The sequence below is a fragment of the Sminthopsis crassicaudata genome, chromosome 6, assembly GCF_048593235.1.
Source record: "Sminthopsis crassicaudata isolate SCR6 chromosome 6, ASM4859323v1, whole genome shotgun sequence".
In the NCBI taxonomy this organism is placed as follows: Eukaryota; Metazoa; Chordata; class Mammalia; order Dasyuromorphia; family Dasyuridae; genus Sminthopsis; species Sminthopsis crassicaudata.
Genome location: NC_133622.1, coordinates 166,246,201 through 166,318,289, shown reverse-complemented (window position 1 = coordinate 166,318,289; position 72,089 = coordinate 166,246,201). Strand labels below are relative to the sequence as shown.

At 34.2% G+C, this 72,089-nt stretch overlaps 1 protein-coding gene and 1 long non-coding RNA gene across 3 annotated transcripts; both read left to right on the top strand.

Annotated features, from left to right (window-relative positions):
• Positions 1 to 48,192: 48,192 nt before the first annotated feature.
• On the top strand, positions 48,193 to 52,127 carry LOC141546707 (uncharacterized). Its single transcript, XR_012483402.1, has 3 exons — positions 48,193 to 48,258; positions 48,368 to 48,436; positions 52,071 to 52,127. It is a non-coding gene; the product is annotated as an uncharacterized LOC141546707 (long non-coding RNA).
• Positions 52,128 to 52,737: 610 nt separating this feature from the next.
• On the top strand, positions 52,738 to 63,147 carry AMTN (amelotin). Of its 2 annotated transcripts, XM_074273999.1 has the most exons (7): positions 52,738 to 52,936; positions 55,294 to 55,359; positions 56,355 to 56,447; positions 57,602 to 57,637; positions 59,154 to 59,180; positions 61,981 to 62,239; positions 62,826 to 63,147. In XM_074273999.1, exons 2-7 carry the CDS (start codon positions 55,339 to 55,341, stop codon positions 62,834 to 62,836), a joined length of 447 nt encoding a protein of 148 aa, XP_074130100.1. In that variant the 5' UTR covers positions 52,738 to 52,936; positions 55,294 to 55,338; the 3' UTR covers positions 62,837 to 63,147. The 2 variants fall into 2 exon arrangements, with proteins under 2 accessions (XP_074130100.1, XP_074130101.1); XM_074274000.1 differs by lacking the exon at positions 59,154 to 59,180.
• Positions 63,148 to 72,089: the final 8,942 nt, after the last annotated feature.

The window sequence follows — 72,089 nt, the reverse complement described above, 5'->3', positions numbered from 1 at the left end:
CAACTGAGAGCAGGACATGTTGGAATAGGAAGAAACTTGAGTCAGATAAACTAACTGAAAGACCTTTGCAAAAGTCCAGGAATAATAAAAGGTACCTCAACATGATGGTAGTGTCAAAGGACATAAAGGGATGTATAAAACAGGTGTTGTGGATAGAAACAATAGAACTTGGCAATAACAGATTGCATAGGGAAGATGGAGAAGAAGAAGTGAAAGATAACACCTCAGAATGTCTTAAACAGTAATAAGAAAGCAACAGGGACAATGGAGGGTTTTGTGAGAGGCAAAAATGAGTTCACTTTAGAACATTTTTTAGTTAAAGTGGGTCTACAGGATATCTAGTTGAAGATGTCAGACTGAAGATCAGAAGAGTAAAGGTAGAAAATATAGAAAAATTCGAGTACCATATGCATAAAGATAACAAGGAAATCCAGGACAGTGAGATCACTCAGTGGTTAGAACTTCAGATCTGAAATCAGAAAGACCTGAGTTAAAATCCAGCCTCAAACATTTATTAGTTATATCACCCTGGCTAAGTTCCTTAATTAACCCTGCTTGCCTCAGGTTCCTCATCTGAAAAATGATTTGGAGAAGGAAATGGCAAACATCCAGTATCTTTGCAAACCCTAAATGGGGGGACAAAGAGTCAGACATGGCTGAAACAACTGAACAACAAAAATAGTTGAATCCATAAAAGCTAATGAGATGATACAGATAGAGGAAAACAATGGGCCCTGGGGAGATCTATAGTGGATAAAATGAAATTAAAATCCAGCAAACACTGACAGGAAGTGGAACAAGAATAGAGTAATATAAAAACCTATGGAGAAAAGAATACCAAGAATTCCCACAGGAAAAAAGACTAGTGTAGAGTTCAGTTGATTCACAAAGCTGGGAAGGTAATGGAGTAAGGAGAGTGTAGCCAGTGCAGGGGTGATGGCTTTGGGACAGAACTGAGGGGGTAAATGGATTGAAGTTGTCATGGGGATGAATGATAGGGTCTGGAATTGCAAGGCTTTTACCTTGCAGACAGGCGAGACAGGTGAAATGAGAACCAATTGAAATTAGGAATTTCAGAGATCATGAATGTGAAAATGGTGCATTTGTAGGTGATGAAATGATCAAGAGCCTGACCATTTCTGTCTGTAGCTGAGGTGTGTAAAAAAGGAGATTATAGGAAATGAGCTAATTAATGGATTTGGAGAATAGTTTGAGAGGAAATTAATATGTCTGATAAATTCCTAAAGTATGTGGGAAGGAGTTGAAGAGGAGAAAAAGGCCCTAAACCAGATGCCTATGGTAATACAGAAAGAAGGCAAGTGTTCTTAATCTTCAGTCAAATGTCTCCCAAAAATGATCTGATGCTCAGATCCCTTCTTCCAGAAGGAAAAAAGTAGAAAGGATACTTTGAAATAAAGGTATCTACTGTCAGTGACAAGAATTTTACGATATTTGTTTCCAAATTTCCATTCTGGAATACACCCCAATCTGATAATCAAATGGCTAATACTATGTATAATACAGTACTTCCACATATTGGATTGTATGTTTTTGAGTCCTGGCTTTCATAGGTAGGCATCTCTTCCACTAATACATATCAGCAACTCAAGAATTTATAGATTTATATATAAGAGAGCAAGAGATTTGCCATGGGATAATAAGTCCAATGGTGGGACATGAGTCCTGAGTCTGCCACCTCACTACCCACTAAGCCATGTTGCCTCTACACATATTAATTAGATATGTGAGACAAATACAAAAATGTATTATTTTTCAATTTTATTCTTGGTAAATTTTCAGATTTCTGATTTTTTTAAAAACTGGAATGGAAAAAGCCCTGCCATCAAATCTACATAAAGTATTCCTAAGAATGACACTTAATTAAAGGGCCACAAACCTCCCTGAAAGCTTTCAAAGTTCTTGCATTTTTATATCACTTTGTGATCATTCAAAGAGTCATCCTTCTTGATGACCCCCTATATAAATTGTTCCTTCTGCAAAAAAAATTGCCATTTCACCCAAAACATTCTATTTATTTCTGGAACTAACTAATAATGTTTCTTATTAACAGGGAAGGCCAACAAGATAAAGGATGAAACCATTGTTCCTGATTTTGGGTCTTCTGGCTCTTGTCACTTATTTTCCTGTAAGCCTCTTCAAACATAATTACTTTGCTATCATATCCTATTCAAATTCATAAAGAACTTCCCATGTCTTACTCTATTGGCATACAGTCATAGAACTTAGACATTATATTTTGTCTAGTCTGTATTTTTATCCATGAAGAACGTGAGTCTGAGATGACTTTCATAAGATCATATAGAAAGTAAATAGCAAGGGTAGGTTCTCTGATGACAAATTTAATTATATTTCCATTATATCATGCAATTTCCCACAGTCACTGAGAATGAAGAAGTCTCTGGTCCCTCTTGCAATCTGAATTACATATAACAGCCTGGCAAGGGGCCATTATAAAAGATTAAAGGAAACATAAGGGGTGAGATTGGTTCAAGGACAACTAGATGAGTTGAAGAATGGAAAGTCAGCCAGAGACTATTGGACAAAACTACATTGAGGCAAAAGGTCAGGCAGAGGAAGGCACAACTATCTGTACAAAAAATCTCTCACTTTTCTCTTTTTGCAAATCATTGAAACTTCATTAATTGGGAGCAAGCTGACAGTCTTAGATATTTCTTTTTGTATCTTTTCTTCATTTGTGAGCCTTCAAGGTGGAATTTCAAGGACAATGTTATAGAAAAAGTTACATTGATATAGGGATCAAATGTAAAATTATTCTTCCTCAATAAAGTGGGGAAATGTATTGATGAGGTCAAGGTTAACTTTGGCTGACATTAAAATCAGTGAAATACTTTGTGTAAAGAAGGAAGAAGCTTCTGGGCTTATAAGTGTTGCTTAGCACTCACTATTTCAGAAAATGGGCAGAAAAATAATGAATCAAAAAGTATACAAATGTAATTATGTAATTAAAGGATACCCAATGTTCTCAGCTAAAAATTATTGTTACCATGGATTTTTTTTTTACTTTTTTATTATTATAGCTTTTTATGTACAAAACATATGCATGGGTAATTTTTTCGACATTGACCCTTGCAAAACCTTCTATTCCAACTTTTCCCCTCCTTCCCCTCACCCCCCACCCCTAGATGACAGGTAGTCCAATACATGTAAAATATGTTAACGTATATGTTAAGTACAATATATGTATACATATTTATATAGTTATCTTGCTGCACAAGAGAAATCGAATCTAGAAAGAAGGTTAAAAAAATAAGAAGGAAAACAAAAATGCAAGCAAACAATAATAGAAAGAATGGAAATGCTATGTCATGGTTCACACTTATTTCCCATAGTTCTTTCTCTGGGTGTAACTGATTCTCTTAATTATTGAACAATTGGAAGGTTTGAATCATCTCATTGTTGAAGAGATCCACATTCATCAGAATTGATCATATAGAATTGTGGATCCAGGCTTCTCTGAAATCATGTTGGTCATTTCTTACAGAAAAATAATATTCCATAATATTCATATACCACAATTTATTTATCTATTCTCCAATTGATGGGCATCCACTCAGTTTCCAGTTTCTAGCCATTACAAAAAGGGCTGCCACAAACATTTTTGTACATATGGGTCCCTTTCCCTTCTTTAAGATCTGCTTGGGATATAAGCTCAGGAGTAGCACTGCTGGATCAAAAGGTATGCACAGTTTGATAACTTTTTTGAGCATAGTTCCAAATTGCTCTCCAGAATGGTGGATTCCATTCATAGTTCCACCAACAATGTATTAGTGTCCCAGTTTTCCTTAATCCCCTCCAACATTCACCATTATCTTTTCCTGTCATCCTAGCCAATCTGACAGGCGTGTAGTGGTATCTCAGAGTTCTCTTAATTTGCATTTCTCTGATCAATAATGATTTGGAGCACCTTTTCATATGACTAGAAATAGTTTCAATTTCTTCATCTGAAAATTGTCTGTTCACATCCTTTGACTATTTATCAATTGGAGAATGGCTTGATTTCTTCTAAATATGAGTCAATTCTCTATATATTTTGGAAATAAGTCCTTTATCAGAACCTTTCACTGTAAAAATGTTTTCCCAGTTTATTGCTTCCCTTCTAATCTTGTCTGCATTTGTTTTGTTTGTACAAAAACTTTTTAACTTAATATAACCAAAATTTTCTATTTTGTGATCAATAATGATCTCTAGTTCTTCTTTGGTCACAAATTCCTTCCTCCTCCACAAGTCTGAGAGGTAAATGATCCTATGTTCTTCTAATTTATTTGAAATCTCATTCTTTATGTCTAGATCATGAACCCATTTTGACCTTATCTTGGTGTATAGTGTTAAGTTTGAGTCAATTCTTAGTTTCTGCCATACCGGTTTCCAGTTTTCCCAGCTTTTTAACTTAATATAACCAAAATTTTCTATTTTGTGATCAATAATGATCTCTAGTTCTTCTTTGGTCACAAATTCCTTCCTCCTCCACAAGTCTGAGAGGTAAATGATCCTATGTTCTTCTAATTTATTTGAAATCTCATTCTTTATGTCTAGATCATGAACCCATTTTGACCTTATCTTGGTGTATTGTGTTAAGTTTGAGTCAATTCTTAGTTTCTGCCATACCGGTTTCCAGTTTTCCCAGCAGTTTTTGTCAAATAGTATATTCTTATACCAAAAGGTATTTAGATCTGGTACAGCAAAGCAACCTTCATTTGATTTTTTTTCATTAGTTCCCTTGAGATTCTTGACTTTTTGTTCTTCCAGATGAATTTAATTTTGTTGTTATTTTTCTAGGTCAGTAAAATAGTTTCTTGGGAGTTTAATTTGTAGAGTACTAAATAAATAGATTATATTAGGTAGTATTGTCATCTTTATTATATTCACTCAACCTATCCAAGAGGACTTAATATTTTTCCATTTGTTTAGATCTGACTTTTTTGTGTGGAAAGTGTTTTGTAGTTTTGCTCATATAGTTCCTGACTTTCCTTTGGCAGATAGATTCCCAAATATTTTATACTTTCGACAGTTGTTTTAAATGGAATTTCTCTTTGTATCTCTTGCTGTTGGATTTTGTTAGTGAGGTATAAAAATGTTGATAATTTATGTGGATTTATTTTGTATCTTACAACTTTGCTAAAGTTGTGAATTATTTCTAATAGCTTTTTAATAGAATCTCTGGGGTTCTCTGAGTATACTATCGTATCATCTGCAAAGAGTGATAATTTGGCTTCCTTGTTACCTACTCTAATTCCCTTAATCTCTTTTTCATCTCTTATTGTAAGCTAGCATTTCTAATACAATATTGAATAGTAATGGTGATAGTGGGCAATCTTGTTTCACTCATCATCTTATTGAGAATGGTTCCAGTTTATCTCCATTACATATGATGTTTACTGATGGTTTTAAATAGATGCTACTGACTACTTTAAGGAAAAGTCCATTTATTCCTATACCCTCTAGTGTTTTAATAGGAATGGGTCTTGGATTTCATCAAATGCTTTTTCTGCATCTATTGAAACGATCATATGGTTTTTATTAATTTGGCTATTGAAATAGTCAATTATGCTAATAGTTTTCCTAATATTGAACCAGCCCTGTATTCCTGATATAAATCCTACTTGATCATGGTGTATTATCCTGGGGATGATTTTCTATAATCTTTTTGCTAATATTTTATTTAAGATTTTCGCATCAATATTCATTAGGGAGATTGGTGTATAATTTTCTTTCTCTGTTTTCATCCTACCTGGTTTAGGTCTCAGTACCATGTCTGTGGATAAAAATAATTTCTTATTGATGTAAACGGCACCACCATCCTACTAGGCACATAAACTTATAATCTTTTTGTAATGCTTGGCTCCTTACTATTTCATTTTATTTGTGTTCCCTATATCAGATCTGTTGCCACATTCTGCTTATTCTACCTGCATAACAACTCTTGCATATGCCCTTTTTTTCCTATGACTACTTCCTCACTCCCTCATCCTTATTCCAGATCTGACCTCTTACTGAATTTTGCTAATTATAACTTCGTACTGTGGACAGCTGGGCAGTACAGTGGATAGACTGCTGATCTTGAAGTAAGAAAGACTCATCTTTCTGAATTCAAATCCAGTCTCAGATACTTACTAGCTGTGCAATCCTGGACAAGTCACTTAATCCTGTTTTCATCAGTTCCTCATCTGTAAAATGATCTGGAAAAAGAAATGGCAAACCACTCTAATGGCTTTGCCAAGAAAACTACAAAAAGTTAGACACAACTGAAATAGCTGAACAACTTTATAAAACGTCTTACATATTTTTTCTTCTCCCCTCTAAAATTAATATCACCCTGACACAGACCCTCATCACTTCATAGCTGTACTATTATAATAGCTTTTCAGTTGGCCTTCCTGTTTCAAATCTCTGTTCCTGTCTCAAGTCTAACCACCAATCATCAAACTGATTTTCCTAAAGTCTGATCATGTCATTTCCCTATTCAATAAATTCCATTGACTCTCTACTGCCTCCAGTATCAAATATAAAGTTTTCTGTTTGACTTTTAAAGCCCTTTATAGTTTCATCCCTTTCTCCTTTTCCAGGCATTTTATATTTTATTTCCTTTCCCATGACTAGCTAGCTTCCTTGCTGTTGCTTGCAGAAAACACTATCTCCCAACTCTCTTGTGTATTCTCACTGACTGTCCCCCCTGACTGAAATTTTCTCCCTCCTCATCTCCTTCTCCTAGTTTCCCTGACTTCCTTCATATGTCAACTAAAAATTCCACCTTCTTCAAAGAACCTTTTCTATTTTCCCTTAAAATGTGTAGTTTCCCTCTGAAATTAACCCCAATGTATCCTGCATATGTTTGTTTCATTGGTACATATACATAGTTATTTTCACGTGGTTTATTACCACCATCCCTAATTAAATTGCGAGCTTTTTGAGGGAAGAACTAACTTTGCATTTTTTTGGTATTGCCAATACTTAATTAACATAGTAGCTGGCATATAGTAGATACTTAAATGTTTGTTGACTTTCCTTGACATAGCTAAAGGTTTTCCTTCAAAATACAACTTAGGACTTTAGAAAAAAAAATTAAGCAAGCAAAATATAGCCAACAACCACAACAAAATATAGATCAGAAAGAAGTCACCGAATTTTGACACTTAGGATAGCACAGGCTACCAATGGACACAACAGAACTATGTACCAAATCCAACAAAATTCTGTTTCATAACCTAGACCCAAGCCCAATGTTTGAACTGTTTTCTAGAGGAATTTTGAAATTACTTTTGTATTCTATCTAATTTCAAGTGGACAGACAATATTCATGATTACAAAAACTTTAAGATAGAGCCCATGGCTATTATTGAAGCCTTGGGACCCAAAACGTGACTACCCTGGGGTGGATAGAAGGATAACCACTAGCAAATAAAGATGAAATAATGACAGGCAGAGAGAACAAGTATAAATAGAGAGAGATAGTTAGGGTTCCCTAAAACAAATTTTCTTTTTTTTTTTTTTTTTCCTGAGGCTGGGGTTAAGTGACTTGCCCAGGGTCACACAACTAGGAAGTGTTAAGTGTCTGAAATCACATTTTGAACTCGGGTCCTCTTGAATTCAAAACTGGTGCTCTATCCACTGCGCCACCTAGCTGCCCAAAAACAAATCTTCTTAAACTTTTTTGCTCTCAACCCTTATTCACCTGAGAAATTTTTATGCAAAAAGGGACACTTCTGTGAAAGACTAGGAATCCAAAATAATAGATAGGCATCTTGGGGAGGAGGAGAAAAGAACAGAAATGAAAGCTTTCGTTGAGGAAAGTCTATTGAGCATTAAAAACATTTCAAACTTAATAATGGAACATATTGTAACAAATTAACAGAAGTTAGTTAGAACACTGGTATCTGAAATGTAGTCTGAATCTACAAGGTAGTCAAGGGCAACAAAAGACTCTAGAAATAATGGCAACAATCATTGATCTAAGGATAAATTCTTCAATATGACCAATGTAAAATAAGCCAAGATTACCAAAAAAAAGGCAAGAAGATGTTTGAGCTCTCCCCAGTTTCCCTTAAATCTAGTTTAAATAAAGTTTTTAATTGAATTCTGTAGTGACAATAACTCACAAAAGGATGGAGTGAAACAGTTTTCCAGCAGCCCAGGATAACTTAGGACTTTAGGAAAGATCTATCTCAATAAGGTAAAAAGAGAGCAGCCCAATACAAGTGATGTCTGGACAAGTCAGCAAGAAGCCCCTTGCAATATCATTGATCAGTAACTAAGGCCCCATGATCTGATTCAGCAAACCCACAGTACAGCTAACCAGCTCTGAGGCCTCAGTTCCAGTGAAACAGGTAAGTCATCATCCCTGGAGGCCCTTGTGCAACAAGGGCATGATCACCAGTTGCAGCAAGCCACCAATCCCAAAGCCCTCAGCAGAACATCATCCTTAGAGGCCCCAGCACAGCAAGCTCCTCACTGGAGAAGTTTGAGATATTGGCCCCTATATCCAAGGAGCAGAGTTCAACTTTAAAAGTCATGAAATAGGCTGGAAAATTAGCAAAAAAAACTGAACCATAGAAAACTATCATGGTGACAGGAAGATCAAAACACACACTCAGAATAGAACAACAGTATCAAAATATCTACATGAAAAAAAAAAAAGGAATGATGAGCAGGCTGATTTCAGAAGTCAGGAAAGACCCTCATAAACTGATCAGCATCTTTCAAGAAATTATCAGAAAAAAACTACTGTTAGCATTTTTTTGTTTCCTCCCCAGTTTATTTTTACCTTCCAAATCCAATTCTTCTTTTGCAACAACAACAACAACAAAATTCAGTTCTGCACATATATATTGTACCTAGGATATCCTATAATATATTTAATATGTATGGGAATGCCTGCCATCTAGGGGAGGGGGTGGAGGGAAGGAGGGGAAAAAGTCGGAACAGAAGGGAGTACGAGGGATAATGTTGTAAAAAAAATTACCTATGCATATGTACTGTCAAAAAATGTTATAATTGTAAAATTAATTTAAAAAAAGAAATTATCAGAAAAAAAACTGCACTGAAATCATAGAACTAAATACAATAGCAATTTCAAAAATCCACCACCTATTGAATGAAAAAGATCCCAAAATAAGTACTCCTAAGAATATTGAAGCCAAATTCCAGAACTCTCAAGTCAAGGAGAAAATATTACAAGCAATGTGACCACTGTATATTCACATGACATATTGAATACTACAATATCATTTCCTCATAAAAACATATCTGTTGTGACTGTTCTGACACTCTGTCTAAAAGAACTTGACAGTGCATGTTTCCTCTGGGTCTGTTTCCTCATATGTCAAAGGATAGTTTTAGAATACATAACTTCTCAGTTCCCTTGTTGCTCTAAAGCTGTAATCCTGTGAACCCTATAAGGCAGGCTTTACTCTCTTCAGGGACACCATATGAAGATATATAAAAATCCATCTGTAGCATCATCATTCAAAATGCAGAATAACACATGCCATGGAGATCTTTATTTTAGTTTTTGGTCATTTGGGAGTTTGTTTGTTTTTTTTTAACTCAAACTAATATCAAATCAGGGAAGACAGAAAAGCCATCTTCTTAATACTTTTATATTCATCTTTGATTATCTTTTTTTGTTGGAGCTAAAGGTACTTGCCTTCTTCACCATATGTCATTATTAGTAACTTTGAATAAAGTCATTTGTTTGAATATCAAAATATATTTAAATTTTAACATGTTTCTGCTTCCTAAGAGAGACACAGGTTCCATTAATATTTTCTTTGTTTTATATACTTTGAATTTATGGAATTAAACAAGTATTTGCATAACATAGTCCAATAAAAAAAGATGATTGCACATGAACCTGCAAATCTACTATGCATAATTTGCTATTCCTTTCAAAATATACAACAAAATTATCATGTAAGTTTCTTTTCTTTTCCTTTTTTCCCCTCCTCCCATTCAAACCCTGAATAACTACCATTAGACACAGAGTACACACATAGACACACACACACATGTATGTATGTAAAATTGTTTTATTTCTATTTATTTCTACTCATCAGCTCTTTTATGGATATATTGTCTTTTTTTATATGTCCTAAATAATTAATTTGGATATTTATATTAGTCAAAATAATTTATTCGCTCAAAGTCATTCTTAAAACAATATTCTAAATATAATGTTCTTTTAGTTCTGATCATTTTTTCTTCATTATTTTATGCAATTCTTTTCATGTTTGTCCTAAAATTGATGAGCTCATAATTTCTTATAGTAATATTCCATCACAATCATATACCACAATTTACTCAGCCATTCCTCAATTGATAGGCAACCTATCAATTTTCAGTTCTTTGCCACCACAAAGAGACCTGCTAAAAACATTTATAGGTTCTTTTGCTTTTCCCTTAATCATCTTTGGAAATTTAATCTTTTGGCATAATGCCAGATAGCTCTTCAAAATGGATGGATCAGTTCATAATTCTACTAACAATGAATTAGTGCTCTAATTTTTCCATGTCCCTTCCAGCATATATCACTTTCCCTTTCTATCATTTTGGCCAATCTTGAGTATATCTCAAGGTTGTTTTAATTTTCATTTCTCTAATCAACAATGATTTAGAGCATTTTATATGACTATAAATAGTTTTGATTTCTTCATTGAAAAACTGCCTTTATCTTTTGACCATTGGGAAATAACTCTTATTCTTATAGGTTTGACAATATTTTTATATATTTTAGACATGAAACCTTTATCTGAGAAACTATCTATAAAAATTTCCCTCCAGTTTCTTGCTTTCCTTTTGATCTTTGCTACACTTGTTTTATTTTTACAAAACCTTTTAAATTTAATATAATTGAAATTATCCATTTAACTTTGCTCTCTATCTCTTGGATTGTTCATAAATTGTTTACATATCCATAAGTCTAATAAGTAATATGTTTCATATGCTAATTTTCTTGTAAAATCTCTCTTTATATTTAGGTAAAGAAATGAGGGAAAGAAATTTACATAATAATATTGCTGTATATTTAAAAGGCACAGCAAGTTATGCATAGTAGTTTTGAAATTTTCTGAGCAATTATCCTTTTTATTGTACTATTTGACCTCATCTTGGTAAATGGCACAATTTATTGGTCTATACCTAGTATCTGCTATAATGCTTTGCAATTTTCCCAACAGTTTTTCCATTCCAAATAAGGAATTCTTATCCCAAAATCTTGTCTTTTCATTTGTCAAATACAAAGTTATTTTGTACTTTGTCACTGTAAACTGTATGTCTACTCTATTCCATTGATCTACTTAGCCAATACCAGATAATTTTGACACTTAGTGTCTTTTAAGTTTAAGATCTTTTCCATTATTTTTAGATAATCTTAACATTTTTGTTTTTTCACTTTAATTTTGGTATTATTTTTTACTAATTCAGTAAAAAAAAATTGGTTATTTAATTGGGATGGCATTGAACATATATATTAGTTTGGGTAAAATTGTCATTTTTATTATTTTAGTCCTATTCATGAATAATTACTATATATCCAATTATTTGAATCTGATTTTATTTGTATAAAATTTATATATTGTGTATTTTTAATAATTTTGTTTATATAGTTCCTGGGTTTGTTTTTACTGGTTACTCTCAGATAGTTTATTCTGTCTAGCGTTATTTTAAATGGGTTATTTTTTACTACCTTTCTTTGAAGAGTTTTGTTTGGGACATATAAAAACACTGAAAAATTGTGTGGTTTTACTTTACATCCTGCTTCTTTGCTAAAATTACTAATTTTTCAATTAACTTTTTAGTTTAGTGTTTAGGATTTTCCATATATAACATCATATCCTCTGCAAAAATATATAATTTTGTTACCTTATTCTCTATTTTGATTCCATTTATCTTTTTTTCTTTTCTTGTTGTTACTGCTATAATTTCTGGTACAATACTAAATAATATTGGTGGCAATTGGGCATCCTTGTTTCACATCTGATCTTATTGAAAGACTTCTAGTTTGCCTCCAGCACAAATAATAGTAGCTGATGGTTTTACGTAAATGATTTTTATCAATTTAAGAAAAAATCCATTTAAACCAATACTTCCAAGCTTTTTAATAAAAATTATAATGTTAAACATTATCAAAGACTTTTTTCTGCATTTATTGATATAATCATATGATTTTTTTTTTTAGTTTTTTATTTGTAATCAATTATGTTGATGGTTTTCCTTATGCTAAATAATCCCTGCATTTCTGGTATAAGTTCCTCTTGACCTTAATGTATAACCTTTGTAACATATTACTAAAATCTTTTAGCAAATATTTTATTTAGGATTTTTACATCCATATTCATTAATGAAATTGGTCTATAATTTTCTCTTTGCTATTTTTACTCTTTCTAGCTTAGTTATCAGTATCATATGGGTTTTGTAAAAAGAAATTTGGTTGGATCCCTTTATATATTCTTCAAATAATTTAATATTTAAATTAGTTCATCTTTAAATGTTTAATAGTATTCATTTGTCAATCCATCTGGTCTTTATATTTTTCTCTTAGAAGGTTATTTATGATCTGTTCAATTTCTTTTTCTAAAATATGTCTAATTAGATATTCTGCTTTTTTTCTTCTGCTAATCTAGACAATTTAAATATATTTTTTAAATTTTCTTCTACTAGCCCTGTAATCATGGACACCTAAGATCAAATCTGGCCTCAAACATTTAACACTTCCTAACTGTGTAATCCAATTGCCTCTTAAAAGAAAAAAATTTTTTTCTTCCATTTTCCTTAAATTCTTAAATTTATTGGCATATTTTTTGGTCAAAATAATTTCTTATAATTGCTTTACTTTCATTTTTATTAGTGATATATTCACTCTTTTTATTTATAAAACTAGTAATTTTTCTTCTTTTTAAAATCAATTTAACCAATTTTTATTTTGTTTTTTTCATAAAACCAATTCCATGTTTTTTATTTATTAACCAACAAGGTTTTTTTACACTCAACTTTATTAATTTCATTTTTAATTTTTAAGGATTTCCAATTTAATGTTTAATTGTGTTCAAAAATACTCAGAGATATCTCAAAGTGAAGAATAGAACTTTAATTAGGATCTCTCAATAAACAGACAGTCCTCTCACTGAAGTCCCCGAGGGAGGAGGTCGGTCTCACAAAGGCTATGAGATGATTTTAAATGGTCAGTGAGAGAGAAAAAATTACAGAAACTATTCACCACCCACTCCTGTTAATCCTTCTAAAATCACTGGCAAACTCGACTTTTGTCTCTGGAATATAGGGGGGCTTTTGTGGCATGAAGGCCTTGGTTATGGAAGACTTGTTCCAAAAGAAAGAAAAAGTTTGTTCTGCTTCTAAGATTAATAATCACTTAAAATGATTTCAGGAAACTTGGTTTTACCTCAGGCTTTTCTTAGCCAACAAATAGAGATTAGCCAGTTTATAGACCTCTAGGCCACTAAATAGTCAGATTTTTCTCTAAGCAATTATTTCTTAAGTGTTCTCTCTTGGAAAGTCTTTATTCTTCTTCCCAGAGTCTAATAATTAACAGACTCTGCTGAATCTTGAATTTCCCATAATTATTATTCTGAGAAGTCCTCAGTTTCCTGTTTCACTCAAATGGGAGTTTTTTATTTGATTACTTTGTTTTTTAATTATTTAAAGAATTCATTAGACTGTTCTTTCCATATTTTATTGATATAAGCATTTAGAAATATTTCTTTTCTCAAATAATTGCTTTTGCAATAGATTGTGATATTTTGATTTTGCTTGATAAGTTGACATGTTTGATATGTTGTCTCATGACTGCAATTCTCTTTAATGAAACTATTGTTTCTATGACTTGTTTTTTGACCCAATCATTCTTTAAGATTAGGTTATTTAATCTGCATTAGCTTTTAATCTATCTTTCCTTAGTCCCTTATTAAACATAATTTTATTGCATTAAAATCTGAAAAGGATACTTTCAATATTTCTGCTTTTCTCACTTTAACTATCAAAATTTTATGTATTAAGATATGATCAATCTTTGTAAAAGCACAGTGAATAATTAAGGAAAAAGTGTATTCCTTTTATTTAATTCTCTCCAGATATCTATTATATCATTTATCTAAATTTTTTTATTTATTTTTTGGTTAGATATATCTAGCTTTGAGAGGGAAAAATTAAAGTTCCCTTCTATTAGAGTACTACTATCTATCCTTAGCCATAATTCATTTAAATTTTCTTTTAAAAATTTAGATACTATAAGTATTTGTTTCATATGGGTTCAATATAGATATTGATTCATTGTCTATACATTTTATCAAAATGAAGTTACCCTTCTTATATCTCTTTTACTTAAATCTATTTTACCCATAATTTTGTCTGAGGTCATAATTATTACCCCTGCCTTTTTGTATAAACTGAATAATAATAAATTCTACTCCAATCCTTCATCTTAACTCTGTGTGCATCTCTCATTCCTAAATGTATTTCTTGTAAATAACATATTCTTGGATTCTGATTTTAATCCATCATGCTATTTGTTTCCATTTTATGAATGAATTCATCTATTCACATTCAAAGTTATAATTACCATTTGTGAATTTCCCTCCATCTTATTTTTAGTCATTTTTTTCCTTCTTAGCTTTTCTTTTATTACTGTCACTTTTAACTTATCTTCTCCCCTTACTCTTTGATTTCTTTTGTCATCCTTCCTTCAAAAAGTCCCTCCCTCACCTCAGCCCCTATTTCTAAAGAGACTTCTGCAAAAACTTCTAAGACTCTTTATTTCCTCTTCAACCCAGATGAGAGTAAAGTTCCAACATTAACAGCATTCTACCCCCATCGGTTTCTTCTGTCATTTCTTTTTTTTTCATGTCCAGTTTTTATGAGATAATTGTTCCTCTTAACCTTTTCCTGCCCAGTTTTGTTTTCTAGAATCACCCCATTGTAAACAAATCAGCTATGACCTTTCATACTACCTTAGTTATTATAACAGTTTTAAGAATACTGATAGCATTTTCATATATTATAAGTAAAACAGTTTAATCTTTGCCTTATAATTAGTATTTAATGTTTTCCTTATATTTCTTCTGGATCTTTTATATCAAATGATCCATTGAATTGTGGAGTTTTATTACAAGTATCTGAAAGTCTTTCACTTCATCGAATATTGTTTCTTTTCATTCAGGAATATGATCAACTTTGTTGAGAAAGTTATTCTTGAATACAACCCCAACTCCTTTGCTCTTTGAAATGTAACGTTCCAAGACTTACAGTCTTTTAGTGTTAAAGCTCTTAGGTCTTGTGGAATCTTCACTGTTTTTGCAGTGTTTAAATTGTTCTTCTTTTCCCTGTTGCTTACAATATTTTCTTTTTAACCTGGGAATTTCAAAACTTGGCTATGGAATTTCTGTAAGTTTTCTTCCTGGGATCTCTTTTTTTCTATCTCTTTTAACCTCCTTTTCTAGAACTTTAGGCCAATTTTCTTAAATAATTTCTTGTAATATTGTAATTTTTATCATAACTTTCAGGTAATCTGAAAATTTTTATATTTTCTCTCTTCAACTTGTTCTCCAGATCAGTTGTTTTTCTAATAAGATGTTCCAGATTTTCTTCTAGTTTTTTCTACTTTTATTATTGTTTGGTATCTTATAATATTGTCTGATTCCATTTGCTGAATTCTAGTTTTTAAACAGTTATTTTCTTCCTTAAGATTTTTATCTTTTTTTCCAATTTGGTTAACTTTCTTTTCATAATTTTCTTGAATTACTTTCCCTTTATTTTTGAATTCCTTTTTAAGTTCTTCTTAAAAGTTCTTTTAGGTTTGTGACCATATGCTATTACTCTTTGGGATAGGAGTGACTTTTTTTAACCTCACTATTCTCTTCTGAATGTGAATACAACATCAAAGTAGCTATCTCTAGTCAGATTCTTTTCCTTTATTTATTTTTATTTTGTTTTATGTTTTGCAGCTTCTTGTTGTTGTTAAAATCAAGTTTTAATTTCTAGTTGTGGGCAATATTACCCTAGGCTTCAGATACTCTTCATGATTGTTTTCTGAATTCTTCCCAGAGAAGTAGAGGTTATGATCCCTGCCCTTAGAAAACTTAATCTTTAGTTTTGGCAAGTAGAAAATGAAAAAAAAATTACAAAATATTAAGGATAGAAAGTATATCTAAATTCTAACATAAGGGTTCTTAACTTAGGATCAGTGAATTTGAGTTTTTTGATATTTTGATAACTGGTTTCAATCATGTGCAATTATTCATAATTCCATTTGTGGTTTTCTCGGCAGAGATATTGGAGTAGTATATCATTTCCTTCTCCAGGTCATTTTACAGATGAGGAACTGAAACAAATAAAATTAAGTGACTTGCCCAGTCACAATGCTAGGTTGTATCTATCACTCCCACTGATGCAACTGATCCATTGACCACCAGTGATGCATCTATCACTCCCACTGATACAACTGATCCATTGACCACCAGTGATGCATTGACCACTGATGATGAAATGACCACTAATTTTGATACAAGTACACCCAATGAAATGACTACCACTGAGTAAATGTCCATATGTGAATAAAACACTGTGATTACTACTTAGGAAATCATCACTACTGAGGAATATGAAATCACTCTTCTAGGGAAACAAGCACTAATTAAACTGTCATCACAACTTATTTCATCACACCTAATGTTAATTAGTATGATGCTCTCAGTATCCATTAAACAGGAAGAAAGAGGATCTTAGTGAGGAGATACAAAATAATGCAACCTGAATTCAAAGAAGAAATCAATATGACTCTGATTAGCTATAATTATTAAAAATTAGTGATAATTACTTATAATGTACTTAAATAACTTTCAAAATTCAGTCATCATGCCAATAAAGTTACATTCTTGTAAATTAACATGGGATGAGAAAAAATTCCTTGTGTTGAACAAAAAAAATTGCCTGAGGGAGATGTCACAAACAGAGCTCCATTTCATAAGACTAGATTTTTTTAAAGTTTGACTGTACAAGACAATTGCTCGTCATAGTTGCAGGGTGATTGGTCCCATTATAGGATTAATTATAACAATGTTTCTCTTCAAATGTATCATGAGACAAAAGGAAATGAATTAAAATGAAAGATAACGGGAATACCATTAAAAATATTCCTTCTTTTTCCAACTATCATTACACTTTGAAGCAATTAACCTGACCCTCTGAGGTAAAAGATTAGTAGGCAATCTTCCATTAAAGGAACACTCTTCAAGTTTACAGAGAGGATCCAAAACCAGAATTCTTATTATCATGATAATTAAGAAGAAATTAAAGTAATTATTAGGAAGTATTTTGTCTAGTTATATGCCAATAAATCTGACAATCTGAGTGAAATTGATGAATATTCATGGAATGTAAATTCCCAAGAAGTCCTAACAAACTCTTTTTATTATACAAACAAGATACCTAAACAAGGAAAAGCTAAAACAGAGAAAGAAAATTATAGACCAATTTCCCCAATGAAAATTGATGCAGAAATTTTGAACAAAATATTAGCAAGGCAATTACATCAAGGATTATACATCATAATCAGGAAGAATTGAGATATAAAATGCAGGGTTATTTCAATATTAGGAAAAACCATCAATACAATTGATCATAATAACAAAACCAACAAAAATCATAGTTGTCTTAATAGATGTTGAAAAAGCTTTTGACAAAATATAACATCTATTCCTATTAAAACATTATAAAGCATAGAAATAAAGGGAGTATTCCTTAAAACGGAAAGCAATATTTATCTAGAAACCATCAGCAAGTAGTATCTGTAATGGGGATAAGCTAGAAGCTTTCCCAATAAGATTGGGGTGAAGCAAGGATGCCCATTATTATTCAATATAGTACTGAAATGTTAACTATAGCAATAAGAGAAGAAAAAGAAAGTGAAGGAATGGCAATGAAGTAATGAGAAAACAAAACCATTACCATTTGCAATTGATATGACAGTATAGTTAGAGAACTCTAGAGCATCAACTAAAAAATTACTTGAAATAAATAACAACTTTAGCCAAGTTTCAAAATGAAAAATAAATTCACAGAAATCATCACTATTTCTATATATGACCAACAAAGCCCAGCATCAAGAGATAGAAAGAGAAAATCTATTTAAGCAACTACAAACAATATAAAATACTTAGGAGTCTATCTGCCAAGACAAACCCAGCAACTATAGGAACACAATCACAAAACATTTTTTGTATAAATAAAGTTGGATATAAACAATTGGGAAAATATCGATTGCTCATGGGTAGGCCAAGCAATATAATAAAAATTACAATTCTGTCTAAATTAATATAACATTAAATAAGTAAATTAATCAAACTACTAAAAAAAACCTGTTTGATAGAACTATATCATAAAACAATAATCATCCAAACTATCTGATGCTGGCTAAGAAAAAGAGCTGTGAATCAGTAGAATTGACTTGGTACACAAGACATAATAATCAATGACTATAGTAACCTAGGGTTTGATAAAACCCAAACATACCCTTTTAGGGATATGAACTTACTATTTGACTAACTTCTGGGAAAACTGAAAAAACAATAGGATACAAACTAAATATAGACCAACATTTCATATAAAGGATGACACAATAATCAAATTAGAAGCTCAAAGAATAGTCTATCCTTCAGATTCATGAGAAAGGAAAAAATTAGTGACCAAATAAGAGATAGCATTACAAAAAGCAAAAAAATATTAATTTTGATTATATTAAGTTACAAAGTTTTTGTAAAAACAAAACCAATGCAACCAAAATTAGAAAGAAAGAAGAAAGCTGGGAAACAATATTTACAGCAGCTATCTCTCATATATATATCAACTATATAGAGAACTGAGTCAAATTTACCAAAAAAATGCAAGTCATACTTGTATTTGATAAATGGTCAAAGGAGATCAGGAAATTTTCAAATGAAGAAACCAAAGTATCTATAGGCATATGGAAAAAATATCAAAATCACTATTAATTAGAAATATGCAAATTAAAACAAGGTGCCACTTCACACCTGTCAGAAATGGCCATTGTGACAAATGGAAAGTGATAAATGCTGAATAGGTTATGATAAACAAAGTGGGCATATCATTTGTCCCAGCAATATCATTACTAGGTCTGTATTTCAGAAATATCATAAAAAATGGGAAAGGATCTACATGTGGAAAAATATTTATAGCAGCCCTTTTCAATGTAGCAGAATATTGGAAATTGAAGGGATGCCCACCAATTAGGGAATGACTGAATAAACTGTGATATATAAATATTATGGAATATTATTGTGCAATAAGAAATGATGAACAGGCAGATTTTAGAATAACCTGGACAGACTTGTAAAAACTGATACAAAGTGAAATGAGCAGAATTAGAAAAACATTTTACCTAGTATCAGCAACATCATGTAATGATCAAGTATAATTGACTCAGCTCTTCTCATTAACACAAAAATCCAAGTACAAAAGACTCACAAAAAAAATCCATAAACAGATGAAGAACTGATGAGCTCTGAATGCAGATTGAAACAATTTTTACTAACCTTCTTCTTTCTTATGTTTCTTTTTTCTCCTTTTGATCTTTTGTTTGTTTGTTTTACAACTGGACAAATATGGAAATGTTTTACATGATAGCATGTGCATAAACTATATCAAACTGCCTACCAATTTGGAATAGGGGAGTGAAGGATGGAGAGAGAAAAATGTGAAACCTAAAATCTTGTAAAAATGCCTGCTAAAATTTTTCATGATATGTGACTGGGAATAAAATTAAATACAGTTTAAAAAAAAATAAAAATGTATCCATCATACAGAAATTTCAGCTCCTAATTTTAAAAATAAATCCTACTAAGATTATCAATTCCTCTACTATCTTGTAAGATTTCTAATTGTTTTATTTCTAAATATTTTCCAGAATCCCACATATTTGTTTGTATGCCTTAGGTAACTGGGAAATGCCTGTCAAGCTTAACCTGAAGAACCACAAAATCTCGAGAATTTAGTCACCTCACCTCCTCCTGATAAGTGACCTTCAAATTCAAGTGCTGATAAAATCTTGCTTTATAAACATTTAAGTTCTTACTATGCATAGGTCTCTATGGGTTTTTAAAATTATTATAGCTTTTTATTGACAGGACATATGCATATTTTCCTTTGCAATCAGTTCTGTTCCAACTTTTCCCTTCCTTCCCTCCACCTCCTCCCCTAGATGACAAGCAGTCTCATACATGTTAAACATGTTAAAGTATATCTTAAATACAATATATGTGTACATATTTATACAGTTCTCTTGTTGCACAAAAAAAATCGGATTTAGAAAGGTAAAAATAACCTAGAAAGAAAAACAAAAGTACAAGTAGTCCACATTCATTTCCCAGTGTTCTTTTTCTGGGTGTAACTGGTTCTGTTAATCACTGATCAATTGGAACTGAATTGGATCTTCTCATTGCCAAAGACAGTCACTTCCATCAGAATTGATACTCATATAGTATTGTTGTTGAAATGTATAATGATCTCCTGGTTCTGCTCATTTCACTTAGCATCAGTTCATGTAAGTCTCTTCAAGCCTCTCTGTATTCATCCAGCTGGTCATTTTTTATAGAACATTAATATTCCATAACATGCATCTACCACAATTTACCCAGCCATTCTCCAATTGATGGGAATCCATTCAATTTCTAGTTTCTAGCCACTGTGAAAAGGGCTGTCACAAACATTTTTGCACATGTGGGTCCCTTTCCCTCCTTTAAGATTTTTTTGGATATAAGCCCAGTAGAAACACTGCTGGATCAAAGGGTATGCACAGTTTGATAACTTTTTGAGCATAGTTCCAAATTGCTCTCCAGAATGGTTGGATCCATTCACAAGTCCACCAACAATGCATCAGTGTCCCAGTTTTCCCACATCTCCTCCAACATTTGTCATCTTTTCCTGTCATTTTAGCCAATCTTATAGATGTGTAGTGGTATCTCAGAGTTGTCTTAATTTGCATTTCTCTGATCAATAGTGATTTGGAACACCCTTTCATATGAGTAGAAATAGTTTTAATTTCATCATTTGAAAAATGTATGTTCATATCCTTTGATCATTTATCAATGGAGAATGGCTTGATTTCTTATAAATTAGAGTCAATTCTCTATGTATTTTGGAAATGAGGTCTTTACCAGAACCTTTAACTATAAAAATGTTTTCTCAATTTATTGCTTCCCTTCTAATCTTATCTGCATTAGTTTTGTTTGTACAAAAGCTTTTTAACTTGATATAATCAAAATTTTCTATTTTGTGATTAATAATGATCTCTAGTTCTTCTTTGGTCACAAATTCCTTCTTCTTCCACAAGTGTGAAAGATAACTAATTTATTTATAATCTCGTTCTTTATGCCTAAATCATGGACCAATTTTGCTCTTGTCGTGGTGTACAGTGTTAAGTAGGGGTCCATGTTAAGGTTGTTTTTATAAATATTTTCTCATTTAATCCTCACAACTGCCCAGAATTGAACTCAGATTTATCTGAAACCAGGCTCATTGAGCCACCTAGCTACTTTTAGGAGAAAGAAGATTGCTCACATGGCATGTACGATTCCTTCTTGGCTAGAGAAATGAAATGTATTAAAGACCCAATGAAACAAAGAAACTCATATTTCCACAACTAACACTAAATTGAATTCCCTAGAGATATTGTAGTGATTTAGTCTATAAGGATTCAGTGCCAACAGTCATTATTTTGTGAGCAACCCCTACATATTGGCCTTCAGGATAATTCTATTGGAATCACTGCTATTATCTTGCCAAGAGTTTCTTCCTCCTCTCCAACTCTTGTTATTGAATTGTTTCAGTCCCATGACCTCATTTAAGGTTTTCTGGAGTGATTTGCCATTTCCTTTTCCAGTTCCTTTTACAGATGAGGAAACAGAGCCAAATGATGTTAGGTGACTTGTCCAGCGTAACATAACATAATAAGTGTGAACTCAGATCCTCCTGACTCCAGGGCTAACATTCTATACACTAGGGCATTTATGTGATACTCACATCAAATTGAGTATTTATGCCCTAGAAAGCTTGGCTTGGCTTTGTTGGGAAGGGAAGATATCAAAAGCCATTCCTAAGGTCCCACTTACTATAGGTCATCTTTATAAGATCATGATTTGGTAAGTGAGAAAATGAATCATATTTTGTATCCTTTGAAAGTATGTTCTATCTAATTTTTAATTAAGGAAATGGTTTTAAATTTAGTTTTATACTCCACAAGTGCTTAGTACATTTTAACTCTTGAACCTGCTTGACAGGCCTATTTTAGGCATGATCAATAATATCTATATAATAGATCTCTATTCAATACATAAACATTTATTAAGCACCCACTACATTTCAGGTACTGTGTTAGCGATACAAAAAAGCATCCTGGTCCTCAAGGAGCTTAAAGTCCAACAATATACAAATAAGAACAACAAGCCAAATACAAGATAAATAGAAAATTAACAGAACTAGAAAAATGATAACAAATTTTATCTGAAGGAACAAAAGATCAAGGATATCAAAGGAAACAATGAAGAAAAACATGAAGGAAGGTGATCTAGCCGTACCAACTCAAACTGTATTACAAAATTGTAATTATCAAAACAAACTGGTACTGGCTAGGAAATAGAGTGGTTCATGTGCAAAAATGTTTGTGATAGCCCTTTTGGTAATGGAAAAAAACTGGAAATTTAGTGGATGCCCATGAGTTGGAGAATGCCTGAATAAGTTATGGTATATGAATGCTATGGAATATTATTGTCCTATAAGATGACCAACAGGATGATTTCAGAGAGGCCTGGAGAGACTTACATGCACTGATGCTAAGTGAATTGAGCAGAACCAGGAGATCATTGTATATGGCAACAACAAAATTATATAATGATCAATTGGAAAAGCTCCTCATTTTCCTTAGGGTAGAGTAGGAAAATACTTGTCAATGTCATTTTTTAATGTTTGCTATCGTCTTAAGGAACTAGATGTACTAATACCAGTACTTAGTTCTAATATATTAATCTCTCTTCTTTAGTGTAATGCTTTATTATAACATTATTCCCAGGATACTTGGGTTCAAGGTTTCTATCCAAGTTGTCACCATAAGGACATAATAAAACATCAGAACTAGAGGGCAGATGATGGTGTTTTTGGCACAATCACCAATTCTCATTATAAATCAAAAGTCAGCTGTGTCATCTAGTAGCTAAGAGACCATACATGAGCAATCAGTCTTGATCCTGAGACAATACTGAAACTTTCCCAGGATCACTATTCATTCAACGTTCCTTAGTCCCTGCTCTAATCAGAGGCAACAGTGGAGAGGTCATTTTAGACAAATCCATACAATACCAATAGGAGACTGCTTTATTAACAATAAGACCAGCAAAACAAAAGTATTTTCTAAAATACATAGTAAGGGCAGCGGAATGAAGAGCAAGGAAATAAGAATAAGGAATAGAGAAGTAAAAAAGTTAACCCTAATGGTACCATTCCAGAAAAAGGTTAAAATGAGGGACTGGGGTTGTACCGGTCAAACCAGTTTTTGCTAGGTTCTTACTAAGTGCTAATGAGATAATGAGATATTAGGTTCTTACTAAGTGCTAAGTCAGTACTTGACAATTTTCTAGTTCCGGCCTTTCCTGGTAGTTTGACTTGTGAATTCCTGGGGAAGAGCTTGCGTGCTTGGGAGGAGCAGAGACTCTCCGGAGTGCTGCCCTCTTTATCCTCCCAGAGAATGGGCGTGGGATAATGCAAGGGCTTCTGGGAAGAACCACTTCAACCAATGAACTTGCTCCTCCCAAGCGCGCAAACTCTTCCCCAGGAATTCACAAGTCAAACTACCAGGAAAGGCCGGAACTAGAAAATTGTCAAGTACCGACTTAGCACTTAGTAAGAACCTAATATCTCATTATCTCATTAGCACTTAGTAAGAACCTTACAAGTTTTCACTAGATAATCACAATGATGACTTTTCTAGTCCTACCCATCTCATTAGGGAGCCATCTTACAATAACTGACTCATAATAGGCAACTCTGGACCAATGGTTGTTATGGGAACCACCTGCTAGTGGCAGCTGGGGATCTAATTCTGACCAGCAGAATAGATCATGTCACGTGAAAGGACAATAATGATATAAGGAGTCGGAGAGGAAGTTGCAGTGAAAATCTTTGAACATCTCTTTATTCCACTACCAATACAGAATATATATAAAAGGTTTTTTTAAGTACAGCAAGGTTATTAAAATAAAAGCATACATTATTTGGCAAGCAACATCTGCATCAGTAAATTTGTTTTATGATCTCCAGTAGATCCCTCTGACTTCTCTGGGTTATGTCAATCTTTCTTGGAGCCTTGTCAGCTCTGCTCAGTGAGTTATATAAAGATTACCAAAATATTCCTTTAGCTTCTCTAGTGTGCTGTAATTCACAGCTTGGGAGTAGGTGGGGAGGGTCCTTTGGAGAACCAAACCTCTCCTTAAAGGCTGAACCTTTTTACAGACTTTCTAGGTTCACATTTAAGTATGTCAATTATAACCATAGTTAATATTTATTGAGTGCCTACTATATTTAATAACTGTACTCTGTTGCTCACTAACTAATCCTAGGCTAAGGTTCACTGAAGAATAAAATTCCTGTACCTAGGAGTGGTGAAAAGCAGTCACAATCCTACACTGTGTGCTGAGCAAAGAATCAATTCAAAAGCAACTAAATGCATAATTCTGATGCAAGGAGTGTAACAAGAGCTCATTTCGAATTTTCAACATAACCTGAGGCTTACAGGGAAAAAAAAAGAAATAGGTCAGAAATTGCAGACAAAAGGAGGATTCTGCAGTTCTATCACTCAGAATCATTAAAACTTTTGTGAGTAATAGTAGTTGAATTCAGCAGCTTTTTGAAATTTTATCTGGAATAAAAACATATGCAGTTATTCAGACTCAAATCCAGGTCAAGAATTTTTAGAGCTTAGATCAGTAGTCAATGACCAGATTTTACCATGAGTTAAACCATTTTAGGATCAATGAAAGTTCCTGAACTATCCTGGAGATACTGTAATAACACAGAGCACCAGGAAGATCAGTCCAAACATTCTCTCCAGAAGTTCACAAAGTCTAACTTTTTTATCAAAGTCCAAAGTGAGGAAGTAGGCTAGAAGAATAAGGAAACATTAAAAGAATCCCACTATAAAAAGTTATTATGGTGAAAAAGATGCTCACAGCACAAACCCAGAAGAAGAAAAGCCTAATTTCAAAGAAAAAGATAGGTTAGGCACAAATTCAACTAGAATTCCTGATAAAGGGGGTAAAATATTGAAATGAATTTTATCCATGAAATGAAAGTCCTAGAGGACAAAACAAAGTCAAAACTCCTATATTCAAAGCCTCAAGGAAAAATGTGTCTCAGATCATAGTAAAGCTCAAAAAGGATTTTTGAGAGAAGTAGAGAAAAAATTGGTAAGAGAAATGAGAGCAATGAAAGAAAATCATGTAGAAGTGAGAGTCTACAGCTTGGTAAAAGAAGAACAAGAAAAACTAAAGAAAATATCAATTTAAAAAACTGAATAGGCTAAATAGTAAAAGAGGCACAAAAAAAATCCCATAAAGAGAAGAATACCTGAAAAGCAGAATTGGCCAAATAGAAGTCAGTTAGGATTGCAAATCAAGAATCACATATCTAGCAAAGCAATATAATCCTTCAAAAGAGAAAAATTAATATTCAGTGACATAGATGATTTTTAAGTATTCTTGATGAAAGAGCTGAATAGAAAATTTGATTTTCAAATACAAAACTCAAGAGAAGCATTAAAAAGTAAACAGGAAAGAGAAATCATAAGATATTTAATAAGGTTAACATTTGTATTCCTAAATGGAAAAATTATACTTGAAATTCCTAAAACTTCATTATTAGGGCATTTAGAGTTATATATAGAAAGAAGTCATGGATGTGAGATGAATATTCTCTAAAAAAATGAAATTAAATGATGAAAAAGAGGAAAGTACTAGGAGAAGGTGAAAGGGAGAGGTAAATTAAGAAATTATCTGGCATAAAAGAAGAGTGAAAGAGCTTTTATGCTGGAAGGATGGGGAGAGAAGCACATAATATTACTCTCATCAGAATTGGCTCAAAGTAAAAATAACATACACACTCATTGGGTATATAAATCTCTCTTACCATACAGAAAAGTAGGAGAGTAAGAGGAGGGTGTGGGGTGCACTGATAGAATGAAAGACAGATTGGGGGAGGTAAAAGTCAGAATCAAAACACTTTTGAGAATGGACAAAGTGAAAGGAGAGAGAGAATAGAATGAGTGGGGAAAATAGGATGGAGGGAAATATACAGTCATTATAATTGTCAAAAATTTACAGAAAGTTTTTTTTTAATTAAGGACTTCATCTAAAAAATATATAGAATCAAATTAATAGAAATAAGAATGATCCCTTAATTGATAAACTGTCAAGGACATCTTCTTTGACACAAAAATAAGCAGTTTTTAAATGAAGAAATCAAAAGTCTCTATGGTCATATGAAAAAAAAGTGCTCTGAATCACTATTGATTAGAGAAATGTACATTAAAACAACTCTGACATACCAGCTTCCATCTATCATATTGATTAATATGACAGAAAAGAAAAATGTGAGAAAATTGGGACACATGCATTGCAGTTGAAGTTGTAAACTGATCCAACCATTCTAGAGAGCAATTTGGAATTATGTCCAAAGGGCAATCACCCTGTTCATACCCTTTGATTCAGCAATACCACTACTGGGTTTGTATCCCAAAAAAAGATCATTAAAAAGGAAAAATGTACAAAAAATATTTAAAATACCTTTTTGGTATGGAAAACAATTATAAATTGAAAAAAATGTTCATCAAGTGGGGAATGACCAAACAAATATGGCACATGAATGCAATGGAATGCTATAGTTCTCATAATTTAGTTAATATTTTGTTTTCCCCAGTTATGTGTAAAACAATTTTTAATATTTGTTTTGAAAATTTTGAGCTCCAGATTCTTCTAAACCCACCTCACTCCAACGCTGAAAAGGCACAGATAAAGCATGCTACCTCCCTTCTGATAGAGAGGTGAGCTCAGGATGCAAAATGAGACTTCGGTTAATATGACTCATGCAGGAATTAGTTATTTTTAACTATTCATATTTGTAACCAAAGTTTGTTTGTTAGTTTCTTTCTCAATAAGCAAGGGAAGAGAGGCTAGAAAGGAAGAAGGTGGATTTCTATTAATTGCAAAAAGTAAAACTCAACTTAAAATAAAGAACAATAGGAATGCTTCTAGGTTACAATAGAGATCCTCTGGATCATTTAGGATGAAAAAGCACGAAATATGCATCTGTCCACATAATTGGAAGCATAGCTCTTTTATATGGAAAAATTTAAGATAACCAAAACAGTGATAAAGAATTAGATTAAATAGCTTGTGCAATTTTGTTGTTGATCAATAATGCCCAACTCTTCATGACTCTATTGACTTTGCCCATGGAGTTTTCTTGGCAAAGATACTGAAGGGATTTGCCATTTCCTTTTCCCATGTGTCCCCATTTTACAGTGAGGAACTGAGGTGAACAGGGTTAAGTTTCTTGCCCAGGGTCACACACCTAGTAATCTGGATTTTAACTCACATCTTCTTATCTCCAGGCCTAGTGCTCTATATCCCTGCATCACCAAGCTGCCCTTCAATGCAGCTTTACAAAGTATCAATCTTCAAAATATGAAGTATGTGAACCAGATAAATTAGGAGGTAATCATTTCCTTTCCCAAAGGATTCAACATAATTTTGTTTTAAATAACTAGGTTCCCTAGTATACTGATTATGCAATTCAATCTAAAATATCATGATTTTCATTCACCTTTTCAAGAACAAATATACAATGTAAATTAAAGTATATCTGTTCCACATGGTGTTGTGTAAAAAATAAATACAAATATAAAGTTGTCCTATGTGGTTTTTTAAGAGAAATAATAAATAATTATTTCTTCCAAGTAATTAGGAAAAAAAGCATGGGAAGTTTGGAATATGATTAAGTTTTATTAAGTCACAAGGGCTGACAGTTCTTAAAATGTAGTCCAGGAACCAGGGACCATTTCAGGGAATCAATAAGGTCAAAAGTCTTTTCATAATAATGTTAAGATGTTTTCAGTTCTAATATAATAAGTACCAATAGATATAACCCACATAAAAAGGTTCTTTATGGGGAGGGAATCCTCAATAAGTTTTAAAAGTACTGAAGAGTTGGTACAGTAGAAGGAACAGTAGATAAAGTACCAGCCCTGAAGTAAAATCTGACCTCAAACACTCAAGGCTTACTAGCTGTATGTCCCTGGGCACCCAATTGCCTCTGGGAAAAGGAGAAAGAATATTAAAGGGTCTTGAGGTCAAAAAGTTTGAGAACTGATGTATGAAGGTATCTTTACCCATCAAATATCTTACCCAATAGTGAATATGACCCTCCAATGGCTAAAAAGAGTTTATTTAAACAATCCCAGAATGTGACTAATCTAATGGGAGAATTCAATCCAATGGATCACAGTGTTCCTCTGGAAGAACTAGCCCCACAGAAAACTTCCAGTCTTTCCAAATAAAAATTCCCCTTCTTTGTTTGAAGTTTATCGATCCAAAATTCTACCAACTTGACCCTTTAGTCAAGAAACGCCAACAAGAGAGCTAAAAAAGCTGGTGTTTTCACTTGTAGCTTCTTTTCATTCATCTTTCCTCACCAGTCTAAGGAAGGAGAAAAACATTAGCTCATCAACTCTTACTACCTGTTAGCCAAAGGATCCCCAACAACAGAGCAAGCAATTGTCTCTTTTGCAGTTTAAGCCCCCTGAAGGCAGACTTTTTCTCAGATAGACATGTTTAGAATTCTCACAAGCTTTTCACAAAATGAAATGACTACCCTAAGGACTTGGATATCTGCTTGGAGAAAAATGTTTACTATGGGGGAGCTTTTTGTTTGAGGTTTTCCATTTAAGATTTCCAGGAATAAAACAATTCTTGTGATTGGGCATCTGTCCTGAAAAAGATTGTCTACAACTAATTGAGCTATCTGGAAACAGTATGTCCCTTTTTAAAACATTTTTAATTTCTTGCTTGAAACAGACCATAATCTCTGCATTAATCATGCATGTAGATGGTTTTAGGTGTAATTCAATTACTAGAAGAAGCAACATGAAGGGGATTTAAAATAAGACAGAGGGATTCTGTTTTTGGTACTAGTTGTCAGCCAGTTGATACCCTGGTTAGAACACTAGAATCTGGAAAATCCTGAGTTCAAATTTGCTCTCCAACTGTGTTTTTATATGATGACACATGTATAACCCATGTCAAATTGCTTGCTTTATCAATGAGAGGAAAAAGTAATGAGGGAGAGAATTTAGAACTCAAAATTTTGGGGGAAAGAATGTAAAATTGTTTTTAAATGCAACTAGGGAAATTTTTTAAAATTAATTTTCAAATTTGCCCCCCAGAACTATGTGACTGACCTAGTCATTTGCCTCATTTACCTCATCTATTCAACAAAATGGGCATAAATAGCACAAATATTGTGAGCATCAAGTGAAATAATATTGGAAAAAATAAAATTCTTTGTAAAACTTAAAGCTATATGAATGCTTATTATTATTGTGCTTCTGTTGTTCAGTGGTTTCATTCATGTCTATTGAGAGATGACCTCTTTTGGGGTTTCTTGACAAAGATTCTGGAGTTGTTTGCTATTTCCTTCTCCAATTCATTTTATAGATGAGAAAACTGAAGCAAACAGAGTCCAAGGTCACACAGCTGAGAAGTATATGATGCTAGATTTGAACTCAGGAAGATGAGTCTTACCAATTCCAAGCCCAGTGCCCTATCCATTGCACCAACTAGCTTTCCTCATTATTTCCTCATTTGTACATATTCCTGTGCAAATCACTTCATCCCTGGTAGTCTCTAACTACCTTACGAGGCTGTTAGGAGGCTCAAATGAAGTACCTAAAGTGTGTGCAAATTTTAAGGTATCATATCGTTATTGTAATTACATTCCAGGGGATGTTTTAAAAGGTAGTGTTTGTGTAAACCTAGAAAAGGAGGAAGAGGAAAAGCAGAAGTAAGTGGCAAGGAGGAACAGGAGGAGAAGGAAGAGGAGGGGGAGGAGGAGGAAAGAAGGAAAAGGAGGAGGAAGAGAAAGAGGAGGAAGAAGAAGAGCAGAAAGAGGAGGAAGAGGAGGAGGAAGAGGAAAAATAATTGGAGGAGGAAGAGGAAAAATAATTGGAGGAGGAAGAGGTAAAAGAGGAGGAGGAGGAGGAGAAGAAGGAGGAGGAGCAGCATTTATAAAGAGCCAGTACCAAAGCCAGAACGATCTAGAGTCCAGATAGACTTCTGCTGTATGACTAATTCACTGGATAGCTCAGAGATTGTGACAGTATTCTAAGATTGTAAACTGTAGAGAAGGTGCCATTCTGCATTGGTAGAGGAGTAATTATCACATATGTGATGCTGAACAAGTCATTTAGCCCCTGTTATTTCAAAAAATAGCACCTTCTTCCAAAGAATTATTGTGAAGATTAAATGAGCTAATATTTGTAAAGCACTTAACACAGTGTCTAATTCATAATAGAGACTTTCTACATACTTATTCCTTTTACTCCCCACCCCCACCCCACAGCAATGAAATCACAGATTCAGTCTCTAGTCCCTATATTTTTAATATTCAGTTCTTTGGTTTCCTCTCATCATTTCATTTTGGGATTATTATATGAATTTCTTGTTTTCTCTGTTTTTTTCTCTCACCCTCCAATTCCTCCTAACACCATGACAGATTAATATTCCTCAACTATCACTTTTTGTGATAATTTTCCTGCTCAGAAACAACAAATGGCTCCCAACTACATTATAATCCAAATTCTTCAGTCTGACATTTCAAGCTCTTTTCAATCTGATCCATAACTATCACTCCAATTCTCCCACTATTCATCTATATGTCTTCTACTCAATCAAGTACAATCTTTTAATTTATAGATTAGGAAATAGGTCTTGGTAGGTTAAGTCACAAAACTAGGAAGTGTGTGTGAACTGTGGTTTAATACAGGTATTTGTGCCCCTGAGTCTAGCCTTCTCTATCATCCAGTATCATCCAGTCAGTCACTCATTCTGACTCAAACTTCAGCAACCATTATCCTTAATGTTTATTGCACTGATTTGATTGCTCTACTCACTAGATGCTAAGCATATTGGAACTTTATTTAACTCTTATGCATATATGTGGGTCTCCAACAACTGAACTACTAGTTCTCTGAAGGTTAAGAAAGTCATATTTTACTTTTTTTATCCCCTGTGCCAAGATGCATATTCTGAAAATAATAGGTATTCAATAGAATCTGATTAGGACAAGCCATAAACTCCAATCCAAAAACAAACAAAAAAGAAAAGAAGAAAGGAAGAAAGAAAGGAAGAAAGGAAGAAAGAAAGAAAGGAAGAAAGAAAGAGAGAGAGAGAGAGAGAAAGAAAGAAAGAAAGAAAGAAAGAAAGAAAGAAAGAAAGAAAGAAAGAAAGAAAGAAAGAAAGAAAGAAAGAAAGAAAGAAAGAAAGAAAGAAAGAAAGAAAGAAAGAAAGAAAGAAAGAAAGAAAGAAAGAAAGAAAGAAAGAAAGAAAGAAAAGGAAAGAAAAGAAAAGAAAAGAAAAGGTCCCTTCCCCAACTCTCTCCCCCTCCACCCATGTATATGAGTTCTGTCTTTGTATGTTTCTCTATCTTTTTCTCTCTATGTCTCTCTCCCTTTCCCCATCTTTGTATTTTTGTGTGTTTCCCTTTGTGTTTCTGTGTGTGTGTGTGTGTGTGTGTGTGTGTGTGTCTATGCCCACCCCCCCCCCTCTCTCTCTCTCTCTCTCTCTCTCTCTCTCTCTCTCTCTCTCTCTCTCTCTCTCTCTCTCTCTCTCTCTCTCTCTCTCATCTTCCTTCTTTTCTACTTGCTTCCTCTATCCCTCTCTCAAATAAATATTCAAAGAATTTCTTCTAAAAATCTAAAGTAATTCCCTTTCCATCTTTTATTGAATATCCAAATAGTCTTTAAAATGTTTATTGTTTAGTCAAGAATGAATAATGATCTGATCAAAAGTACCCATCCATGAACAGTACACAATTTTTCTATTTTCTTTCAAGGACCACAGCAGTAAAGAATGAGAGCAGTAGCCCTGCTAATGAGTATCTTGGCTCTGATAACTTGGTTGAGAATAAGTTGTATCAATCAAAATCACTCTTCTTAATTGATTTAAATTCTCAAGATGTCTTCAGATCATTTCTTCATGTATCTAATGCAATCTTTCTTTAAGAATATTAGAATAAATCATTATGCATTTGAAAGGTCAAAGGAAAACTTGTTAGTTTTTATTCTCAATAACTGTATTTTATTCCAGCTAATCTATTTTTCAATTTTTTCATATATTTTTAATTTCATGTATTTCAAACAGTTATTTCAAGGAAAGCACTAACAACTTTTCTAGACTACCAATGATTCCACTACATTTTTTTAAAAGGCTAAGAACTTCTGATCTAAGTTTCTATTATATCTGCCAGTTAATTAAAGGCAGCTTTTAATATTTTTCTTAATTTACCTATGGTGACTATTCTGTGCTTTTAAATACAAAGACATTTAACTTTGCAAAAATCCATATGCTTATTTTTAATGTTGATCTAAAGAGAGAGTATACAGAGACAATTTTAATCTGTTTAGTTATTTTAACTTCACTCATTCTCTGTTGTAGATAGTTTATGGTGAAAACCTATCTCATCTTCATTTTAACAATCTAGGAAGGTTTCCTAAAGGAAGTAAGAATGGAGAAATATTAAGATGAATGCTGAATTGTTGCATTTCGGTCATTTTTCAGTCATGTCTGACTTCATGACCTTGTTTGGATTTTTTGGACAAAGATATTGAGTGGTTTGCTATTTCATTTTCCTGCTCATTTTATATATGAGGAAAATGAAACAAAGTCAAATGATTAGTCCAGAGTCACATAGTAAGTGTCTGAGGCTGGATTTGAACAGTCTTCCTGACTGTAAGCCCAGTGCTCTATCTATTACACTACCTAGCTTGGAATTAGCCAGGGGAAAAAGCCAAAAAATGTTCTATGGCCCCAAATACTTTAAGCTTCAGACTGACAATAAGAGCCTCAGAGACTATTAGTTCCACCCATTCTAGCATCCAGTGGAAAATACAGGTTCCACAGGTCACACACTCACTCTTCCCATTTCATCTCTTCCCCTGTGCTTTCTTTTTCTTTCCTACAGATTAGACTGAGTGCAAACAGCAAGAAGGGCTCTAATTTATTTTTGTCTGGTAGTTTATGTAATATAAAGCAAATTGCTCCAAAATGAACTTTGAATCAAGCCACTTTTAATAGTTATGCACAATGTTTATTGTTTCCTTTATTCCCAAAGTCAGTAAAAGCTAATACAAAGAAAGACCCTGACCAACTTAGAGAGCATCAGTCACCCAGAAATGATGAAGAATGTAGAAGTGGAAATTCATCTTTGTGGCAAAGTAAATGATTAAAATCAAAATCTCAATATAACCCTTTAATTATCCAAAACTTTATCCAGTTGCCGCTAAACCAATTTCTTCTCTTTGCCTTCTGAAATTAGAATTCTACAATCTCTGACAATCTGAATCCATCTCTAGGTGTCTCTTTGAACAAGAAATCACTGAATGCTCCACCTACTGATGTCTCTGAAAATAAAATTTCTTTCCAAGAATCTGCTTCAATGAGTTCTAACTCTGGTGGAGTTACTGACCACTTTGTTTCCTCTTTTAGGGAAGGATCTAATACAGCAGATTGGGCTTAACAATCAACTAAATCAATTTAATTCACTCTCAGCATTTTTTTTCTAAAATGAAAGTTATGGAATAACCTTTTTCCATTTTTTTAAAAGATAAAATTCCCAGGTAACTCTAGCATTCTAGGAGTGGTAAGGTAAAAAATGTTTCTGAGGTTTTAGCAGAAATGATCAATAAATGCAAAGTAAAATCACAGTATTTGGATATCAATCACAGCTACATTATCACCAGCACTTGCTTTTAAACAATAACTTTCATAAAACATATAACAATAGCCATAACCATTACCAGCATACTTTAGAACTATTATAATGTAGTTCAATGAATCAAGATCGAAATACTTCTGAAGAAAATGGAAAACATAGTTCTGTGATACCAAATTCCTTCTTGACACTTTCGGATTGTCATTCAGATTCTTATTGAAATACAGCGTCCACTCAAAAGTCAAACATTTATGTTCTTTAGAATTTCAGGACAAAACTTCCTGGGATACTGCCACCTGATCTCCAGTTAAAATATTAAGAAAGATCCCCCAACCAAAAATTCAACTTGAAATACAAAAATTAAAAGGAGAAATCAATAATATTGAAAGTAAAAAAACTATTGAATTGATAAATAAAACCAAGAGTTGGTTTTATGAAAAAGCCAATAAAATAGATAAACCTTTGGTAAATTTGATCAAAAAAAAAGAAAGAGGAAAATCAAATTGATAGTCTTACAAATGAAAAGGGGGATCTTTCCACCAATGAAGAGGAAATTAGAGAAATAATAAGGAGTTACTTTGCCCAACTTTATGCCAATAAATTTGATAACATAAGTGAAATGGATGACTTCCTCCAAAAATATAGGATTCCTAGATTAGCAGAGGAGGAGACAAATTGCTTAAATAGTCCCATTTCAGAAAAAGAAATAGAACAAGCTATTAATCAACTCCCCAGGAAAAAATCCCCAGGGCCAGATGGATTCACATGTGAATTCTACCAAACATTTAAAGAACAATTAGCCCCAATGTTATATAAATTATTTGAAAAAATAGGGGATGAAGGAGTCCTACCAAACTCCTTTTATGACACAGACATGGTACTGATACCTAAACCAGGTAGATCGAAAACTGAGAAAGAAAATTATAGACCAATCTCCTTAATGAATATTGATGCTAAAATCTTAAATAAGATATTAGCAAAAAGACTTCAGAAAATCATCTCCAAGATAATACTCTATGATCAAGTAGGATTTATTCCAGGAATGCAGGGCTGGTTTAATATTAGGAAAACTATTAATATAATTGACCATATTAATAATCAAACTAATAAGAACCATATGATCATCTCAATAGATGCAGAAAAAGCATTTGACAAAATCCAACATCCATTCCTACTAAAAACTCTTGAGAGTATAGGAATAAATGGACTATTCCTTAGAATAATCAGGAGCATATATTTAAGACCGTCAGTAAGCATAATATGCAATAGAAATAAACTGCAACCTTTCCCAGTAAGATCAGGAGTGAAACAAGGTTGCCCACTATCACCATTACTATTCAATATAGTACTAGAAACGCTAGCCTCGGCAATAAGAGCCAAGAAAGAGATTCAAGGAATTAGAGTAGGAAATGAGGAAATCAAACTATCACTTTTTGCAGATGACATGATGGTATACTTAGAGAACCCCAAAGACTCTGCTAAAAAGCTACTAGAAATAATTCAAAATTTCAGCAAAGTGGCAGGATACAAAATAAATCCACATAAATCCTCAGCATTTTTATATATCACTAACAAAATGCAACAGCAAGAGATACAAAGAGAAATTCCATTCCAAACAAATGTTGAGAGTATAAAATATTTGGGAATCCATCTACCAAAGAAAAGTCAGGAATTATATGAGAAAAATTACAAAACACTTGCCACAAAAATAAAATCAGATTTAAATAATTGGAAAGACATTCAGTGCTCTTGGATAGGCCGAGCGAATATAATAAAGATTACAATACTCCCCAAACTAATCTATTTATTTAGTGCTATACCAATCAGACTCCCAAGAAACTATTTCAATGACCTAGAAAAAATAACAACAAAATTCATATGGAAGAATAAAAGGTCGAGAATTGCAAGGGAACTAATGAAAAAAAAAAATCAGAGGAAGGTGGTCTAAGTGTACCTGATCTAAACCTATATTATATAGCAGCAGTCACCAAAACCATTTGGTATTGGCTAAGAAATAGACCGGTAGATCAGTGGAACAGATTAGATACAAAGGACAAAAAAGGATACATATATAGCAACCTAATATTTGACAAACCCAAAGATATCAACATTAGGGATAAAAATTCATTATTTGGAAAAAACTGTTGGGAAAACTGGAAATTAGTATGGCAGAAATTAGATATGGATCCACACTTAACACCATATACCAAGATAAGATCAAAATGGGTCCATGATTTAGGCATAAAGAGGGAGATAATAAATAGATTAGAGGAACAGAGGATAGTCTACCTCTCAGACTTGTGGAGGAGGAAGGAATTTATGACCAGAGGAGAACTAGAGATCATTATTGATCACAAAATAGAAGATTTTGATTACATCAAACTAAAAAGTTTCTGTACAAATAATACTAATACAAACAAGATTAGAAGGGAAACAAATTGGGAAAATATTTTTAAAAACAAAGGTTCTGACAAAGGTCTCATTTCCAAAATGTATAGAGAACTGACCCTAATTTATAAGAAACCGAACCATTCTCCAATTGATAAATGGTCAAAGGATATGAACAGACAATTCTCAGAGGAAGAAATTGAAACTATATCCACTCACATGAAAGAGTGTTCCAAATCACTACTGATCAGAGAAATGCAAATTAAGACCACTCTGAGATACCACTACACACCTGTCAGATTGGCTAAGATGACAGGAACAAATAATGACAAATGTTGGAGGGAATGTGGGAAAACTGGGACACTGATACATTGCTGGTGGAGTTGCGAAAGAATCCAGCCATTCTGGAGAGCAATCTGGAATTATGCCCAAAAAGTTATCAAACTGGGCATACCCTTTGACCCAGCAGCGCTACTACTGAAATACTAAAAGAAATACTAAAGAGCGGAAAGAGACATATATGTGCCAAAATGTTTGTGGCAGCTCTTTTAGTTGTAGCTAGAAACTGGAAGATGAATGGATGCCCATCAGTTGGAGAATGGTTGGGTAAATTGTGGTATATGAAGGTTATGGAATATTATTGCTCTGTAAGAAATGACCAGCAGGAGGAATACAGAGAGGCCTGGAGAGACTTAAATCAACTGATGCTGAGTGAAATGAGCAGAACCAGAAGATCACTGTACACTTCAACAACAATACTGTATGAGGATGTATTCTGATGGAAGTGGAAATCTTCAACATAAAGAAAAACCAACTCACTTCCAGTTGATCAATGATGGACAGAGGTAGCTACACCCAGAGAAGAAACACTGGGAAGTGAATGTAAATTGTTAGCACTAATATCTGTCTGCCCAGGTTACATGTACCTTCGGAATCTAAAGTTTATTGTGAAACAAGAAAATGGTATTTACACACATGTATTGTACCTAGACTATATTGTAACACATGTAAAATGTATGGGATTGCCTGTCATCGGGGGGAGGGAATAGAGGGAGGGGGGGTAATTTGGAAAAATGAATACAAGGGATAATATTATAAAATATATATATATATATAATAAAAAATTTTTAAAAATATTAAGAAAGATTATCTTAATGAATAATAAATTTCAAATTTGTGAAGTTTTGGATTCATGGAGGAAAGTCAGTATCTATTACTGATAAGTAATAAATGTATAGAATAAAAAGAAAAAAAATTTTCCTACCGATTTAAACATGGAGGAGAAATTATGAAATCATCAGGCCAACCTCTAAATCATTCTAATGGTGAGGCCGTAAAATAGGAAGTGCTTGGGTGACAGGTTCAGCCTTCATTAATAATAACTTGGATATAATTCTAACTTCTTTTGCCCCTTAAATAGCTAGTTTTGCTGTCTGGCAAAAGATCTAAATGATTCTATACTTCTTGTAAAAGTGATATTGTACTATTTTAAATATGCTGAAAGTTGGCAAAAAGAGTATCTTATTCAAAAAATATCAAGAAGAAGGAAGGGAGAAATACATGTGCATTGAAAAACACTGGAAAGGGAATACAGGATATAAAAGCCTTTGGATGCTTAACAAGATATTTTATTTGATCTAGCAGGAGCTAACCTGGTCAACCTGTGTTTTAGGAAGATTACTTTAGTTGTAGAGGGAAAGATGGGCAGAAATAAGAAGACTTGTGACAGAAAGACTATCTAGAAGATTACTTTAATAGTCCTGGTATGAAGTTATCCGGGCCTGCATTAAAATGGTAACATTATCAGAGAAGGGAAAGGAGGGTATATGAAAGATATGGTACAAAGGGTAGGACTCAGTTAAACATAACCTGAAATTTTCCCAAATACTAGAGAAAGGACCCAGATGAAATCATTCTGAGGTCTCCCTCAAAACTTTGATTTTTGTGTGACACTTCATCCTATCAGCCTGAACACTGACTTTCACAAATCACTAGCCTCCTCTTAAAACTTATCACTGCATATTTTGACCTTATTTCAATTTCAGTTGTCATTTTCCACATCTGCCCTTCTAACTCTTCACCTTTTTCCTAGTTCCTGATCTTGGTTCATTTACCCCAAATTCCCAATTAAAGTCTTCACTAGAATTTCTAAGTTGCCTACCCTTTCCCACACTTCCAAACTAGAGATGGTTCAATCAACACCATGGGGATCACTTTTTAAACCATAACAGTTACTCAGGGACTTCCTATTTGGCATGAAAAAAAATGACAATAATGCAAATAATTAAACTTACAACAGTTATTACAATAATAACTATTAAAATTCAAGGAACAAGAAAATCAAAGAAAATAAGAAATAAGGAACACTGACATATTGAAAGAGACTGGTTTAAAAGTAAACTTTCTGCCAAAAAAAATTATGGATTTTAGTCAAATGCAAGCTAAATGTGAGAAAACTACAAGATTCGTTATAGGGTCACTTTCATCATTAGTGCTTTGAAAGTTAGGGATATTTTCTCCAAAAAGGCATATGACTTCACATTCATTTTATCGTGTGACCTTTGGCCATGTACTTATCCAATCAATATCCATTAATTCAGAGCCTACTATCAGGCTCTGTGCTAGGAAATGAATACACAAAGACAAAAGTTCAGCAATTCCATGATTTAAAAAAAAAAGTTAATAGATCCCTAGGGAGTTTCAAAATACTACATTGAATAGGATGTCTGACCTTTTTTCTACAATATCATTTCCAACAATGTGGTTTACTCGCCTTGGTTTGGTCATTTTAATATTCATAGAGCATTAAGTTCCTAACTTCATCCATTATCTGGTAGAGAAATATCTATTCAGAGGAGATTAAAAATTACCTCACTTCTCCAGGTAGGATAAAGAAAAATGAAGTTCATTCTCCAAAAATTACATAGTCCAAAAACCTTTGTCCTCTGGTAAAAAAAAAAAAAAAAAAAAAGAATTAGTCGTCCTGAATATATTTTTTATTCAGTAATAAATGTAAGAACTGTACCTAACCCATTTTTCTCCAGAACATTGAATAGTGTCTCAGGAGCACAAGGCTCTTCCTATACCTTCTAAACAGTTGTGAGCTATGATAAAGCCCTGGATCAATAGTAATAAAGTCCATAAATGTCACACTACCAGAAGAGTCATGAAACCACTAATATTTCCAGACCATGAATCAGTCTATTGGGACAACTTTGATAAGGAGACTCAATAGCCAAAAGCAATAGTCAAAATCCAGCAAGTCCATATTTGTCGTGAAAGTTTCTGAAACATTATGAAACATGAGCCACCCACCTAAGTCAAACATGAACAACCAGCCTAAGTCATCATCCAAGAGTGATCATAGCTTACTGACATGACCCTGTAGTCTCACAGCAAAAGAAAAGTGCTGCAGTTAGGGGGAGGCAATCTAGGTTTCAATCCTAATTGAGAATGAGAAGTTACCCAAGTCAGAAGGTGCCAGATTTAAAAGCTCTGACAGAATTTATGGTATTCAGCAATGAAGAAACAGAGCTTTTTTTAGCAAGAATAATTAGTTAAAATTAAAAACTACTGGGTTTCAGTGAATTTTTTCTCCATACCTCCCTAACAACCTTCGCATCAGTCTTAAGGCAGTATTCCAGAGTTTCTCCCCTACAAACAGATAATTCCCATACCCAATGTGCTCTATAGACTCAGTGGTACTTGGCATACAGGCAAAAATCCCTAATCATGGCCCTGGAAAAGGGCAAGCTCTGATTTACTTTCCTACTCATCATTAGGCAGCTAAAAACACAGTCCCATGTCTTGTTATTCTAGATTCATTTAATAAGCAGAAAGAGAAGAAGGGATAGTGTCAGACCTGGCATTCCATGAGCAAATCATCAATTTTCAGAAGAATTTAATCAAAAGAACACCCACTTCTGACCCTTTCTCATTATGGTCTCATTATCGAACATTCTCAAAGTTTTGGTTGCCCATTAAAGCCCCCAAATGCAGCAAACTCCAACTAAACACCAGCACTAGAAAATGACCAAATCACTGACCCTATGGTATCGTCAAGGCTTTCAAATCTACCAGACTGACCTCAGGCTGGGGTTGAGCCAAAGAATACACAGCCAAGAACATAGCCTCCCAGCAGGAAAGTTCTGAATAGGAGAGTGCCATGAAGGCTGGCTATTTCTAGACCTCCCTTATTCCTAGGGAATTAATTGACTTGAGAGCTTTGTGGAAGATGCAGAGAACCAAAAAAGATCAGGAAACATCTGGAACATCAAAAAAAGCTTCAAGATTCAGGTATATCAAACCTACTGAGACAGGAAAGCTGGTTTATTGGGTCATTAAAAAAAATTCCTTAACTATTTTGCTCACATTTCCCTTAGAAGAAAGATTATATTTGTTTACAGTAGTGTTTTGCTTGTAGTTTAAAACACAGACAGCAAACTCTGTAATTACACTATTGTTGCAAATTATCTAACACCAGACATAAATTTTCTTGTATAAAAAAGTTGCTCATCTTAGTCAATTTCCTCCTTAGGCTGTTTAGATTCCCTAGCTAGGACAAGTCCTAATTCAACTGTGGTGGTAGTGGTGGAGAGGGGAGGAGGAGTCCTGTACCATCCTTAATTTGCTGCTAGGTCTTTGATATGTTAATTGCCTACATAAGCAAAGGGAGTGAATTATTAATTTGAGATCTTTTGTGAAAAAATATTGTAAGATGATAAAGTAACACATTGGGTTATGGATTGAAAACTGGAAGAGTTTCAAGAAATCATTGGTTCAACACACTCATTTGATACATAAAGAAAGAAATTATGCAAAGTTTAGTGATTGACCCAAAGTCTTGCATGGAGTACATAATACTCTTAAGTGATTTGATATAAAAAGTAGAAACTGTGACAGGAACCAAATAAACTGAGGTCAGGGTCAAATAGGGCTTGACCACCTCGATCAACAGCTAAAGAAATGGAAGAGCCAAGCCTTGGCACAAAACCCCAAACCAGAGGATGAGCCTAGCAATATAAGTAAATAAAATAAGTAAACATAATGAAGACATTCAAAGGATTAGGGGATGCAAATTTCATAATTCCTGAAAAAGAGCTGAATGGCTGAGCCACAAAAACTTTCACGTATACCTCAAAGAAATAATTACTTAACTAAGAGTTGTTATTCAGTCATGATCGTTTTCAGTTATGTCTAATTTTCCATGATGCTATTTAGGGTTTTCTTAGCAAAGACAGTAAAGTGGTTTGCCATTTCCTTCTCCAGCTCACTTGACAGATGAGGAATTGAAGCAACTTGCCCAGGGTCACACTACTAGTAAGTCCCTGAAGCCATATTTGAACTCAGAAAGAGTCTTCTTAACTCCAGGCTCAGAGCTCTATCCAATGTGTCTCCTAGTTGCCTCTGTCATATATAAATATATTTCGCAGAGTTTCCTAACATGGCAGCCTTACACCTGGCATGCCAAGGATCTCTGTCCACTGGAATCCTTTTTCCGGTGCCCTTTTATCTCTACCTTCACTTTTTACTAATTAGACTTGCTTTATTTCCAAACCCCAAAATAAACCTCCTATATCTATATCTATCTATCGATAGATATTTAGATAGATAGATAGATAGATAGATAGATAGATAGATTGATTGATTTAACAAAAACAAGCTAACCAGAATGGACATAGTTTCACATAAGTAAGGATAGGGTTAAGTTTAAACAACTTATCCCACCCCATTTCATGTAAGTGATAAGATACTAAGCTCTGGTACTCATAATCAAGTAAGAACTCAAATTGATCAAAGTCTATTTTGGAAGGATATTAAGTTTTCCTATCTCACCCAGGCTGGTGATATATTACTTGTTCACAGGCTAATGCAACTACTGATCAGCTCCAAAGCTTTGATCTGCCTTTCTCTGACCTGGGTTGATTCATTCCTTCAAATTCTTTAGACTAAGTGTAGAAAGCATTTGATAAACCAAAGATAACTTTGAAAGTCGTGAGAAATGAAATGATGTTGGCTGAAGGTCAGTTCCAAATGGCTAACTAAACATCTTGGTCGTACTCTTTAGAGTTGTATAGAAACATTGAACTAGTTTAAATTAGAGTTTCTCCTGAGAAGTAAGCCAGGAGACAGCACTCCAGGTAACCCTTGATAACCACTTCAGGAAGGATGAGAGTACCTCAATCTCAGTATGCCCCTGCCCTGGGCTGAAGAAAGACCAGATGCGTTCAAAAAGACAAAAAAAATTCAAACTTCTTCCCTGGCATCCTAACAGCATCTAAGGACAGTAATAGCTGGTGGTAGTATCTCCAAGGAGGGCCAAGAACAGACTGGTAGATGGATGAAGAAATGTGGATGCAAAAGTCTACCAAAAAACAACAGAAAAATCTTTCTATAGCTAAGAAAAATATTTTTTTAATTTCCAGGATCTGTCAATTACTCTTTTGTCACATTTTCTCTCTAATAATAGTAATAATAGGGGAAAATTCTGGGGAAATTGTAGGATAGAATGGAAAATTCCACACTTTCACCACAAACTAGAAAAATTTCTCATCAGGGAAAACATAGAATAGTTAAAAACAAATAAGAGTTGGGACAATCACAGAAAATCCTACCAGGATGGAGGCTTGGCCCCTATAAATTGTAAACATCTTCAATTTAGTCCCCTGAAACACGAAGTGGGCAAGCCCCAGGGCTAGCTGGGAAGGGAAATACCCTCAATCCCTGCCACAGGAACTTTAACCTCCAAGATAGTGTAGGGAGTCAGGCATCTGAGTCAGAGAAGATTGAGGGAACCACTTCTAATAAGGAAATCCAGCTGTGCTGCTAAGATAGCCCTGGGTGAAAAGGAACCAGTTCACATCCAGTAAGTGCAATAGCAGCACAGAAGGGACGCTGCTGGCTGCATACACTTAGAGGAGTGGAATTATTGATTTTGGGTTCCCAGCTAGAGGGAAGAAGTGAAGGAGGAAGTGAGGACAGAAGCACCTTCCCCCATATCCTAAGACTTAGAAGTGAATTATACCAACAATATGTCTCAAAATGAACAAAGGAGAAAGAACCAAACCAAAAAAAGTTACTGTGGGAATAGGAAAGAATGGAATTCATCTTCAGAAGAGGAGATTGAAATAAAAAATGTCTCTCCTACCTCAAAGAGTAATGTCAAATGGTGGCCTGGCTAAAAATAATTCATAGACTTTAAAAAGACTTGAAAAACCAAATGAGAGATTGAGCAAAAACTTTTAAAAATAAAAAAATAAGCACAAGGTAAGAAAGAAGATTATATAAAAAAGTCAACCAATTAGAAAAGGATATTCAGAATCTTAAGGAAGAAAATGACTCTTTGAAAACTAGAATTGGAAAAGGAAAAGCCAGTGAAATTGTAAAAAATCAAGAAATAACAAAACAAAATATAAAGAATGAAAAGGATAGAAGAGAATGTGAGATCTCTCATAAGAAAAACAACATATCTGGAGAGCATATCAAGAAAAGAAAAATAATTGAACTACCTGAAAACTACAACCAAAAAAAAAATCTTGATACCATAATACAAGAAATAATTCAAGAAAATTCTCACAAAGTATTAGAACAAGACAGGGTAAAAATAGGGGGAAAAAATCTACTGATCATCATCTGAAAGAGATCCTACCAGGAAATTCTACAGGAACATCATAGCTAAATTCCAAAAACCCCAGATCAAGGAGAAAATATCAGGAGCAATAAGAAAAAAAATAATGCAGAAACGGTGGAGCCACAATTAGAATTTCCCAAAACATAGCATCAGTTATTTTAAAGGACCACAAATCTTGAAATACTGTATGTCAGAGAGCAAAAGAACTAGGGTTGTGGCCAAAAATATACCCAGAAAAAGTAACCATAATCTTGATGGGGGTGAGGGGGAAAGAAATACTCGATAAATTGTGAGACTTCCAGAATTTTGAATTTACAACATATAAGACCAAAAGAAATATCTGATAAATATTAAAGATTAATTTTAAGGACAAAATATTTACACTGATATGTCATTTGTCTAAGATTGTCATTAGTAAGTGGATAGTTCAAAAAGAAAAATTCAGGTAGAATTAAGTATAAAGTGATTTGAAAACCAAAACCATGTTTAAAAAAATCAGATTGTATGAATAAGATACAAGAGCAAGAAGTGACACAAAGGAATCTGGAAGATGACTTACATTGGAAATGAGTTAAAAAGGAAATAGTATATACCCACATATGTATGTATGCATAAAAAACTACATTTATTAAGAAATAAGAGGAGAAGAGAATGGGAGAAGGGAATGCAGATTAATGGAGATGAGATAAGCTATGCAGATTAATGAAAATGAGAGAAAGAGGGAAGTTAAGAGTAGGAGGAAACAGCTGGGGGAGAGAATAAAGGAGGGATGCTGAGGGAAGAAAATTAAGTAATAATAAGCTTAGGTAATAAGTAGAAATAAAGTATAGGAGTCAGGAGAAACAGGAAATAAGAAATACAAACATAAAGATCAGGAATAGAATTTATTATGTGGGGGAAAAAAAGGCAGGGGTAATAATCATGATCTCAGACAAAGTTAAAATTAAAATAGATTAAATCAAAAGAAAAAATAGAGATAGTATACCACATGTCAGCCATATTAGTTAATATTATTTTAGATTGTTTAAAACAGTAAGGTTTTTTGCTTGTTTTTTTGCTGAGGCAATTGGGGTTAAGTGACTTGCCCAGGCTCACACAGCTAGGAAATGTTAAATGTCTGAGGCCATATTTGAACTCAAGTCCTCCTGACTTTAGGACTGGTGCTCTATCCCCTGTGTCATCTAGCTGCCCAAAACAATAAGATTTAAAACAGTATAAGGTTGGAATATTGCTGTGGTATAGAAAATAATGAGTTAGTGGATTTAGAGGTACAGGGAGGAAAGGGAGAAAAGAGAATGAAGTAAAAAGTGCACAGCAGAGAATGAAAAAAAACCTACAAGGAAGCAATGGAAAGATGGTTCTTAATACAATGTGTAGTATTTATGAAAATTTATTGTTTCATATTTTGAATCCTTTCATGAACTTACATGCATGTGACAATGTTTTATTTTTCTTCTTTTTATTTCAGTTGTAAATAAATGCATACATAACAAAAGGAAAATAGTAAGAATAAGAATAAAATAATGACAACAAGAATAACAATAGCTAACATTTATACAGTACTTATTATGTATCGGACACTGTGCTAAGGTAACAATTATTATCTCATTTAAAAATATCTCTAAAGGGAATGTGGGAAAACTAGGACACTAATGCACTATTGGTGGGGATGTGAAATGATCCAGCCCTTCTGGAGAGCAATTTGGAACTGTACCCAAGGGCTATAAAACTGAGCATATCCTTTGACCTAGTAGTGCCACTCCTATGTCTGTATCCCAAGGAAATCATACAGGAGGAAAATGACCCAAAAATTCTTGTAGCAGCTCTTTTTTGTGAGAGCAAAGAATTGGAAAATTAGTAGATGCCCATCATTTTGGCTGAATAAGCTGTGGTATATGAAGGTAATGGAATATTATTGTTTTGTAATTATTGTTCATCATATGAACAAGCTGATTTTAGGAAGTCTGAAAAGATTTACATGAATTGATGCTGAGAGAAAGAAGCAGAACCAGGAATAATACATTGTACACAATAACAGCTAGAATATGTGATGATCAACTATGAAAGACTTGGTTCTTTTCAGAGGTTTAGTGATCCAAAGCAATCCCAAAAGAATTTTTGAATAGAAAATGCCATTTGCATCCAGAAAAAGCACTATGGAAATTGAATGTACATCAACACATGCTATATTCACTTCTTTTTTCTGTCCTTTTTCTCTCATGGTTTTTTTCCTTTTGTTCTGATTTTTCTCTCCCAATATGATTCAAAAAACAATGTGTATCAAAATAAATAATGTTTTTTTAAAAAGAGAATATCTCTAAGCTTGAGCCTACTCTCCCCTGATCTCTTGCCCCATCCAAAACAAAACCCTTATTTCTCTACCAAGTTATAATTCTGATTTTCCATACATATATCTTAGCAATCATTTACGTCAAGTTCCTTTAGGGTAAGTATCATGTTTCTTTTTATCTTTATAGGACCTCAGGACCTAGGAAATATAGTTCTAGGCAGGTAGTCTTCAGGCATAACTCAATCCTAATGAGTTATACCTTTTAGCACTTAATAGAACAATGAGAAAGTCATCTTCACAATCAAAATATTTGTATAACAAATATCTCTCTTTTATTCTGAGAAAGTATTTCCAGGACCATTCTAATTTTCTATTATTTGAACTCTAAAGGATATGCATCTTGGAGTCTTCAAACACATTCATCCCCGATATACTTCCCATTAACTCATACAGAAAAAGAGTGAAACTGATGTTCTTCTTGACATAAAACTTAATCCACATTTTGTTTAGCTTATTATATAACATGCATTTGGAAACAAATTTCTGTAGAGAGAAGAAAATTCTGCCATGTCTACATGTCTGGGTTTCCTAAAGACATGGCCTCAAAAACATCTGGCATCATTTCCTCTTGCCCAAGGAGAGGATATTGCAAGAGAGATAAATGTAATTGTACAGGGTGCTAGGAAGAGATCTGACTGGGAATCATACAAGTGAGAGTAAAGAGATAAAATGGAAGTTGGAAAGAGAAGAGTAGAGAGCATGAAGCTAAGAGTGAGCAGCCTCACCTTTGTTACCACTATCTTTTCTTACTAAGATGGGATTCCTGAGGCCAAAGTAAGAGGCATGTTTGATCAGTGATTAACTTTCCCTGATAGAGAACTCAAACTAGTAAGGAATGAGCTTGGGTAAGATGGGGAAAAGAAAGAAATGAAAGAGAGAAGGGGAAAAAAGTAAGAAAAAAGAAGGAAGGAAGGAAGGAAGGAAGGAAGGAAGGAAGGAAGGAAGGAAGGAAGGAAGGAAGGAAGGAAGGAAGGAAGGAAGGAAGGAAGGAAGGAAGGAAGGAAGGAAGGAAGGAGATCTCTGAGTTGATTGTTGGGATAAAAGGAAATTTTTTCACTTCCTCATCACAACTGGGGTTCCTGAACTAAAAGAGAGAGAATCTTATCAATTATCATATTCAACAAATTTCCCATAGTATAACAAAAATTGAATACAGCCTTCCTCCATGACAAAAGTGAGAGTCACAAGTTAGCAGATTTAAGATGTGGAAACAAACCAAGAGAATAGCTTCCTTCTAAAATAGATAGATGTCTCAGGAAACTATTCCCCCCGTTGTTCTCTACTGTCAAAGTCATAACACCATTTCTCCCTGAGTATAGTTATTAACTAGGTGACTATCATATGTTTCCCAGGATTGGCTGAAGGAGGATTTAGAAAAGAGTGATTCCTCCATAAAATGTTTAGAGGCCAAGTAAGGAGGAATAGGTAGTTTTCATATCAAGCTAACTACCTCTAACCCCACACATTGCCACACTTAGATCATAGTCTTTTTTTTTTCTTTTTTGGGGTTAATTAGGCAAACATCATGAAGCATTCTCTTTTCAACCTGGCAGACACCAGGTGACATCATGCTGTCTGCATCTAATAGCCCACCTAATGAAATGTTGGGGAATGGGTGAAACCAAATGATTTCACATAGACTGCTGGGTCCTGATTGGTCTTTTGGAAACCAGTCTCTTGAAATTGTGCTTAAATTCCTTCCACAACCAATGACAACTTGAAGGGCAAAAAGAGAGAAAATTCAGGAAATCAATAGGACTCAGCTCATTACTTCTATACAATTTTGCTGAAGAACATAGAGGTAAAAATGGTTTGTCTCATAGTAAAAATAAGAGGTATTTTAATGGTATATTATTTTGAAAGGAAAGAAGGATAAAGGATGCATAGTAACAATTTAATTTTGGTTTTAGGTACCAATTTGAAACATGAAAACAGCAGTTCTTCTTTTTTGTCTCCTAGGGACAATTCAATCATTACCAGTAAGTATAATTTTTCCCTAATTTTTATTTTTAATTGATCCAACTTGGAAAAGAAAACATAAGAGGTATAATAGAATAAAAATCCTGAAGATGTGACTGATTTACCTATAGAAATAACTGACAGAAATGATAGATACTTGATAACAATTGTTACTGAAATATTGGGTTTTTTTTTTCATTGTTATTGCTATGTGTAAATATAACCTTGGGAGAGGAATCTTGTACTGAGAGTAGCTGGATTATTATATGCTTGGACAGACCATTGAGTCCTTGAGATGAAATTCATCTATATGGAATTGCTTGCTGTCCTAAAAAGAAGGGAGAGGAAGAGGAAGGAAGAAAAAATTGGAACACAAGGTTTTGCAAAGATAAATGCTGAAAATTATCTTTGCAAGTTTTGGGGGAAATGAAACACTATTTTTAAAAACAGAGGGAAAAAAGACATGAAATTCTATAGCTCAGGAACATGGCACAGGTTCAATTATATTGTTGGGATAGTGGGGAAGAAAATCTCTGTAACAGGAAAAGAGAAACCAGAGGCATTCAAAACAAGCTGCATAGGATAATCTGAAAAAAGATGACTGAGTAGGAATCAGGCCTAAAGCAATGGCTATGGGACATTGCTCTTTTGCAAAGGCCAGCATTGCACTTGGTTTGGTTAACTGCTAAGGCATGTTGTTGAGCATTAACCCTTGTGGGAAGCAAAATTTAAGCAGCATTTAAGGAGAGCTACAACCCTTTTGAAGAAAACTGAGCTAGTCCATCCCTTAGTCACCATTGTATGTGGAACATGGCCTGTGTCTTTTGATAAATTCTGTTTCCTGCTACCCCAGGGTCCAGTAGGCACATTTACTTTTTCACCATTATATGAGCACAGTAGTAACTAATTCCCCCTCCCGCTTCATTGAATTTGTCTTAATTGTATTATTTTCAGATCATGAATTATTAAATTTATTTGAAAAAGTACCTTGTGGTATTTGAGCTGAATGGCAAGATTTCTCATTATAGCAAGCTAGAGTCATATCTATATCTATGTAGATATAGATATATTCTCATACAACCTCATGACTGTCTCCTCCATCATTCTCTCCCTCTACCATTGCAGCTAGACCTCTTTTAACAACCAAACTCATCTATTTTCTCCCTTCTCCACCAAAACCTATTGGTTCTATGTCCAATTCCCTTATAATCATGTTTTCTAGGATTACTGTTGATGAACTAATCCATAGAATAATGCTAATGTTAGATAATAGACCAATGTGTTGTTATTTCAGAAGTGATTTCATTTTAATAAGAGATATATCAATCAAAAAAAAAATAATGGAATGTTATGATAAAATTTCAGGCACTGGTAGATTGCTAGGACGGATATTTGGAAGCAGTAGAAACCCCAAATAAGGCCATTCCTTCACTGAATAAACATTTATTAGATACCAACTGTATAAAATATATATTCCTGAGGGGCTATGCATTATGCTATATTTTGAGGGAAATATGCACATCTTACTCAGAGAAGTCACAAGGGAATCTCTAAGATCCTTTCCAGATTTAAATCTACAGTGCTATGACTCTACTCAAACCTGGCCTAGAAAGTTGAACAAACTGGAGACAAAAACAGGATGCAAAAGGTGAAATCTAGTAAGGATAAATACTTTGCAGAAGTACAAAAAAACTTCACCTTCACATATATAAAATACAGGGAGCATGGATAGATATGGTTGTTCTGAAGAATGTAGACTAAATAATTTAATCCTAAAGAACTGGTGATTCAAAGAATTAATAAGATAAAGGTCATTGAAATTATATGAATGACAACATATCAAAAGTTTTTGGACAGAATTAAAATCATGTTTTATGATAATTTCCTGGTAGTTTGGGCTTTCTAGATTCTAGAATGAATCAAGATTTATTAAGTCATAGTAGGTGAAATATATTCAGCAAGAATAGGTATTAAGTTAATGCAACTGATACAGCTGAATTAAACATTCTTGCCTGAGTTCCCCATGATGGCCTACCACACCTGGGAGAGAGCTTGGGGCTCATCAAGGATATTTTATATAATAGTTCATCATGGCAAGCTATTAGACCACTGAACTAAGTCTGGAGGATGAATTCAATACTTTTTAAAGGCAAAATACCTTAATTTGCATAGGAGGAGTGAGAACTTTGTTTCTACCACATAGAGATTGCAGTGTTGATTTTGATTTGAGGCACTATAGTTTTAGAAGAACATTCCAAATCAGAAGAATTGAGAGGAGGGTAACCACGTTGGTAAAGACCACTGAATTTGTGTCATATGACAATGGGTTGAAGTCACTGGGTGTGTTTTGTCTAGAGAAGAGAAAATAGTGTTAAGAACTCATTTTTTAAAAAAAGAGTAGAGCTGTTTTGTTTAGCCTCAGGGAATCAGAATTATGAGGAATGGGTAGAAGTTACAAAGAGATTAATTTTAAAAGTATATCAGGGAAAGTTAGAGCTATTCCCAAGTAGAATGGACTACCTCAAAAGGTGGAAAGTTCTGTCTTTGGATGTCTTCAAGCAGAGGTAGACTACCTCTTCTCAGGGATCTTCCTGGTAGAAACAACAACAAATAAACCCAAATGGGGTCACAAAGTCATATACAACTGAAAAATTACTGAACAATAACAATGACTTGGATCTCGAATTCTATCCACTGTCTTTTCCAAGAAAATCTTAATATGAGGTCACAAGGAATCTGAAACAACTAAACAACAATGAAAAATAAAATGTAAAAGACTAGAAAGGTGGGAAGAGACAAATTACCATGAGTTTTGAACTCTAAACAAAAAAAAATTATATTTGATCTTTGAGGTAAAAAGAAGCCTCTTGAGTTTGTTGAATATATAGTATTAAAGATAATGAGCTTAGTAATGTAATACATTACATTTAAAATACTTGCCTTAAAATTTTTTTCCTTTGTATCTCCAATATCTAGCAACTAGCACATAATAGAAATTAAATATTGTTTGTAGATTTATTGATTAATTGATAGATTTTTTTAAAAATATAACATACTTCCCCAATAATAAGTTTGTTTTAATCTAGTGGCACTACTATTGTTTCTATGGTGTACATGGCTTCTTCATGTTGTTTAGAAGTATGATAACTTTTATTCTGAATCCTCAAAAAAAAATTCTACGATTAGGCAGAGGTTTAACTGTCTATTTTAATTTATACTTATTTCTCTTTAATCATTGACCTTGTATTTGAGGCAATAATTATGTTACTGGAAACATTTGAATAAAGAGGTCTATCAATTGATAGACAACAGTAAAGACAGAAATTGTGTAAAGAAAAAAACTTTTCTTGGAACTTCCATTAACTCTTTAAAAAAATCAATAAAACTGTGGTATTTACTGCTCTAAAAAAATACTTGCCTTAGTTCATATACATTGTCTAACAAATGTATCAGGGATCTATAAGTCAGGAATCCTGACCCCACTTTTCACCATGAACAACATTAATTTTCCCACTATAAAGTTCAATATATGAATAGTTTCCTTTCCACCAACTCAAAAGAAAAATGTGAAAGAAATTAAGATATATGGGAAAATGCATTGCAATCTTAGACGAAAAATAATAGGTAAATCTCAGCAACTCTTCCTTATTCCAGATACTCCAATTAATGAGAATGTATCCAGTACAAGGCTTTGGTCAACAGCAGGCACAGGTACTATTTGAAGGGGACTTACCAGGGGAATGTTGATTGTGTAATATTGGCTCTCATATAAGCCTAGAAAGTTAGTTAATTTGTGACATTTGCTTCCCAGAACAAATTGAATTTCATAAGATTTCAAATCACTATGTAGTTGCAAATGATTGATTGTCCCACACCACTGACCAATTTCTAAAAGACAAAAAGATGATGGACAGTTTTAAAACAGGGGGACTAAATTTATTTTAATGTCTCTTTCTGGTGTAAATATACTCCCCTGTGCCTGGCACATAGTAAGAGCTAATAGATGTTTATTATTGTGGTTGTGGATACAGCATTTATTTGGAATAATTCTTATGACAAGCAGTGAAAATAAGACAATCTACCTAAAAATGCTAAGTAACAAGCTGCCTCTACTGAACAAAGGACATTGAGAGAAAAATGTACACAGACAGAGGAGAGATAGAGACAACTCGAAGAGAAAGCTAAGGACTCCTAAGGTTAGGTGTTTGTATTCCCACACTCTATTCATCTGAGTATTTCTTTGGTTATTAATTCTATTCTTCTGTGTATACCCAATGCCCTATTCTAAAAGACTGCTCCATCACATGTGTTTTCTACAGAAAGCATATATGCACATTTGTTCATTTAGAAAACCCCATTTCTCCCTAAATGTAAGAAGAAACAAAACCTGAATTGTGTTGTTCTGCTGACTCATTCAATGTGTATTATTGCAGCAGCAGCTTCATCCTGGTGTGGGACTTCCTCCTGCAAATTTGGTTCTGGATCAACCAACATTACTCACTCCACAGCAGCCAAGCCAGGTAAGTAATCTATACAATAACTACGGTAGCCTTTGCTGGTAGCTAGGAGATAATAGTGGATAAAGCTCTGAACCTGGAATCAGAAAGATTTTTCTTTCTGAATTAAAATTTGGTTTCAGACACATATTAGCTATATGATTCTGGACAAGTCACTGAACCCTATTTGCCTCAGTTTTCTCATCTGTAAAACGAAACAGAAATGGCAAACTACTATAGTGTCTCTGTCAAGAAAACCCCAAATGGATGACATGACTGAAACAATTCAACAATAGTAACAACATAACAAGCTTTGCAAAGAAAGAAACCAAAAGTAACTGGTTAAGACCAGTTGATTCTTTTTGTACAGTAAAACAACTGTTTGGACATGTATACATATATTGTATTTAATTTATACTTTAGAATATTTAACATGTATTAGTCAACCTGCCATCTGGTGGGGGGGGAGGGGAAAATTAGAACAAAAGGTTTGGCGATTGTCAATGTTGTAAAATTACCCGTGCATATATCTGGTAAATAAAAACTATTAAAAAAAATAAAGACCAGGGTGGTTTAAACAAGGTGTCATGCACAAGGTGGATAGAAGTGAGAAAAGTGGATAACTAATAGGGAAACACATCATATTCCAGGCAGAGATGATGTTCTACAGGTGAGGAATGAGGCATATGTTGCCAATTCAATTCAGTTCAACTTTGTTCCAGGCATAGCACTAGAGAGAAACAAACAAACAAACAAACTGAACAATTTTCATCCTCAGGTAACTTAAATGCTCCTTATATGTGCACATATAAGTGTAAAAGTGAGAGCTGGTACCAGAAAAACTGGTACCAGTTAATGATGTAATTGCAGAAAATATGATGATAAATTTTAAATGTAAGATAGTATAATCACAGGAAGTAAAGCAATGGGAAACAGAGAAGGTGAGGTGTGAATGTGTTAATAAGGTTTGAACCCTCTGTTGCCCTTTCTACCCCACTGTGAAATCTCCCTGAGGAAGGGAGAAGGGCATTTGGCAATTGATTGGCAGAAGAATGCCCTTGTCCTTTACCCACTGTTTAAAACATCAACTTGCTAAGCTCTTCAGTCAGTCACTGCAGGAACCATGGCAGATCAGAGCCCATGAAAGATAATTGTTCTTCAGTGAATTATTTTTTTCTCTCCTTCTCATCCTTTATATTCTATGGCATTGTGTAATGGCCACAAAGTTGTATGGGGAACAGATAAACACATTCTCCAGACACATAGTCAGAGATAGGCAGCATACAAGGCTTTATTCTGTCATGAGCATTAGTTCCACAAACACTCCATTAGAATACAAAATCCTTAGGAAAAGGGATTATTTTATTCTTTATACATAAATCCCCACCATCTAGGTCTATTAGAGGCTCTTAATAACATGTTGATTGTTCATTTATTTTCCCATTACATAAACTGTTTGCTGTGTTGTGCCACAGTTCCCTTTTATTGTCCTGCCTCAGTTTCCCTAATTGTTCTGATTCAGTTTCCCTAAATTGTTCTTCCTCAGTTTCCCTGGTTGCAAACCCCCTTTTCTGCCCATTAGAACTGAGAGATTTAGGGCTGTGGAGATCTGACCTTCCAGAAGATAAGACTCCAGATGTCCTATTTCAGATACCTAATTGGCATTGTTTCAGACTTCCTGGTTCTAAACTGGACACATCTTAACTCCCAGTTTATTAGAATTTATGGTCCTACTCCCAATCTGTCAGAACTGGGTTAATGGTTCCTGCCTGGAGATTCCTGCTCACCAGAGTTTGGACCCCCCCCCCACCTTTGTTTAGCTACTGTGTATAAATATGTCATTGAGAACTCACATTCTCTGCTGGATGCTTTGGACATCAGCCCTGGGGGCATCATGCCCCCAGCACAATCTCTCCCTTTCAATAAATTATTAAAAACTCTCCAATCTCTATCTTGCCTCAGTTTCTCCAGCATTACAGCTGGAAAAATATTAAGCAAGAAAGGCAATGTAGTATAGAGGAAAGGATATAGGATTTGAATTCAAAACAGCTAGATTCAAATACCACCTCAGATATTTACTAGCTATGAGATGTTGGTTAAGTTATTTAGTTGGGGTTTCTGAGGTCTCTTTCAGATCTAAAACTATGATAACTATCATCTTCAGAAGATACATGAACTCTTCATAGCCATCCATATACACCACAATATCCTTTTCTTAATACAAAGTTTCCAGGAAATAACACTATTAAGAGAATTCTGGTGAATAAATTCTTCTTTTTAATCTAAAAACATAAAACAGGTTATTTGAAAGGATTCATAGTTAAAGGTATAATGAAACTAGTTTTTTTTTTCTTTCATATTTCCTTTTTCATGCTTTTTAGCTCTTCCCTCCTTTGAGCCAAATACCACTGTCGCAAATAGTTTCAATGGGGACAGACATGCAGCTGGTAAGTGTTCTCTTTTACTGATTTAAGTGTATCTATTCTTTTTCAAAATATTAAGATAGAAGAACAGCTAAAATGCAAAAGGGAAAAAATATCCAACAATTCAAATAAATATGTAACATAAAGGAATCTTGAAAGAGTTAAGTCTGTTCTCTAGACAATTCTTCCCTTTTCCCCCATGTTGCATCCTCCTCCACAGATCCCCAAAGACATATATATGAATAATATATGATTATGAATAATAACTACCATTTTTGCTGCCACCATTATTGCTACTGCTACCACCATAGCTACTGCCATTACTATTCTAAGCAACAACAATTAAAAATGGCATAGTACCTAAAAGTCAATCTCCATCATTCATGCTACATCTTCAATATGACAAACCTTTCCCCAGTTAGGATTAGTCCTTCATCTCTTACCTCTGGGAAGTCACAAGTAACTTAAACAAAGCTCCTGGGCTGGAAGAATCAATATCTTAATCCTAAAGAACTTTTGTTAAAAAATATTTATACGTAGATCAGGTTTTTATCTAGAAGAAACTAAATGTTAAGCATCACCGTAGTCCCTGCTAAGTCACAAGATTGGCCTTATTAAGTAGGCATTGCATATTCAGCCTGGGTAAGATAGGGAAAGAGGGGGGGGGAGAAAGAGAGAGAGGGAGAAAAGGAAGTTAGGAAGAAAAGGAAAGAGGGAGAGAAGGAGAAAGGGAAGGAGGGAAGAAGAGAGGGAAGAAATAAGGGAAGGAGAGAAGGGGAGGAAGGGACAGAGAGAGGAAGGAAGGAAGGGATGATGAAAAGGAGGGAAGGGAAGGGAAAGAGGGAAGATGGAAGAAAAGGAGAGAGGAAGGAAGAAAGAAAGGGAAGGGAAAGAGGGAGGGAAGAAAAGAAGGGAGGAAGGGAGGGAAGGGAGTTATCTAATCGTCACATTAAACAAGTTTTGTATGAACATGTATTTTTCAAATGGGCCTTTGGTAAATGAAATTTATTATCCTACAGATAAATCCAGCTACAGGACTAGTACCTAGCATCCAGATACTCCCAATGACCCTAGCAGATACAAATATCGCACAGCAGGTGTCTCCACAACAAGTAAGTCCTGTGTTTATCTCCAATAATTCATTTTTTAATGAATGAGAGGAAATTATACCCAGAGCACTTTCTTTCAGTATAAAGCAATGTTTTTTCAGGATTCTTTAAAAGTTTGCATAGAAGTTTGGAAACAAAAATATTTCTTATCTATTAGAACTCTCTCAGAATCAGAGAATCTCAGAGTTAAGGAGTCCCCAGAAATCCTCATTCCTGAACAAAAAACCCCTCTGCAGCATTTCTCACAAGAATTCACATAGTATTTGCTTGTAAACCACAAGTACACCCTGTCAGGAGGATCTGAGTTCAAATGTGACCTCAGACACTTAACACTTCCTAGTTATGTGACCTTGGGCAAGTCACTTAACCCCAATTGCCTCAGCAAGAGACAAAGAGACAAAGAGAGAAAGAGAGAGAGAAAAAAAACGAAGAAAAAGATGCTGACCAACATTATCCATCCCTCTCCTCCAGTGCTTATATATTTGGAATATTCATGGGAAAGCCAACCACTCCAAGCCTCTCAGAGATATATAATGGCAGCTTTTCTTTTTCCCCCAGTGAAATACATTTTGATTGCTGTCCTTTTACAATTGGAAAGAAAAGTCATCCTCGTGATCTTGGATACTTTTGCAAAACTTATGGACAATATAATCAGCTCCCTCCTTTTGCCCCCTACAGCTTCAGTCTCCAGCTATACTTGTTGTATCTTTTATCTCTGAAAGAGGAAATTCCTTCTCTTCCTCTTATTTCTGTCTATAAATTAGTTAGTATATTGAACAGATTAGGTCTTTTGCTAGCCAACAACTTCATCAGAGAATAAACTTTGGGGAAAAGAATAAAATCTTTCATACCGTGGCTGCCTTTCAAATAGCCTAACAGGGTAAAATGAAAGCAAATAGTGAAACAGCAAATAATGAGCAACATTCATGGACAACATTCAGAAAGGAAGAAAGGAAGAGGGGGAGAAACTCAGGTTCCAAATTAGTAAGTCAACAAGTATATGATGTAATTTCTATATGCCAGTTACTATATTGAGTTCTGAAAATACCAAAAAAGGCAAAATTAATTTAATTTTAAATTAGAATTTCTGGTTTTAAGCTTACTTTTAAAAATAAAAGTAATCTGAATTTTATTGCATTATTCATTTTATTTTTCAGATGCTCCCCGTCATTGTGGCACAAATTGGAGCCCCGGTAAGATGATCATTTTTTCACATCTAGACTTCAAAACTCAACTGCCTTTAAAAGGGATAGTAGAGGTGGGGGTTATTATTGGTCTGGATATTTTTATTCTAACTTACTTAAATAATATGGATTCATTATTTTCATTTTGTGGTTACTCATCACTATTATAATATAAGTATTTTCTTTCACCAAACTTTAATGTAACTCCTTACAAACTCTTTATGAGTTGTTATGGCTCCAAAATTTTAACAGATGGTGACATAACTGAACTTCTACACACTTGATGGTGTTGGTCCTCAGAACATGGGCAAAGGCACTTCAGTGAGTACTGACTCTGGTGCCTCAGACTGATAAAAGTGCCAGAGCTCTCAAAAGCTATTCTAGTAGGAGCACAATTTCTGTAGGAGAGGGAGCAAAGGTCAGAAAGTCTTTGATTAAGGGACTGGTGATCAATTATTTATCAACACAATTAGGTACCTATGGTGGATTGCGGTGCATTGTATGGACTCAGGAAGAACTGATTTGGGATCTTGCCTCAGATATTTCTTAATTGTGTGATCCTGGACAAATCATTTTATTTCTTTCATCTTCAGTGTTTTGCCTATTAAATGGAGATAATAATGTCAAATACCTCCCAATATTCTATTTTTTAAAAAAAAGATGTACAGCGGATTATAAACCTTAAGATGTTTTCTAAATGTGAGCAATTACTAGCTCTAGTTTGAGGACCAACCTGACTAAGTTCATCATCAGACGATGCTTATCAACCAACAAGTGTTTTTGGCCATAGCAACATAAGTACCATTAAATAAGGTATGAAGAGCTAGACATCTGGGTCAATGTAGGAACTAACCACTGAATGAAACTGTGAATTCTTAAAAGATAAAATAAAATATCTGTGGCTATAGGGTGGAAGTTTTAAAAAGTCATCACCCTTACTCTAATTAACCAAATGGAGATATCTATACAATTTCATGTTGCTTTGATAAGGCACCTCAACCCTTTAAACAAATACTACAATGGCATATGTATAATGCTCAATAGGCTGGTGGAATATTCCCGCCCCCCCAAAGCCTTGAACTTAAGCTCTTTAAATTATATTTTACTCAGAAATATTCATAAAACTATGTTTCTCCTAATGATCTATAACATGCAAACAGTCAAGAATTATTTTTGAATTGTAATTCTTGTTCTCAATATTAGAATTTAACAAGGATAGAAAATACTATATCAGCATCAGGTTATAATTTATATAATTTGCAAAGCAAAGTGAAACTTGAAATTCTAATCTACCTAGTATTTTTTGCTCTTCTGGTCCCGGATTTCTCAATTAGTACATCTGTGCTCCTGGACTATTTGGATAGAGGCACAATAAGTTGTGTGATAGGAACAAAAAAAGTTGAATAGATTTTGAGGATGGAAAATATCTCTGTAAAAGTCTGAAAATATATGTTAGATCATATGTATTTTATCTTACTTGCATTAAAATATGCCTAATGATTTACTTTTGCTGTTCTGTTTTTAGGGTGCCTTCCTAAGCTCAGAGGAATTGGTAAAAAAAAAAATGAAATCTAATATTTCAAATTTTCTATTTTTATTGATTCTTTTTTATGTTTATAGTCTCATATTTAAAGTAATAGAACCTGAATGTCAATCCCAAAAACAGCATTCAAAACTCAGTGTGCCTGTTAAATTATCCTTTCTCTGAACTTAGATGTCCTTAACCTGCTCCAAAAGTAATTCTCACGTTACTTGAATTGTACCTAAAAAGTATACATAGTGAAAACTCCAGCAGAAAAACTGAACAACTGTTGCAAAGCCTTGATAACACTACATGTATTCCTTGATAGAAAGATTGACTCTATTGGCACAGATCTTCATGAGAAAAAAAATAGAATAATCAGCATAATTATAATTGTTCTAGCATTCTTTTGAGACTGGTAATCTATTCACTCACCCATCTATTCATTCAATAGAACACGTCATTATTGCCAAATTTATTCAATTTTATTCATACTCCAAAGGACAAACACTAGCTTACAAGAAATATTTGTCCACCCTAGGTTAGTTTGTGTCCAATGTAAGCCAAATAAAACCAAATACTATGTGCCAAACATTGTAGCTCAAGGATGCTTGAGGCAAATGTTTTTATCATTGAGTTGTTTTCAGTCATGTCCAACTTGTCATGACCCCATTTGGGCTTTTCTTGGCAAAGATACTCCAACTCATTTTACAGATGAGGAATTGAGGCAAACAGGGTTAAGTAACTTGCCTGGAGTCACACAACTAGTAAGTGTCTGAGGCCAGATTTTAATTCAGAAAATTAAATCTTCCTAATTCCTAATTCCAATCCCAGTCTCCACCACTAGCTGCTGGCAAATGGATGGGGGACAAATATATTTATGCGATAGAGAGAAGAAAGAGGGTTTTGGACCTGAAATTTGTCAGATTTTTTTGTTCATAATAATGGAATTTATTTTTTAAAATGACAATCATTCATTTTATCTGGCTTCTAGTGTGACGCAGGTCAAATGCTAATTGGTATTTCTTTTCGGATCAATGATACCATGCCTTTAATGGACTCTACCGATACTTTCTGCTCTATTTGAAATTTGCCACAGTGGGACATAGCTGATGAGGCTGCTGTCCTCATAAAACTAAGCTCAGCCATATTTGACTAGAAAATCACATAAAATGTTGGGTGAAATTCCTTCTTTCAAAAGGAAATCCATCCATAACACACCTTCATTTCTACAGATTGCATCAGTACACATGATTTGACAAATTATGTTAACTATGGTCACTAGAACTGGGTAAAGTAGAAGGCTTTTTGAGTTAATCAAGGAAAGTATATGTGACCATATCCCCAGGAATCCTTCTGTTTCAAGCCAAATTTTTCAATGCCATTTAAAAACGCATCAGAAGGAAACCACCCAGGAACACAGAAGAGGATAACACAGTTCATTTAAATTCACATTTTCCCCATTAATTTGATTTAATCTTTTAAACCTAAATTTATAAATACATATGTATTGTTTATTTATATTTACAATAAATATCTATATTATATATATATTGTAATTTCTGAGTCAATCGTAGATGTATATATTATGTAAGAGTAAATGTAACCTCCTTAAGAGAAGGAACTATTTGATGTTTTGTATCCCTAGTGATTAGTATAATGCTTGGCACATAGTAGATGCCTAAAAAAATACTTATTTGATTAACTGATTGGTTTTCCACAACGAGGTATCTTAGACACTTAATACTTGCATGACTTCAAGCAAGTTATTTAACTTACTCAGGCTTCACTTCCCTCATCTATAAAATGAAGGGTCTAAATTAGATGACTCCTGAGATTTGTTTTAGCGCAAAATCAATGATCTTGTGATCTTATAACCTCTTGCTTGATAAGGGCAAATAAAATAATTTTTATTCAAAATCAGACTGCTAAATTATGGATTTCCTTTTCCTAAAAGATGTTCAATTAGCTAATCAACAAGCAGTTAGCACATGAAACAAAGTAGGTGATTACTATGGTAAATGGTATGGTTGTTCAGTCATTTTTTCAGTCATTTCTGACTCTTCATAATCCCATTTGGGGTTTCCTTGACAAAGATAGTGGGATAGTCTACCATTTCCTTCCTCAGCTCATTTTACAGATTAAGAAGCTGAAACAAACAGGGCTAAATGACTTGTCCAGGTTAAACAGCTAATATATGTCTAAGGGAAAATTTGACTCTAGGCTCACTATGCTAACTTAGCATAGTGAAAGAAAGAAAGAATAATTAACCCTATCCTGATGTAGATGATCTCTTAATGGGAGAGATAAGATGTAAATAAATAGATACTTAAAAAAAAATCCAGAGTAAATGGATACTTACCTTGGAGAGGTAAGTTCTAGCAGCTGGATTATAGTTTAAGAGCTAGAACATTATCTAATACAATGCCCTCATTTTGCAGATGAAGAAACTGAGAACCAAAGAAGGTGTGGTTTGCCCAACATTATCTAAATAGTAGCATTCAAACTCATGGTCTCTAAACTCAGTCTCTAAATTCTAAGATTTTTTCATTGTGTTTTGTTGATGGAGGTAGAACAATAACAGAAAATTCAATGAAATCAACATCAGATTTGGATTAAGTAAGCAAGACACAATTTGATCAAAAAGGCTTATTTGTGCTTTCTCTGTATCTTGCTTCCTCACCCCCTGCCCACCCCTCTCCCACCCCCACGTCCACCTCCCCACTCCATCCAGTCACCCAGCCTTGAGCATACAAAAATGCTAATGTTTTCTGGTGCAATCAAATTGACATTTTTTTTTCAAGATTCTCTTTGTCTTCCACTCTCCTAGCCAATGGCCCCACAGATCTTCACAGGACTTCTCATCCAACCTTTTGGTACTGGAGCGGTACTCCCAACTGGCCAGGAAAGGATAGATGCTAATACCCAGGATGCAGCTCTTCCTGCGGGACAAACAGGAGGAAACCCTGCCATCTGGGGAACCCCCGAAGGCCAGCTCCCAACTCCCAGTGGTCCAGATAATGTCTTCGAAGCTACCAACCCAGTGGGAATTCAAAGAACTGAGGGAAGCACCACTGAAGCACCAAACGGTGGGTTTTTCCAAACCCATAAAATGTCCCTTGGCCCTAAAAAGACAGCTGAAGGCAGTATGAGACAGAAGTTCTTGGGTGATCCCTCTGCCTTGGCAAATATGAATCCCAGTAATACCAGGGAGCTTCCTTCTTCTACGTTGGAGTCAACAGGAGGCAATCTGATGATTCCTCTGATAGCACCCCAGGATCCAGACTCCACCACCTCTCCTACCATATTAATGCTGAGAGGAGACACTCATCTGTCAATGTAGAATAGTGTCAAGCTTTCAATGTATTGTGAGAATTACTGTAGTGTATAGTCACCTAAGTCAGGGGATGAAAATCACTAATAATGTGCAACAACAACTAAAACACAATTATTCCATGAAAATCCATAATATCTATAATAATACTCTACTTAGATACATTTCAACATGTTTAGAATGTGGTTAAAGAAAAGTGTTGAAAAGAAATGCTTCTACATTTGATAAATGGTTTCCTTTCCCCTTCTATACTGCCTCCCCAACCAATCTTGCCTCAATTGAAAAGGCTTCAAATAATTGTCCTTTAATCTGCATAAAAATAATATTCTATTTGCTTCCAGGAACTGATTAAGAGGCTAATTTTTAAAATCCTCTAACCTGCCACTCAAGTCTGGTGATACAATTGGATATATTTCATTGTTGATATACTGGAATGGATTCAGTCCTACCGAAGATGGGCCTGGGAAGCTACAACTTCCATCCCCCAACTCAAAAATCTTGGGAGACTAAACTACACCCATGAAAGATAAACCTCTGGACAAGAAGGAATGTTAATCATGACAGAATGGATTAAAACCTTCTTTGAGAAATCACAACTTACCACTGTATTATGGGCCAACTTCTGACTGGGTAGATATATATATATGTCAATAAACATTTCAATAGTGAACTTGCAATTTAGTCTCAATTTTTTCAAAATGTGAAATTATCTTAATTTAATTTATATTCAACATAAGCTTCAGAAATAATTGAGGTAATTCAAAAATTCCTTTACTTAAGTTCATCAATTCTTCAATTTGTTCTAATAGTCTACTCTGAAATAGAGATGTTTATTTAAGTCAGGGAGTATCTCGGCCCTATGCCATTGAATGGACAGGACAGTTTGCCTCCAAGTGCTTGTCTTGTCTTCCTTGGAATCATTCTAGGATCCCTTCTATCCCAAAGAATTGCAATCACCATTTTCCCAGTAAACAAGTATTTATTGAAAAAGGGACATTAAAGGTACCTTGCTCTAGATGCTATGCAGGATATAAAGAATTACAGATAATCCCCTCTCATACTTTCCTCTATCCTCACGAAGCCTAAAAGCTGAGTTAGCCACATGCCATAATTGTGGCATTTGAAGTTTAGTATTGAGGGGCAAGGTAACTAATGAAGTAATCAGAGATTACATCTGAATGAAATTCTCTATAAAGGTGAATTTAAACCTAAATAACTACAGACCTGAAAACCTAAAATTAAAAAAAATAATAATAACCAGCATCTTATAACACTTTAAGATTTGCAAAGCACTTTACAAATGCTATGTCATTCTATTCTTACAACAAACTCTAGAGGGTAGGTGCTATTATTATCCCTATTTTACAGATACGGAGACTGAGGTACACAGAGGTTAAATGATTTTCCCAGGGTGACATAACTATAAGTGTCTGAAGTCAAATTTGAATTTGGAACTTCTTGACTCAAAGAATAAAGCTCAATCCATTGTGCTATGCAGCTTCCTCTAGAGCACTAGAGAAACTAAGATTTATTCAGATAAGAGGGAAAGTACCCCCTCAAGAAATATATGTGTGTATATGTATAAATATATGCACATATGTATGCATGTGTGTATATGCTTCCAAGGGAAAATATTACATAAAAGTAAACAAAAACTTTTTGCTACACTGCCCATTTCATTCTATTCTGTTGTTTAGACATGTCCAACTCATCATAACCCCATTTGACTTTTTATTGGCAAAGATAATAGAGTAGTTTGCCATTTCCTTCTTTTTTTTCTGAGGCTGGGGTTAATGCCATTTCCTTCTCCAGCTCATTTTATAGATGAGGAACTGAGGCAGAGTTAAATGACTTGTTCAGGGTTATAAGGTAAATGCATGTGTGTTTTGAGGTCAGATTTGAAGTCATAAAAAGAATCTTCCAAGCTCCAAGCCAACACTCTATATACACTGTGAAACCATATAACTGTTCCAATTCACTCAATACTAAAAATTAAAACTGCATCTGGGAGATGGGTTCCTATTAGTAGATATCCCACCTATTAGGAGATAGCAGCTTTGTTTGGAAACAAAAGCACAGAAGCACAGATTTTCATTCAGAGTCAAAATTACGTGAGATAAAAATTATTTAAGGTTCCATTGATTAGGTGGTAAAGACAATCCCCAAATCAACAATGCAGAGATTGACCTGAAGTTTTATAGCACTCAGAGCACAGACTTAACTGATTTTATACAAATCAATGAACCTATGGCATCAGCTTCAGCAATCTTATATAGAATGTGAATACATAAGCCGCAAATAAAAACAGAATTTTACCCAAAGCAAGAAAGGAAGATAAGAGTATACATGTCTGTAAACAAACATCAGAAGAGGGAAGAAATGGACATCTGGCAATTGGTCAGAGTAGGAACTGTGGCTTGTTTCCCAGTCTTGATTTTTCAGGTGTCATGACTTTCTTGCTTCCTGGAACAACGTCTGGAAGCTCAAAATAGAGACTGGGACAGTGTTCTCTTCTTACCAGAGTAGCAGCAAGAACTTTGAGTCATGCTTTCTTTCCCATAACAGTATTTCTCTTACCATAGTGGCAGCAAGAAGCCTGAGCCAGAAATTACCTTGTCACAGATGGCAGCAGATATTTACAAATTGCCCCAAATTTCCTGACCAAATGAAAATAAAACAGGCTGCAACTTTTAGTCACTTCTTTTCCAGATGAAATTAGTATGCTAGACTACCAGATGGCACATGAGATTAAATAGGGTTGCCTTAAAGTCGATAAAGACCTGAATTCAAATACTGCCTCAGATGTTAACTCATTATATGTCACTAGGCAAGATAGTTAAACCCTTAGCTTCAGTTTCTTCATCTGTAAAGTGAAGATAGCAATAGCCCCTGTCTCCTAGGACTGTTGTGAGAATAAGATAAGTTAGAAATTATAATGCACTAACAAGAAAATGGGATTTACACACATATATTGTATCTAGGTTATACTGTAACACATGCAAAATGTATGGGATTGCCTGTCATCTAGGGGAAGGAGTAAAGGGAGGGAGGGGAAATCTTGGGAAAATGAATACAAGGGATAATGTTATTTAAAATTACTCATGCATCTGTACTGTCAAAAAATTATAATTATAAAATTTTTAAAAAATAATTATAATGCACTTCACAAATCTTAAAGTATTATATAAATGTTAGCTACAACATATATCATGATTATCTGCAAGTAGAAGAGTGAATTGATTCTGCAACCTAGGAGCATCCAGATAAATTGATACTAGTTCTTGTAATCTAACTCAAACTACAATCCCCCAAACATATCCAGCTTTAGCTGCCTTTCCAATATCACCCTCTGGCTACTTATATGAAGAAGATATCAATCTATCAGCAAGTGATTATTTATTTATTCAGTATACATTACATGTCAGATGATATACTGAAGTTCTGGGAGTGCTGACCCAGCCTCTGGTGCCATACTGGTATCTAAGTTATGGTTGTAATACCTACATAGTAAAGCAAATGAAAAGAGATTCACATGAGCTGATGGAACTACGGAATGGCAGGAGTAATCTTGAATACAGATGAAGAATAATCAAATTACCATTGTATTCATACCTCCTTTTATACATCAATTAATCTCCATTACAATCTTATGAGGTACTGATTTCCCCATTTTACAAATTAAGAAATCAAGACTCTATGGAATCAAGACCCCAGTACTATTAAGTGGCAAAGCCATGCTTAGAAACTAGGCTTTCGTCTCCTAGAGCACTGTTCTTTCTCCTACAGGCAATTGGTAGCATAGTAGACAGTTCTGGCTCTGGAGTCAGGAAGACTTAAGTTCAATTATAACCTTAGACACTTACCGCATGTGTGATTCTGGGCAAATCACTTCACTTCTGTCTGATTCAGTTTCCTCAACTGTAAAATGGAAATAATACTATCGCCCTCCTTCCAGGTTGTTGTGAGGACCAACTGAGCTAACATTTGTAAAGGGCTTAACACAATACCTTGATAGTAGGTGATATAAGTATTATTAAATGAAGTAATATTTGTAAAGTTCTTTCATAGTTAACATTTAATATATGATCGATTCTTTTCTTCTTACCTCAATTATTAATAAAAATGTCTGTTTTATCATCATCATCATCCCTTTTACTACCCTGTCAGATCAGCTAATGAGTACTCAGGTTTGAAACATATGATGACAGAAAGGACTTGATGAGAGAGTCTTATGGTTATATGTCTGGAGGTGTTTATTGAAAGACATAAGCAAAAAATATGATGAGAACTGGAAAGCAGTGGGTTTGGGAGAGTATAATAAGCAGAAGGGCAAATAACAAGGTCCAGTATTCCAAGTTGTGTGGCTAGGGTAGAAAAAGTGAGATGTACACATTAGCTCCATTATTAGTAAGTAGCTCAGACTTTGCAGATCAGTCTATGGGCTACAAATATGTCAAATCATCAATACCATCATTATTACCATAAAATCAAAAATTTTATATTTATTTCTATTAAATTTCATGTTATTAAATTCAGATCTATTATGGTTAAACAATTTTAATTTTAAACAGTTTTAAACAATGTAATCAATGTTAAATGATTCCATTTGTTCTACTTAGCCAAAAGGGAAGAACTAAAAACAGAGGCAGATGGGAAAAAGTAACCTATTGCTTGATTTAAAGAAAAGTTCCCTAACAATACATCAGGACTATTGTGAAGCAGAATAAACTAACTGATTATTAATAGATAGTGAGTTCACCTATCATTGGAGTTCTTGAACAGTCCGTTGTCCAAGGCTACTTAGCTCATTAGTTAAAACTAGAATCCTTGCTTATAGAGTCCCAGTCCTAATCCCACTGTGTCATACCCAATCATTTGGCAGATAAATGGCCCAGGAAATATTTCTATCAAAATAGGTTTGCTCTGCTTAAATCTAGATGTTAAGACTTATTATTACATTAACCTTCATTGTATATCTATTGTGAATTAATCCCCAGAAAATGAAGGAAGTCAAAATAATCTAGGACTACAATTAAATGAAGATATAGGGGGGAAGAGCAAGAGGAAGGGAAAGTTGACATCTTTAAACACTGGAGTTTAGGTAAATCTTTAAATTGACATTAAAAATCAGTCTAAATTAAATGACATGTTCTGATTCCAGAGAATTAAGACATTTTCTAATCCCTAGCTAGAAAAAAATACTAGATTGTGGGTGTGGCATTTTGCATACACCATTAAAGGTAATTAACTGGCTCATTGATTAAATGATTTGGGGGGGGAGGTAATAAGAAAAAGATTCTATTGGGGAAGAAGTTATTGGGAAGTGACATTGTACAGAAAACAAAAATCATTCATAAAATACTTTAATTCTGACAACCAGCTAGCTGCATGCTGAGATACCCTTTTGCTCTTTCTTTCCTTTTATCCTCACTGCTTCTCTCTGGAAGATATGTTTACAATGAAAGGTGATAAAAGACTACTTTACCTTGACAGCTGTCCATAAGTTGATGTTTAATTTAAAAATATAGAGACACATTTATCTCCACTTACTAAATCAGAATTTTTTTTTGCCTCCACAAGTTTTGTGAATAATCTTCCCTGCCCAATCCTTGTCTGCTTCCCTCCTTGTAATTTGAGTCTGCTTTTCTTTTCAAAGTAGTGTCTCCCCAGCCTAATTGAAGCCGTTGATAACAACATCTTGGGAAACCTACTTAGGAATGCTCCCAAACAACCCAAAACAAGTAGGTACAAGATAAGTGGGCTTTCAGCTATTTGCTTTCATCATCACATTGTAAGTAAGGAGAAAAAAATAACAGTCTGTTTTTCAGGGACCAAATGTCAGTCATAGAGCCTTGTATCACTAAAATAACAATATATTCAAAATAATATATTTGTCTGGGTTTCTGAAAGTAGAAAATCAAACATAGACCACAAAATCGGCAGTGGTAATATAGTCTGATATAGTGTAGTTTGTAAATCTCTCTAAAGGCAAATAAAATTTTTTCTAGACAGTTTAATTATCTGAACCTATGGGGAGAAGATGGAGGAAAGTGCCCAGATGGCTTTCTTCTATTACCCAGAATACTTTGGTTCATCTCCTTTCATTGGTCCTTAGGGATAGACAGAATAAGCAGCAGTTATGTGGTTTAACATAAGAAGCATCCCAAAGACCCACTTATCACCAAGCATCTCCCCCCCTAGACCAAAAAGTAATTGTTATTCTCTTATTTTTTAACTTCAACAGAGTTTGTCTCTTTGGGAGTCTTTTTACCCATCAACCATCTTGGGAGATGATAGTGAAAAAGGGTCTTGTGGACAAGGGACAAAGCTTCCTGGACACAGAGGAGGAGTGCTCAGAGAACATCAATCAGAGGAATACTAAGATCAAGTGGAAGCAAGAGTCAAGTTATAGCAAGTGATAGAGCCACATTGCTCCAATATGAATTATGCCAGTGCATGTTCAACAGGAAGGGTTATATCTAGATCTTCAGTTCTCTGTTTTCTTTTGGAGGGAAGAGATGGGAATGGGACAAGTTAGTTCTGTAGTTATAGAAAGATAGGATTGGACTTTCAAAGGTGGGTTCTTATTGGGAGGAGAGGAAGGATTGACTTTACAAAGACCCTTTTTTATTATCATCTCCCAAAATTCATAAAAGGGGAAAAAAGGCTCCCAAAGAATCGGTTCTCAAGAAATTCAAATTTTAATAAGAGATAAAATATGCACCTTTGTAGGTATACAAAAATTCTTAATAGTAGCTTGTTTTTCAGTTGTGTCCCATTTAGGGTTTTCTAGGCAAAGATACTGGAATGGTTCACCATTTTCTTCAACAATATATTTTACAGTTGAGGAAACTGAGGCAAACAGGTTTCAATGTATTGCTTAAAGATGTTGAGGCCAAATTTGAACTCAGGAAGATGAGGTTTTTTTTTTTTTTTTACTCTAGGCCTGACACTCTCTTACCACTTCACTAGCTAGCTGCCCCATAATAAAAGCTAGCATTTCTATACAGATTTTAAGGTCTGCAAAGCACTTTAAAATCTACAAAATACATCATAAAAAGTTACCTTGCAAAAAAAAGGCATAAGTAACTGGAAAACCCAAGAAAAATTTTATGTGGAAGGTAGAGTTTAAACTGAGTCTTGAATGAAATCAGTGATTCCAAAAAGCAGATGTAAGGAAAGAGTGGATTCCAAGCATGCAAATAGGAAACAAAATGCATAAGTAGCATATAATAACAAGAAAGCTAGGTTAGCTGGATCAGAAAAGATGTGACTGGGTGAAGAAGGGCTTTAAACACTGAATCAATAAATATCTATATTATAGTCAAAGTTATGGTTAGTTCTGGAATTCATTGAGTATAAGAGAGTGACATGGTCAGATCTGTACTTTAGGAAAATTACTTTGTCAGAGATATGAAGGATGGAGTAAACTGGGGAGACATTGAGCACAAAGAAATTCATTTTGTGGATATTTCAAAAGTCCAGGAAAGATGTGAAATAAAGCCTGAGCTAGGATGGTCGTTGTATGAATAGAGAGGAGGAAATGAATGAAACTGAGACCCCTGCACGCAGAGCTTTCTATCTAAGTCATTTCAGTTATGTCTGACCCTTCATTTAGCAAACATACTGCAGTGGTTTGTCATATCATTTTCCAAATCACTTTACAGATGAGAAAACAGAGTTAAGTAACTTACACAGGATCACACAGCTAGTAACTGTCTGAGACTGGATTCAAACTTAGGAAAATGAGTCTTCCTGATTTGAGGGCCTGCACTCTATCCAATCCATCAGTTACATCATCTACAAAGCCTTCTATTACTTCACACTGTCACAATATACCCTTCAAATACATGCCTTGGCCACCCATCTAAAAGGATTTAGTTTTATATTGAATTTCCAGAAATGCATAACTTAATTAGTTACTTATTCATTCTAATGAAACATTAAATTCATTCCTTTTCTTACTAATTTGTTTTCCCCTTATGTTTTTCCTCCTTTCCCATCATGTTTGATTTTGATTTGTTTCAGTGAATCTTGCCTGCCCTCTGCTGGCTAAAAAAAGATGCCTTTCCAACCTGAGAAAACATTCTGTGGAAATAGAGGTCCCATTAGAAGAAATCTTAATTTTTATCAACAAAGTAGAATGTGCACACCCAAACAGGAGGATCAACCAGAAAAAGGTTTCTCTGGGTAACGTAACATGAACTACATGCCTTGAGCCTGTTACTGGCATACAGGCATTTTAATCCATCAGTCAATAAATGTTTATCAAACACCTAATATGTACCAGAAACTGTGCTAGGTTGTAGGTATATAAGAGGCAAAAGACAGAGCCTAATTAGAAAAAAATAAATATATATAATTTGTATAAAACATAATTAGGAAATAATTAAAAGAGAGAAGGCTCTAAAAGTAAGAGCTATCAGGAAAGGCTTCCTATAGAAGGGAGGATTTTATCTGAGACTTAAAGAAAGTCAGTAGCCAGTGAGGGTAGATAGCATTCTAAGCATAGGACAGTCAAGCAGAATGCCCAGAGTCAAGAGATGGAGAGATTTGTTCATGGGGCAACCAGGAGGCCAGTGTCATTGAGACATAACAAGAATGGAAAGGTAAGAGAGGACTAGGTTAAGAATGGTTTTGAATATCAAATAAGATTTTGTATTTGATCCTGCTGGTAATTGGAAACTAATATATTTTATTTGGGGTGTTTATTAACATTGGAGTAGAATATGGGCCCACAACCTGCACTTTTGGAAAATCACTTTAGTAGCTGAATGGAAGATGAATGGGAGCAGAGAGAGATGAAATAGGCAGACCTACCAGCAGCTACTGTAGTAATTGAGGTGTGAGATGATGAGGATCTGAATTAGAGCAGCAACAGTGTCAGAGAAAAGGAGGGAGTATAGTATATTGAGGAAATGTTGCAAAAATGGAATCAATAGATCTTGGCAACAGCTTGGATATGGGACATGAGAGACAGTGAAGACTCCAGGATGATTCCAAAGTTGTGAGCCTGGAGGACTGAAAGGATGTTGTTCTCCTTCACAATAATAGAGAAGTTAGAAAGGGAAAAGATAATATTTTGGGACATGTTGGACTTAAAGTGATTACTGGACATATAGTTTGAGATGTCTGAAAAGAAATTGGAGATATGAGATTGAAAGTCAGCAGAGATTTGAAAGTCATTAGCATCAAGATGGTAATTAAATCCTTGAGATCTGATGAGATCACAAAGGAAAGTAATTTAGAGGGAGAGAAGAGGCTCCCAGCAGAACCCTGTGGGATACCTATGATTAGAGGATGATCTAGATAAGGATCTAGCAAGGAAGATAAAGAGAACCAAAAGAGAGTGGTGTTCTGAAAACCCAAAGAGAAGAGATTATCAGAGAAGTGTCAAAGGCTACAGAGAAATCAAAGAGAATAAGAGTTGAGAAAAGAGAAAAGAGGAAATTTTTCATAGTGTGTATCTGTATAATCTATGTCTATGTTGATATCTATATTACATCATATTCTTTCTCTTTCTATATATCTATATTTATATATGTATCATCTATTTATCTTTATATCTTTAGTCTAAATTGTAGTCCAGGACATGAACTTGTTTT

What these genes read in the sequence shown, in the direction of transcription:
- AMTN (XM_074273999.1), top strand. Translation starts at nt 55,339, where the DNA reads ATGGGGACAGACATGCAGCTG. An exon ending in TGGCACAAATTGGAGCCCCG is followed by an intron (nt 57,638 to 59,153) that starts GTAAGATGATCA and finishes TTCTGTTTTTAG; the next exon opens with GGTGCCTTCCTAAGCTCAGA. An exon ending in TCCTAAGCTCAGAGGAATTG is followed by an intron (nt 59,181 to 61,980) that starts GTAAAAAAAAAA and finishes CCACTCTCCTAG; the next exon opens with CCAATGGCCCCACAGATCTT.